General features: G+C 33.4%; 5 protein-coding genes, 1 long non-coding RNA gene and 1 pseudogene across 7 annotated transcripts; 5 read left to right on the top strand and 2 right to left on the bottom strand.

The window, feature by feature from the left end:
• Window positions 1–6,327: 6,327 nt before the first annotated feature.
• Window positions 6,328–10,283, top strand: LOC112733745 (receptor protein kinase TMK1). Its single transcript, XM_025782812.3, has 2 exons — window positions 6,328–8,957; window positions 9,555–10,283. The coding sequence occupies exons 1-2, from the start codon at window positions 6,626–6,628 to the stop codon at window positions 10,082–10,084; spliced, it is 2,862 nt and encodes a 953-aa protein (XP_025638597.1). The 5' UTR covers window positions 6,328–6,625; the 3' UTR covers window positions 10,085–10,283.
• Window positions 10,284–27,920: 17,637 nt separating this feature from the next.
• LOC112733744 (U-box domain-containing protein 21) lies at window positions 27,921–29,720 on the top strand. The gene has a single exon (XM_025782811.3). It carries the CDS (start codon window positions 28,246–28,248, stop codon window positions 29,548–29,550), a length of 1,305 nt encoding a protein of 434 aa, XP_025638596.1. The 5' UTR covers window positions 27,921–28,245; the 3' UTR covers window positions 29,551–29,720.
• Window positions 29,721–29,765: 45 nt separating this feature from the next.
• LOC112735480 (agamous-like MADS-box protein AGL80) lies at window positions 29,766–31,007 on the bottom strand. Its single transcript, XM_025785014.3, has 2 exons — window positions 30,773–31,007; window positions 29,766–30,691 (listed from the first exon to the last, which is right to left on the bottom strand). Exons 1-2 carry the CDS (start codon window positions 30,985–30,987, stop codon window positions 30,187–30,189), a joined length of 720 nt encoding a protein of 239 aa, XP_025640799.1. The 5' UTR covers window positions 30,988–31,007; the 3' UTR covers window positions 29,766–30,186.
• A 9,494-nt stretch (window positions 31,008–40,501) lies between these two features.
• On the top strand, window positions 40,502–41,667 carry LOC112735479 (uncharacterized GPI-anchored protein At4g28100-like; annotated as a pseudogene).
• Window positions 41,668–42,710: 1,043 nt separating this feature from the next.
• On the top strand, window positions 42,711–46,193 carry LOC112733743 (protein RGF1 INDUCIBLE TRANSCRIPTION FACTOR 1). Its single transcript, XM_025782810.2, has 6 exons — window positions 42,711–42,942; window positions 43,094–43,161; window positions 43,275–43,699; window positions 44,655–44,921; window positions 45,613–45,762; window positions 45,885–46,193. Exons 3-6 carry the CDS (start codon window positions 43,667–43,669, stop codon window positions 46,020–46,022), a joined length of 588 nt encoding a protein of 195 aa, XP_025638595.1. The 5' UTR covers window positions 42,711–42,942; window positions 43,094–43,161; window positions 43,275–43,666; the 3' UTR covers window positions 46,023–46,193.
• A 4,483-nt stretch (window positions 46,194–50,676) lies between these two features.
• Window positions 50,677–57,319, bottom strand: LOC112733742 (nicastrin). 2 transcript variants are annotated; one of them, XM_025782808.3, is made up of 17 exons: window positions 57,012–57,319; window positions 56,804–56,917; window positions 56,537–56,651; window positions 56,326–56,408; window positions 56,153–56,229; window positions 55,678–55,755; window positions 55,374–55,445; window positions 55,204–55,277; window positions 54,533–54,665; window positions 54,324–54,395; window positions 53,175–53,294; window positions 52,991–53,062; window positions 52,721–52,861; window positions 52,015–52,099; window positions 51,464–51,905; window positions 51,292–51,367; window positions 50,677–51,199 (listed from the first exon to the last, which is right to left on the bottom strand). In XM_025782808.3, the coding sequence occupies exons 1-16, from the start codon at window positions 57,088–57,090 to the stop codon at window positions 51,325–51,327; spliced, it is 1,800 nt and encodes a 599-aa protein (XP_025638593.1). In that variant the 5' UTR covers window positions 57,091–57,319; the 3' UTR covers window positions 50,677–51,199; window positions 51,292–51,324. The 2 variants fall into 2 exon arrangements, with proteins under 2 accessions (XP_025638593.1, XP_025638592.1); XM_025782807.3 differs by lacking the exon at window positions 51,292–51,367.
• A 12,735-nt stretch (window positions 57,320–70,054) lies between these two features.
• On the top strand, window positions 70,055–70,908 carry LOC112735478 (uncharacterized). Its single transcript, XR_011870470.1, has 4 exons — window positions 70,055–70,198; window positions 70,536–70,622; window positions 70,721–70,765; window positions 70,844–70,908. It is a non-coding gene; the product is annotated as an uncharacterized lncRNA (long non-coding RNA).
• The last annotated feature ends 1,181 nt before the right edge of the window (window positions 70,909–72,089 follow it).

Here is a 72,089-nt window from a genome sequence, read left to right as displayed (position 1 = left end):
TGAAATCACAAAGCATGAATAATATTACTATATATTATTCTATATCATGCTTGTGTCTTTCTTTGCATGGTGTTTGGTTCTCTGCTGGAGCTCACTTCGTATTTGCAACAATGATTTGCACCCACACTATTGGAATTTGAAAAAGATACATCCTTAACATTATAGATTATGATAGGAAAAAAATTATAAAATTAAACTATTTTTACAAAAAGATTGTTTGAGACAAAAATTTTTGTCGGTTAAGAAGATTAGGATCTTCATAGATAGAAAAAAAATCAAATAATAAATTTTTTAGTTATTATTTTCATGTAAAAGAATTTAAAATTTTACTAATAATTAATTTTAACATTCATTATCCAAAACTTAAAAGAATTTAATGCGTATACTTTTATATTTAATTGAATTTTGCACAAATAAAAATAATTAAATTTTATATCTGTTATTTAAAAATAATATTTTTTTATATATAAAAATATAGTTAGATATTAGTATCAAAAAGTTTATATTAATAGCTATAAAATTAAGTTAAAATTAATTTTTTTAAAATTATTGAATCTTGATTCTGTTACGGCCTGACCCAAACCCTCCATGGGTCGGCCCGACCCGGGCGTCACCCGACCCGGACGGTCACGGGTGAGGCGCCCCACAACCAACCCAGACACGCGTCCTAGACAGCTCACTCACAGCTGTAGGAGAACGTCCCGGAAAAGTGGGTCTGTCCTTGTAGGGTCCACCCCTGACACAGTATATAAGGGGAAGGATTTACCCTTCCCCCAAGGTACGTCACATATCACATCACCCCTTTTCGCTTGCACACTTACTGACAAGAGCGTTGGAGTGTCTTTGCAGGTAATACCCCTTTTCACATAGTGCTCAGGACCTCGCACACTCCTTGCCGGAAGTCCACGACCTGACGAGCCCCTACCATTTTCCAGGATTCCAACCCGAATCGTCCGATAACCGACCAACCAAACAGATTCTAATTATTAATCACAACATTAGTATTTTTTAAAAATTATATATAATAAATATTCGAAAGAAGAAAAGTGAAAATATAGATTAAAAAGATAAGCGGTGAAAAGATAAATAAAAATAAAACTAAAAATTTATGCATAATAATAATAATAATAATAATAATAATAATAATAATAATAATAATAATAATAATAATAATAATTATTATTATTATTATTATTATTATTATTATTTGAATAATCTTACGGGATTATTTATTATATTTAATTATAAATCTAATGTATTCTTTAAAATTTTATAAATTTATTTAAATTATATTATTTTATTAATTTTGTTTTTTATAGAACAAAAATGTTGAGAGAGATAGAGAATTAGAGATAAAAGAGAGAAGGATAAAAAAGAAGAAGGAGAGAGAATTTGTTTATTTTGGAGAAAATATTTTATTTTAATTGTAACGAAAGAATGATTCGTAATATATTTTAATTTGTCAAATTAGTAATATAATATTTATATATAGAGTGGAAATGATAATGAAAAATGGAAAACGAGAGAGAGGTAAATTAGACATAAGAGACGGATGAAGAAATAAAATTTATTAATTTTGGAGAAAAATATTTTATCTCAATTTTAATGAGAGAGTAATGTGATATATTTTGGTTGTTAAATTAGTAATATAATATAATTATATTTTAATTCTAATATTTTAATTTTAATCGTAATTAGAAAACGTCATATTGTACATTTTAATTGTCAAATTTATAATTAGTTATTGATAATGATATACAAGAGAGATAGAGTAGGTAAAGAAGTGAAAGGGATAGAACAAATGAGAGAGAGAGGAGGAGATAGCTCTTTAATTTTAGAGAAAAAATTGATTTTAATTGTAATAAAAAAGTGATATGTGACATATTTTAGTTGTAAAATTAATAATAATAATAATAATAATAATAATAATAATAATAATAATAATAATAATCTATTATATATCTCTAATTTTACAACCAAAATGTGTCACATGTCACTTTCTTATTGCAATTGGAATCAAATCTTTCTCTCCAAAATTAAATAATTCTTGTCTCTTCCTTACTAATTTTACAATCAAAATGTGCCACATGTCACTCCATCATTGCAATTGAAATCAAATCTTTCCCTCCAAAATTAAAGAGATCTCCCCTCCTTCCTCTTTCTTTCTTATTTCTCTCATTCTTTCAATTACTCTATCTATTTTATATATCATTATCAATATCAATGATTAATTACTAATTTGACAATCAAAATGTGCAACATAACATTCTTTAATTGCATTAAAATTAAAATTAAAATATTAAAATTAAAATTAAAATATACCTATATTATGTATCACATGACACTCTCTTATTAAAATTGAGAGAAAATATTTTTTTCAAAATTAATAAACTTCCCTTCTAAATTCTCTCATCTACCTCTTTCTATTTTTCTATTTTTCTCTACTATTTGTACTCTATATATAATTTATATTTTATATTAGTAATTTGACAAATCAAAATATGTTATTTGATATTTTTTTTATAATTAAAATAAAAATTTTTCTTCTAAAAGTAACAAACTCTCACTCTCACTCTCATTCTTCATTTTTATCTTTCTCTCTCTTTTCTCTCATTCTCTACTTTTTCTACATTTCTTGTCTACAGAAAACAAAATTAACAAAATAATATAATTTAAATAAAAAATATTATTATTATTGTTATTATATACATATTTATTTTATTTAGTTTTAAATTTTCACCGCTTATCTTTTTAATCTATATTTTTATTTCTCTTCTTTTAAATATTTATTACATATAATTTGGAGAGAATACTAATGCTATAATTAAAAGTTAAATTCAAGATTCAATTGTTTTTAAAAAATTAATTTTGAGTTAATTTCATAACTATTAGTATAATTTTTTATGCTAATATTTAATTATACAAAAAATATTATTTTTAAATAGCAAGTATAAAAATTAATTATTTCTATTTGTGCAACAGATTTAACAGTTAACACCTAATTAAATGTAAAAGTATATACGTTAAATTGTTTTAAATTTTAGATAACAAATGTTAAAATTAATTATTAATAAAAATAGACTTTTTCATATAAAAATAATAACTAAAAATTTTATTATTTAATTTTTTATTTACAAATATCTTAGTCTTCTTAGCCAAAAACTTTTGTCAACCTACAATTTTTTTTGTAAAAGTAGTTTTATTTTATAAATCTTTTGTACCATGCATGATATACTCTCAGAACAAAATAAATCGTAAATTAAAAAAATTTATATTCTCATAATATTACTACGAATAAAAGTACTAGTAATAATATAATAGGAGATATGGAGAAATTTTGTGAGACTCAATATTGTGTAAATTGTAAAACATGGAAAGTGAATACAAATATTACGTTTGGATGAAATGATCCAAAAAATAATGTTATTCCCATTCAAGATTTTTTTTCCCCTATTTTTCTCTTTTATATTTGATTATTGTTATGATACTTAAAATGTGATGCTTAACTTATCAAAAAAATTAAGAATTAATATTTAATTTAAAAATATAAAAATAAATTATTTTAAATTTAAAATTTAATATAAAAAACAAATTAAACAAAATTTAGAGATCAATTCATAGCCATTATAAAATTGACCGTTATATTTTTGTCAGGCACTCTTATTTGGCGAATCAAAGTTTTGGGAAAGAGAGAGGGGCTGGACCAGTATATAACACAACTTCATTTTCGATGTTCTGGAAGTAATGATATAGTCTTAATTAAGTTTTCAAGTGAAGCCCAAAGATCATTGGGTTAAGCCCAAAGTGAGAACAACCAACTCAAACTGCCTCATATTCAAGACCAAGAAAAAAACACTCCGTCATATTCTGCTAAAAAAAAAAAAAAAAAACCGGGTCATATTTACTCTACCTTTAAATTTACAGTATATTACCTCACCAGAGTTCCACTTATTGATCAACCTCCTAGTTAAGGATGAAATAGGTTAGACTTTACTCTTAAATAAAAAAAAAAATATTTTATCCTTAACTTTAAATTATTTTTTGGTGTCCATACAAAAAAAAAATATTTTTTTAAACCCTTAGCCTTATATCAAGGATAGAGACATGTACTAAAGACTTTAGTTATACTCAACAAAGATACATATTTGAGTCATTCACTCATTGTTCTTGTAAAATCTCTTGCTAAAAAAAGGTTATAAAAATGCTTTAAACACTGGTTTGTCATTTTATTGTATCTTGTCCCTTCAGCCTTGTTTTTATTCAGATTTGGTAACTTCTCCGGACATGACCAATTGTACTTAAGAAAAAAAGATTAAAATTTAAATATATTTATGTTTAAGTGAAGTTGATAATTGATGACTATTAAATGATAATTTAAATAAATATATCAAATTATCTAACAACTATTAACAATCACCTTCACATAAACAATTACACGAGAATATTTGTCTTAAGAAAAAGGAAAATAAAAAACTAGATAACAAACAAGTCACCGGTAAGAAAATAAAAAATTAGATAACAAAAGCTTTTAAATAGACAATTTAAAATGTAGACAGCTTCGCCTTCAAGATTATGCCATTGAGGGATCTAGCAGAGAAATGCAGTTATCCACATATATAATTTTACATAAAATTTGATTGGGTTATATTATTCTAAAATGACCTTTATTTTTCAACTACAATAAAATTAACATAACATCTGTGTTTTTTTTAACATATATGTTTGAACTTTATTATTAGGGTAAGAGTTACTCTGTAACATGCTTATTGGAAAAGAATTTTCATTGTGTCCTTCACATTTTACATTGATTTCAGATTTAATGGAAAAGAATTTTCATTATGCATAATATGTCATCTTTTTGTGTTGAATTTTTGTAAAGTGAAGAAATACAGATGTTAACTACTCTCGGAAAAAAGAGTCAACACCCTTTCACAAAGTTGCAACTAGGGTGTTTGCTGTGCGGTTTAGTTCGGTTTTAAGGAAAAAAGTTACCGATCCGAACGCTTAATTTATGTGCGGTGCAGTTTGGATTGGATGAAATTTTTTTGGAAATCCGATCCGATCCGATTACAAGCGGTTTGGATCAGTTTGGATTTGCAGTTTTTTAAATAAAAAAAATTAATTACATATAACAAGTCTCAACATCAAATTTTAAATAATCAACAATGACATAACAAGTCTTAAGAATATCTTAAAAAACTAAGGATAACATAACAATAGAAATAAAATTATAGGTTAGTTAAAATAAATAAATAAATAACATTTTTAACATAAAATATTTATTAAATAATAATAATACAAGAATAATAGAAAAATGTATAACAAATTGAACATATTATAAGTATAATTGTAACTATAATAATAAAATAATAATATTATAGCACATTGTGCGGTTTGAATTGGATTGGATCGGTTATGAAAAGTAAATCCGAAATCCGATCCAATCAAGCGGTTTACAAAAAATAGAATCAAATCAAATTCGAATTAGTGCGGTTTTAATCGGTTTTCGATTTAGATCAAATTGAATGAATGGTTTAATTTGGATCGGTTTGGATTTAAACACCCCTAGTTGTAACACCTAGCTAATTGAGATATATCTGGTAAACATTTTTGAATGTGTAAAGAAAAAATGTCAAAAATGTTCACGATTAAATAATATTTGTCTTGCTTAGAACTACTAACTTGAGAAGATTAAAATATAGACATCCCAGCAGTTTATACAAGAGATTACAAACGAAAATGTCAAACAGCTGATAGCCTCGATGATGCTCGAATAATATTTTGGTAGTATTTAATTTTTTATTTAAAATGAAAAATAAAAAGAGAGGTAGATAAACATGTGGAAGTCTGTAATTCTTTTTAAGACACAAGGATGTAATCTATTGACAATGACAAGTATCATTACTTTTTAATGATCATGTTGGTGCCGTAATAGGGGCAGAGACGCACATGCATGATGCATCTAATCCCCCTAATAAGAAAAACACAGACTATATTTCATCACCATTCCCTTTCTTTACTAATTGACGAAATATGAAACGAAAGTTTCATGTCAATTATACATCATTGGAACTTTGGATTCACCTTCACACTTAGGCCATTTCAGCAAATATTTAATAAATGGAACTCTTTTGTGCTTCACAAATTGAAGGGAAGTGCAAAAAATGAAAGGAACCCAAGTTGGGCGAATGGACCCCTCGGCGAGAATCATAGCCAGTGATTTCCAGCCATTTTGCAATGTCATATGAGTCAATGCCAGCCCAACTGTGGTCCCAACCCCCATGTGCATGCAACTCAAAACAAAATATTATTTTCAACAGCTAATTTCCATTTCTGTCACATATTTATTTTTCTATCAATAAAATTTAGTTTATGCTCTTAGATTCATTTATTGGAAGCAGAGAAAATTTTCTCAAAAGAATCGGTATTTCTCTCGAGAGTTCAGTAAGAAATTATATTAAAAATAATAAAATATTGGTTCTCATTTGGCACACATCACTTGTGAGTTATTACACACTTCCCCCATCCCAATGCCCAATCCGCACCGTTATCAGCAATCAGCACCACCTTTCTTTCTCTCTTCTCTTTTACTTCTCTTCCCAGTTCTGCACTCAATAGCACCGCCATGAGGAAGAAGAAAACCACCTACAACTCCAAAACCACAAAGCTCAAAACTTTACCCATTTTCCTATGTGGCTTCCACTTCCTCTCCTTAATCCTCCTTACCCACTCCCAACCCGCCTTCCCAGACGCACAAGCAATGCTAGCACTCAAACATGCACTAAACCCACCCGAATCACTTGGCTGGTCCGACCCGAACCCATGCAAATGGAGTCGCGTCTCCTGCTCCGATTCCAACCGGGTCACCCGGATCCAAATCGGACGCCAAGGACTTGATGGCACAATTCCCAACAACACCCTCCAAACCCTGACCCAGTTGGAGCGCCTTGAGCTTCAGTTCAACAACATTTCGGGTCCACTACCGGACCTATCCGGGTTGGGTTCGCTCCAAGTCCTTATTCTGAGTAACAATGGCTTCACTTCCATTCCTGCAGGTTTCTTCGCCGGAATGTCACAGCTTCAGGCGGTGGAAATCGACGACAACCCTTTTCAGGCGTGGCAGATTCCTCTGTCTCTGCAGAACGCTTCGGCGCTTCAGAACTTCTCAGCGAATAGCGCTAACATAGTTGGAAAAATCCCAGATTTTTTCAACTCTGACGTGTTTCCCGGGTTGAGCCATTTGCATTTAGCGATAAACAGCATCGAGGGTACGTTGCCTTCGGGGTTTTCCAGTTTGGAACTTCAGACTCTGTGGATGAACGGGCAAAAGGGTGATGCGAAGCTTGGTGGGGACGTTGATGTTTTGCAGAACATGACGTCACTGACGCAGGTTTGGTTGCACCAGAACTCGTTTTCTGGGCCTTTGCCCGATTTTTCTGGCTTCCAACACTTGGAAGATTTGAGCTTGAGGGATAACTCTTTCACGGGTCCTGTCCCTCCCTCTCTGCAGAGCCTAAAGTCGCTCAAAGTCGTGAACTTGACTAATAACTTGTTGCAGGGTCCAGTTCCTGTGTTTGGTTCTGGTGTTGTAGTTGATATGAGTGGTTTGAACAGTTTCTGTTTGACTAAACCCGGTAATTGTGATTCCAGAGTGAATGCTCTACTTTCTATTGTTAGGTCTATGGGTTATCCCCAAAGGTTTGCTGAGAATTGGAAAGGGAATGATCCTTGTAATGATTGGATTGGGATTACTTGTAGTAATGGGAACATTTCAGTTATTAATTTTCAGAAGATGGGGCTTAACGGCACGATATCGCCCGATTTTGCATCACTCAAGTCACTGCAAAGGTTGGTTCTTGCTGATAATAACCTGACTGGTCCAATCCCTGAGGAGCTAGCTGCTCTTCCTGTTCTTACTCAGCTGAATGTTGCAAACAATCAGCTTTATGGGAATGTTCCAAAGTTTAAGAGCAGTGTAGCTGTTACCATAAGTGGTAACAAGGATATAGGGAAGGATAAGCCTAGCCCGTCCCCTCCAGGTTCGTCTCCAAATTCAACTGCTCCAAACACAATAGAAGGGAATGGTGGCCAAAAGAAGTCTTCGCATGTACTAGTGATTGTTATTGCTGTGGTTGGAGGTGTATTGTTGATTGCTTTGATTGCTTTATTGGCTTTCTGCTTGTATAGGATGAAGCAGAAACGGCTGAGCAAGGTGCAGAGTCCGCGTGAGCTAGTTGTCCACCCTCGTCATTCTGGGTCGGACAATGAAAGTGTGAAGATAACTGTTGCGGGTTCAAGTGTCAGTGTTGGTAATGTTAGTGAATCGCAAACTGTGCCTGGCAGCGAAGGAAGGGATATCCAGATGGTCGAAGCGGGAAATATGGTCATTTCTATACAAGTCCTGAGGAATGTCACTAACAATTTCAGTGAGCAAAATATATTGGGGCAAGGAGGTTTTGGAACAGTTTATAAAGGTGAATTACATGATGGCACAAAAATTGCAGTGAAAAGAATGGAGATTGGAGCAATATCCGGTAAGGGGGCGGCAGAATTTAAGTCTGAAATTGCTGTTTTGACTAAGGTTCGCCACCGGCATCTTGTCTCGCTTCTCGGCTACTGCTTGGATGGGAATGAGAAGCTTCTTGTGTATGAGTACATGCCTCAGGGGACGTTAAGTAGGCATCTTTTTAATTGGTTAGAAGAAGGACTAAAGCCGTTGGAGTGGAATAGAAGATTAACCATTGCATTGGATGTGGCAAGGGCTGTCGAGTATCTTCATAGCTTGGCCCATCAAAGCTTCATACATAGGGACTTAAAGCCTTCAAACATTCTCCTTGGAGATGATATGAGGGCAAAGGTTGCAGATTTTGGTCTTGTGCGACTTGCTCCAGAAGGCAAGGCTTCAATAGAAACAAGAATTGCAGGAACTTTTGGGTATTTGGCTCCAGAATATGCAGGTATTTTTCTTTTTACTGAAAAAATAGTATATAACTTCCATTGTTGTTGCAAGTTCTTTGTGTGCTAGGTCGATTTTTGTATTAATGCCAAGCAATGAGTATGACAATCTGATCATGATCTAGATATTGCTATGGTTTAGTTTGCTGATTGCCATAAATGTGGGTTACTTCCTATGCATATCAATTCAATGGCCAAGCATCTTAGGAAAAATGTTATAAAAAGTTTGATCAACTTATTATGGGACTATGGTAAGCTAGCATTCAGTATTCTTTATAAGCAACTGGCGAGTGGCGACTTTCCTTTAATTTTAGCAACGTAGTAACTGGTAAGGAGTATGGACGTGTTTTTCTTATATCAACTAAGTCAACGTTTGGTCAATTCAATGCAATTAAATAAGAGAATGCAATTGCTGGTGTGTAGAAATGATGAGACTCCTGGCTTGGTGATACCAACTTGAATGGTTGAATGTGTTTGTTCTGATTTTTATTGTTCTTTAATATCAAAACTTCACAAGCTGAGTTTCATCTTTATTGTGTAATAAGTGATTTTCGGGGAAAAGTCTTAACACTGGCAAGTGTATTGCTTTCTTCTTTCAGTTACCGGCCGAGTCACAACCAAGGTTGATGTGTTCAGCTTTGGTGTGATATTGATGGAACTATTAACCGGAAGAAGAGCACTTGACGAGACCCAGCCGGAGGATAGTGTGCACCTCGTTACATGGTTCCGCAGAATGTACATAAACAAGGACACATTCCGAAAGGCCATTGACCCCACAATCGAGCTTGACGAGGAAACGCTGGCTAGTGTACACACCGTGGCAGAGCTAGCCGGCCACTGCTGTGCGAGGGAGCCATATCAAAGGCCTGACATGGGTCATGCTGTCAACGTGCTTGCTTCTCTTGTAGAACTCTGGAAACCATCTGATCAGAACCCCGAAGACATATACGGCATTGACCTCGACATGTCTTTGCCGCAAGCGCTTAAGAAATGGCAGGCTTACGAAGGTGGAAGCCAAATGGAGTCGTCGTCTTCTTCGCTCCTACCAAGCTTGGACAACACGCAGACAAGCATACCTACCCGTCCTTACGGATTCGCCGAATCTTTCACCTCAGCAGATGGGAGGTGATTCATGTTTGGCTGTAAATAATGTTAATTGTGGTTTTGTAGTGTGTATTTTTGGTTCATCATTTTCTTTGCTTCTTGCTGGCTTTTTCTTATATGAACATGTTCCATCATGTTTCATGGTGTAACTGTAGTAACTGTAACTTCTTCCACGGTATATCTTGTACCTCCCCAGCATTTGTTTAAGGAGATTTACTGCCAAATTCCCTCGGTTAACTTTAGGTATGACATTCTTTTTAACCAATGGATTCTTAAAATGAAAAAATCTACAATTTGTGTAACAATTATATGAGATAGAGATATTCTATTTTGGTTGCTGTGCCTCTGAATCCTAATAACTTAACTAATGACTTTGTAAGGTAGCCATCAATTTGAATGGTTCCGGGGAATCTGGCGCATGTTAAGCAGTTTTTGAATTGAGCATGAATTTGTGAAGCAGACAAATTAGGCAGGTGTAGAAGTAGTTAAGGAAAAGCTTTGAATATTTGTTGCTTGCTGCATTGCATTTGCATGCCTACCTCTCTTGGTAAAAAGGAAGCAAGTGGTTATCCATCCAAAAAGAGACTTCAGCTTCACCATTTCCGAAGAAGGGTTTCCAAAAGTTGCTTTAGTAATTTTCATGTGTTTGGGGGAAAGTTTACCAAACAAAATAAAGTGTTAAGGGGAACATGTCATGTCACACTTCACACTAAATTAGAAGTAAACTACTATTTTTATATAAAGTTACTGAAATTAACTTTTATACACAAAAAGATGAATAAGCTATTAATTATTTTTATTTATGAAAGTTTTAGAACAATAAATTTACTTATGAATAAAATTAATCTTTCAGTGTTTTTATCACATGGTGACCATACATGAAAGATGGGCATGGACGCATGGTCTATTGTCAAAAAAAAATTGAAAGATCTATAGTCTACACGTAAGACGTAACACGTGGCTGGACCAATAGTCCAATACTCATTTTATCATCCTTAATTTGCAGCGTTACTCACTCGTCGTTGTTGCAAACGAATCAAATGAATACAATATATTCTAACCTTTTATGTTCTTTAGTGTGAGATATTCTTTTGCTTGGTTACATTTCATGTAAGATTTTTATGTCTAGAAAATATCAAATATGAAAAGGGTAAAATATGTACGATCGCAGTTTAGATTTTTTTTTTTTTTTTTGCTTATTTTTTTTAACCAAAGAATTGAATTATGTTACCAAATTTTTAAACAAATGAAACTGTATATTCAACATTACTACAATATACTGTGGAGTAAAAATATATGAATCAGACATACAAATACAATAAAATTTAAATTCGGATAATACCTAATCCATATTCGTGTAATAATAAAATTTAAAATGAATGAAGCTGGGAAACAGAGACGAAGATTGAGAAATACTGCAAGGGAAAGAGAACTGGTTAGAAATGAATCAATGATAATGGAGGATTAGAGGCAGCAATTAAGGGTACGATGGGAATTTAAAATCCGCTTATGAGGTGCATTGCAGAAGGCGCCACTTAACAATATTGTATTTTGTTTGGCTTAGGTTTAGGGGCTTTTTTATATAATTAAACGTGGAAAATACTTTAATTCCAGGAATACGCATGGTTTGAATTTTTCTTCTAAATACACATGCCCAACTCAAGCTCGTCGCCCACAAAATGAAGTTGCCTACCAACTCACCACTGGCGCCAGCGAAATGGAGGGGACAGCTGCAGGGTCCAATTTAACTCCGACGCACATGAAATGGAGGAATAGTCATTTAGTGGCTGCCATCCACAAAATGGGGAAACCAGGGGCGGCGGTCACGAATTGGTGCATTTCACGTGTATCAGCCACGAATTGGGACCAGAATTTGCCTATATAAACGCTCCTAGATGACCCGAAAAAAGTCATTCTCTTCACTCTCCTCTCACTCTCGAAAATTGCTCTCAACCTCTTCACCCTCTTTCTTTCTTAAAAATTTTCTGGTATTAAGATTTGTTTGCTATTTGTATGGCTTCGGGGAACGTTTACGTGATTATATACCCAAACGGTGAAATTTCTCATACAGCAGAAGGTATTACATTCGTTTGCGACGATTCAATGTGGATAATGATTCCGCCACAGACATCGTTGCAAGAGTTGAAAAATCTGATTCTGATACATACCAGAATGGTTGGAAAAAAAGAAATCAGGAAGCTAACTTACAGGATGCCGGTTGCAGTGACCAACTCGTTTTCCTATCAAAAAATGCAGATAAAATCTGATCAGCATGTGTCGATGATGTTTTCTTATCATCGCAGCATAGGAAGCATCTATTTGTTGGAGCTTTGTCTGCATTTTCAGGATATTGGTGGAAGCTCGTCCAGTTCGAATAATGTGGAGGGGGTCAGAAATCATGGGGCAGCTGATTTTGTTCCGGCTCGGGATACCAGTAGGGCCCCAAGTCCAAGCTTCAACGTGTTCGTTCCGCAGGAACAAAATGTAGGTATTCGTGGAGCACGCCCCGCCCCTTCTACACATGTTGGGGTCGATAGGGTTCTGATGACAAGTCATCCTAGCCTAGTTTCACTAGCCTTTTTCTTTGTTTTTATTTGGTTTTATGCACTTTCTTGCATTATAAGTAAGTAATTTGGAATGGAAATGCATGACTTCTTTGAATCAAACAACCACCATTTAATTGATGCTAAATCATAAGGTTTAAGCTAAATTTAATTGATTTTTAATGATTTGTAAACCTTGTGAATTTGGTGATACTTTGATTGGTTGTTTTGATTATTTGTAGGTGAAGAAAAGAAGAAAATAAGAAAGCGTTGCTTAAGAAGCGTGCCCAAGGAAAGAAAAAGCATGGCAAAAATCAAAGAAGAGTGAAAGCTAAGTTGAGAAAGCAAACTGAGCTTCACAAGGACAAATGGGAGAAAGCAAGGCACCAAGCTCAGTTCAATTAGTTAACTGAGCACAAAAAAAAGCAAGGAAACAACATAAGGCTCAGTTCACTAAGTGAGCTTTATCGGGCTCTTTCAAGAATAAATTCAAAGCAAAATTCCAAGGAATGAAGCCACCAAGTTTCGAACTCATGGCCCAAGGGAAGCAAGGAACGCTCCTTGCAAGGAAAACAAGGAAAAATGGGCCAAAAAGCCTTCCCCAAGGTTCGAATACGGAACCTCACGCTACCTAGCTTGCAAGGGAAATTAGACAAAAAGCATTCACCAAAAAGCATTCACCAAGGGCGCTCAATTGCTTTAATTAACTGAGCGCTACTTTATATTGCCTTGCAAGGAAAATAGGCCAAAAGGCTTTGGCAAGGATTCGAACCTGGGAGCTCCATGGAGAACAAGGGAAGAGCGTTTTTCCTTGTGCAAAGAAAATAAGCCAAAAGGGCTCACCCAAGGCTCGAACCTGGAGCTTCCTTGTAGAAGCACTCCTTACTCTCTACTCTTCCAAGGAAATTATCTCCATTTGCCTCCACCAAGAGTTGAACCTGGGACCTTGAAGACAAGAGCAAGGCGCTGCATGGGGAGCTCAGTTGATTTTCCCAATTGAGCACTACTCTCCCCCATCTCCCCTCACTTTGGCGCACAACTTTGACACACCAAGGAGCCTTGTGCACCCCATGACACGGCCAGGACATGGAGAGCTCAGTTCAAAATTCCAACTGAGCTCTAGTGTCACGCACATGACCAAGGGAGGCTGGCGCACCAAATGACACGGACGGCAACACTTGGGGGCTCAGTTTGGTTTTCCAACTGAGCTTGCCCCTGGGAGGTGCACTTGGGCTGAAAAATTGAATTAAAAATCCAACTTAATTCATTTCTTCACCAAATCAAAAGCCCATCCAAATTCCAAAATTTAAGAATAGAAAGTGTATAAATAGGAGCTAGTTTGATGTAATTATGACCTCTAGACTTTACTTTGAATTTTCCCTTTTAATTTTTCATTTTCATTTGGAGCTTTTACTTTTGAATTTAGATCTTAGAGAATTGGGAAGGAGAATTGATCTCTCTTCTTCCTTGTTCTTGCTTGAGCACTCTTTACTTTTCTTACTTTTGATCTTGGGTGAAGAATTGAAGAACTTCTGTTTCAATCTCACCTTGAGATCTCTTGTTTACTTTCTCTGCATAATTGAATTTCCATTTCTGTTTACTTTACTGCTTCATCTTCTCTTTAATTCTGCAATTTACTTTTCTTTATTTCTTTTGCAATTGCTCTTGTTGGATCAAGGAAGGATTTGAGATCTAGACTTGTTTTCTAGTCTCTTCCACTCATGAGATCTTCAACTTCTTTTAATTTGCTGCAATTTAAGCACAAGTCATTTTTTGTTTTAATTTCTCAAGCATTTCTACTTTTCTATTTAGATCTACTTTACTTCAATCCACATTCTACTCTTCTGTTTTGTTGCAATTTACTTCCTCTTGTTTAAATTCTGCAATCCCAACTCCCAATCCCTTTTACAATTCAAGCAATTTACATTTCTTGCAATCTAAGTTTCTGCAATTTACATTACTTGCACTTTAAGATTCAGCACTTTTACTTTCTTTGCTCTTTCATTTACTGCAATTTCCCCTCTCCCTTTACATTTCAAGCAATTTAGTTTCTGTCAAATACAAACCACTCAACCAATACTTGATTCGCTTGACTAAATCAACCACTAAACTAAAATTGCTCAATCCTTCAATCCCTGTGGGATCGACCTCACTCATGTGAGTTATTATTACTTGATGCGACCCGGTACATTTGCCAGTTAGTTTTCGATGTTGGAATTCGTTTTCCAAAATACACCATCAGGTTTCTGATGCTGATATTGCAGATACATCTGACGAGGATGAGATTGAAGATTTCAGTGGCGATGAGGCAGAAGCCGTGCCGGAGACGCAGCCTCTGCATGGCGATGCTGTTCCTCCAACACGGGTCGAACCGGAAGGTGGTGGTGTATCTTCCTCCACACCAGCACACTACCTGTCCTTAAATCTTGGAGCAATGCATTCAAGTAATGCAGAGGACAGACCGAGCAGCTACCCTTTGTCAGGAGAGATGGAGCTCGAGATTGGGTTGAAATTTCTTAACCGGGAAACAGCGATGCTAGCAGTAAAAAACTACAACATCCATAGGAGTGCAGAATATAAGGTGGTAGAGTCAGACCAAAGTAGGTATGTATGTCGATGCAAGCAGTTCGGGGATCAATATCGTTGGATGGTACGGGTTGCAAAGACAAGGTCCTCTAGATTTTGGGAAATTCGAAAGTATGAAGGGCCTCACAGTTGCTTGGCAAGTTCAATGTCTCAAGACCACGCTCAACTAGATAGCAATGTCATCTGCCAGCACATATTCCCCATGGTGCATGATGATGTGACAATTTGTGTAAAGGTGTTGCAAGGATCGGTAGAGTCAGCGTACGGTTACAAGGTGTCTTACAAGAAGGCTTGGCACGCGAAGCAGAAGGCAATCGCAAGGATCTACGTTGATTGGGATGAATCGTATGACCAGCTATGTAGATACCTCAATGCTTTACAAGCTTTCGTCCCAGGTATTATTTGCATTTATTATCGAATGGTCTTTGCTATTTAATGTCCGTTTAGTCCTTTACATGTTTAACTAAGCAAGTATTTTCGCACCAGGGACAATTGTTGAACTCCAAACGCGGCCGTACTATGTTGGGAACACACTAGACCGTGATAGTGTCATGTTTCACCAGGTTTTCTGGTCGTTCCCTTCATGTGTTGAAGCTTTCAAACACTGTAAACCGCTGGTGTCAGTGGACAAAACACACCTGTATGGTAAGTACGCAGGCACCTTTCTCATGAGCATAGCACAAGATGGCAATAACAACATTCTACCCGTCGCATTTGCACTTGTCGAAAGAGAGAACATAGATTCATGGTACTTCTTCCTCACCAATTTGAGGAGGCATGTCGCAACTCGGCCAGGAGTGCTGCTTATATCCGACAGGCATGCGGCAATAAAGGCCGCATTGGAGCGTGAGGGGTGTGGCTGGGAACACAATGTGTACTGTGTACGACATATTGCCTCCAACTTCGCAACCAGTTTCAAGAGTAAGGAAGCCAAAAGACACCTAGTTAATGCTGCATATTCCAAGACGCAAGAGCAGTCGCAGTACTACCTGGATCTTATCAGTAGCGAGGATCCGGTAACATTTTCGCAGATGATGGAGTGGATCCGAGGGTTAGAGCCACCTAAATTGCTGAAGCACCTTGATGAGGGCCGACGATATGGTCACATGACGACCAATCTTTCTGAGAATGGTTTAATACGCCCCCGCAAGCTGGAGGATGAAACATATCGAGAACACCAAGCTTATTGAGATTAAGATGGAAGGGTTGAGGAGACAAAGGCTTTGTGAAGATGTCAGCTAATTGCCCAGAAGAAGGAATGGGAAGAAGTTTCATCACTCCAGCTTGAGCTTTTTGTCGAATCAAGTGACAATCGACGTCTAAATGTTTGGTCCGTTCATGAAAAACTGGATTAGCAGCAATATGAAGAGCCCTTTGATTATCACAATATAAAACTGGTGGGCGGATATGAGAGATGCGTAAAAATTGTAACAGATTTAGTATCCATTGAAGTTCACAAGTTGTGTTGGCAAGTGCACGATATTCTGCTTCAGTGGATGAGTGTACAACGGTTGTTTGTTTCTTGGTCTTCCAAGAGACTAAAGAGTTGCGTAAGAAGAAATAATAGCCTGTTAAAGATCGCCGAGTGTAAGGACATCCAGCCCAATCAGAGTCACTGAAGCCGAGAAGCTGAATTTCTGATTCTCTTGGAAAAAAAAGTCATTTGCCAGGGCTAGTTTTCAGATATTGTAACACATGCTTGGCAGCTTGAAGATGAGATTCAGTAGGAGATGCCATAAATTGAATTAATTGTTGAGTGGCATACATGATATCTAGTCGAGTAGTGGTAAGGTAGATAAGACGCTTAACCAAATAGCGATACACAGAAGGGTCAGATAGTAAGGGACTTTTGTTTTGATATAGTCTTGTGGAACTATCCATTGGAACAGAGGCAGGTTTAACACCTAATAAACCAGAATCCTCCAAAAGATCAAGACAATATTTTCTCTAAGATAAGCAAATTTTCTTTGCTGATTGAGCTACTTCAATACCCAAAAAATATTTTAAAGGGCCCAAATCTTTAATTTGGAAGTGTTGGTGCAAAATAGACTTAATGGAAGCAAGTTCAGAAATAGAATTACCGATGAGAACGATGTCATCAACATAGACTAGAAGTATAAAAATTTGAGCACCAGTAAATTTAACAAATAGACTATAATCAGATAAGGTATGCTGAAATTGCTGATATTCATGAGATAGCAAAAGATGAGAAAGTTTGTCATACCACATATGACTAGATTGTCATAAACCATACAATGACTTTTGTAACTTGTAGCATTCATTTGGGCGAGGAGATGTGAACCCGGGTGGCAAAGTTATGTAAACATCTTCAGAAAGATCCCCATGTAAGAAAGAATTATTGACATCTAACTGATATATGGGCCAATGCTTCATAGAGGTCAATGCCAAAACTAATCTGATGGTGGCAGGCTTGACAACAGGAGAGAAGGTTTCCAAGAAATCAACACCTTCAGTCTGGGTGAATCCTTTGGCCACAAGGCGAGCCTTGTATCGATCAACTGAACCATCATGCTTGTGTTTGATACGATAGACCCATTTACAGCCAACCGGCTTAACACCTGCAGGACAATCAACAAGACACCAAGTTTTGTTCAACTCAAGAGCATCAAGCTCATCTTTCATAGCACTATGCCAATTGGGATGTTGATTGGCGTCAGAATGTAGAGATAATAGAAACCTTTTATGTGAAGATGAAAGATAAGAAAAAGACATGATTGAAGATAAAGGATACCTGCACTTTGAGGGAGATTGATTTGTGGAGGTGAGAGAGGAATTGCACAAGTAATCAGAGAGATGTGCTGGAGGTCGGTGAGGTCGATCAGAATGACGAGGATGGGGTTGCTCAGGTGGTGAAGATGGTGACGGGGGATGAGGATGTGATGGTGGACTGGCGTCTAGTACGGAAGAAGAGGAGGGTGTGGGCCTCGAAAGAGATTCAGTTGTCATGGATTCAAGTTGGTTAGGACACGACAGTGAGGAAGAAGGAGAGATTATTGGAGAAAATAAAGAATTAAATGGAGTTGGGTCAATAGGTATGTGTGAGGGTTCAATTGGAAGGGTTGGTATTTTTGGGTTATGTGTGTTGACAGAAAAATTATTTGGTTCAGAATTTGTTGTTGGGTTGGAGGGAGAAATTGGGTCATTTGTGTGGAACAAAGAAAAGACTAATTCATAAAATATAACATTTCGAGAAATTTCAATCCTTTTGTCATCCAAAAGATAAATGATATATCCTTTAAAACCATTTTGAAAACCAATGAAAACACCCTTTTTGGCTCTTGGATCAAATTTTGATCTATTTGTCATTAGAGTAGATACAAAACATAAACATCTAAAAAATTTAAGGTCATAATAATTTGGTGGATGATTAAATAAAATCTCAAATGGTGTTTGAAAATTAATTGCAGAGGATGGAACTCTATTAAACAAATAAACAACATGTTTAACAGCATAAGACTAAAAAGATAATGGTAAATTAAATTGAAACATAAGAGCACGAGCTATATTTAAAATATGTTGATGCTTGTGTTATATCCATCCATTTTGTTGATGGGTTTCAACACAACTACGTTGATGAATAATGCCCTTGGAAGCATAAAAATCATATAAAATAAATTCTGGTCCATTATCGAAACGGACAGTTTTGACTTTAGAGTTGAATTGTGTTTTAACTAAAACAATAAAATTCTTTACATGATTTTGCACTTCTCCTTTTGATTTTAACAAAATAACCCATGTAAAGCAACTAAAATCATCAACGATAGTTAAGAAATATTTATGATTATGAATAGAATTTTGTCGAAACGGGCCCCAAATGTCAAAATATAATAAATCAAAAATTGTATTAGCTTTATTAAAGCTTTGAGAAAATGAAAGTTTTTTCTGTTTAGAAAAATGACAAATATCACAAGTTTTATCATAATGCATAGAAATAAAAGGAAATTGCTTATGTAAATAATTAAGTCTTTGTTCAGAAAGATGACCCAAACGAAAATGCCATAGCTCGGATGGTGTAATGGCTGATTTTGTTTTGATAGTATGAATAGAATGTAAAGTTGATGAAGTGTGAGTGAGAGTACTTTTAACAACATACAAGCCTTCTCTCATTCTACCCAAACCAATCGTCCTCAAAGTGTTGGCTTGTAAAGTGCAAGAAGAAGATGAAAAAGTGAGTTGACATTGATGATTGGAAGCAATTTTGGATATAGAAATAATGTTAAAATTAAAGTAAAATAGATAAAGAACATCATGAGGATTAAGGATGAAGAAAATTGCACAATACCCTTATAGGAAGCAGTGACTTTAGTGTTATTTGGTAAGTGAATGATAATGGGAGAGACTTTGTAATATGAAATAAACCAAGATAAGTTTGATGCATTTAAAATATAAAATGTGTTTAAAGAACAAAGAAAATGAGTGCTCGGACAAGGCAAAAACCCATTTTGATTTGATGAACCATATCTCTATATTTTGAAGAGGGAGACTCGACCTTTTTGAGAAGTGCTATGAGAGCTTGTTGTTGGGCTAGTGAGAGGTCCAAAATTGGGTAGAAGTACTTGAGATTGCACCACCGAAAATCGTTCATCCAATCCCTTAAGAAAGCGAATTATGAAATCTTGTGATCTGTGAGATGTTGCTGGACATGAACAGACCGGGAGAGGGCGAGAACTGACGAGTTCTTTCCAAAGAGACTTCAGTGACGTGTAGAGCTCGGTGACAGACAGAGTGCCCTGCTTAAGTGCATAGATTTCTTCTTGCAACTCAACAATTCGAAAAAGATTGCTCTGAGCAAATCGTTCTTTCAAATCAATCCAGACAGAGGAGGCAGTGGCAAAATAGATGATACTTTGGGTTATAGAAGGGGACAAAGAATGGAACAACCAAGATAAGACCAAATTGTTGCAACGTTCCCAAGCCAAGAAAAGAGGATCATCAGGTAAAGGAGAGGAGATAGAACCGTTAAGAAATCCAAATTTTTGGAATCATAACCATAGTGAAGGATCTATTCCATGAATGGTAATTGTTTCCTGTGAAGACAGGGGTAACCAAGACTGAGGTAGGATTTTTGCTTGGATGAATATAATAGGGATTGGTTGTATCCTGAGCTAAATTGGAAGGTTGATTATTCATAGTAGGCAGGAGAGTTGAAGGAGTTTTAGTATCTGAATTAGTTGGTTTATCCATAGATGTCAGTAGAGCTCAAGAAGAGTACGCAAAGATAAAGAATGCTTTGTTATGTATTTCTTGGTTGATTGAATTATAAAAGTAAAACTAAATATATATAGAGTATTGCTTACGAAAAGTAAAAGTAAAGATAAAATAAGAAGGTAACATAAAGATAAGATAAGATGATAAAGGCTAAAATTAAAACTGAATTTATGTATTCTGTTGGGTTAAATTTGTGGGCCATGAGACTTCTTTATTGTTGTCATGGATTAAGGTAGAAGAATGGTTTAATAGTATTTGCCACTATTAAAATCGTGTTTTTTCTTCTTTCTCTTTAGTGCAGCTCCTATGGATAATTCGTCAATGTCACTTAAGTTGTTTTTCTGTAAAGTTATTCTTTCTTCTAATGTTAAATTTTGTGTTCTTTGCCATTGAAAAGAAGAAATTGAAAATGGATGAAAAAGAAGAAAGAGGCTTGAAGGAAGATAGAGGAGGTGAGGGATTCACCTTTACTCTGAGTATTACAAAATTGTCAATACTTTCTCACTAACTTTTTCACTGACAAACATGTACTCATATATGTACACTAATATTCTCCCTCAAGTTGTAGTTTGAGACAAATTGCAACTTGCTACTATAACAGAAGCCAGACTAACTAGAGAATCCATAAGAAAAATAAAAGAAAAGTTGTGAAGAGGGATTGTAATAACAAAATCAAGTGATATTCCCCCTCAAGCTTGGAGTGTACATATTGTACAATCCAAGCTTGGAAAAACATGTTTGAAATGGTCCTGGAGATAACAATTTGGTAAGGATGTCAGCGACTTGAGCCTTGGTGGAAATCAGAAGCAACTTCACTAAACCAGAAATGACTCTCTCTCTAACAACATGGGAGTCGATTTCAATATGTTTCGTCCTCTCATGAAATACTGGATTGGCAGCTATGTAGAGTACAAATTGACTATCACAATAAAGGGGTATGGGCTTTGTAACCGGGAGGTGGAGATCGACAAAGGATGAAGGAGATCCATTGAGCCTCACAAACAGCCAGAGCAAGTGTGTGATACTCTGCCTCAAAAGATGATCGAGTCACAGTGGGTTGCTTTTTGCTCTTCCATGATATAAGGGAGCTGCCAAGATAAAAGCAGAGTACATACATGAGTACATGTTTGTGAGCAAAAAAGTTAGTGAGAAAGTATTGATAATTTTGTAATACTCAGAGTAAAGGTGAATCCCTCACTTCCTCTGGCTTTCTTCTTTCTTCAAGCCTCTTTCTTCTTCTTCATCCCTTTTCAATTTCTTCTTTTCAATGGCAAAGAATACAAAATTTAACATGGTGTGGTGAGCGTAGATCCTCAAATCTAGACATGTCTTTAACCTTTCACCCTAGTTGTTATTTCTGAAAATTTTTGTAAAATTAGGATTCAATCAATTAAAATTTAAAAACGGTGTTCTACTCTTTAATAATAATATTTTATTATTTTTAAAATAAAAGATTGTTACTTTTGACATTAGATATTTTAAATAATGATAAGAAGTATCAATTCATCGTTTTAATGGCCACGTATACACTAAACTTAACAAAAATAAAATCCTTCTAACAGCAAGAAAATTTTATCTATTGTCATATTAGAATTTCAATTCTATCTGTATATTTTTGTGATATCAAAAATCATTTGTAAGTACTTTTGTCCAGTTGATCCCACCTTGTGTTGTTAGTTAGTTGTCACGGTAAATTTTAGAAGGTTAGATTCAACAGTGTTTGTATAATTTTCTAGAATATTTGAGAATGCTCTAGATGGTTCCGGAATATTCTAGAATATCCTAGAAGGTCCCGAAATACCTTAGAATATTCTAGAAGACTCTGAAAGGTTGTAGAGTATTCTAGAAGAGTGTGGATGTATATAGGATTATGAAGAATAGTATGGAACAATCTAGAAGTATTTAGAAAAATATAGTAGGATAGATATTTGTAGTGAAGATTCTACATGATCAATCTAGACCGTTCATTAGATTTAATCCTAACCATCTATTGAGGAAGTGGATGGCTATAAATAGGAAATGAGAGTTATAGTTTGGGTGTGTGAGTGATTTGTAACAAACACTTGAGCAATACAGTGTTCTTTCCACTAAAGCTTCCTTTCTTTTGTGTTCTTAGCTTTCTTGCTAAATATTGAGGGTTAGACTGACTTGGTCTTAGCTCAAGAGGTTGAGTAAGTTCGAGTGTCGTTACAGTAGCGTTGGAGTGTGTCCAAGGCTGTGACAATTTGGCATTAGAGCAAGGTTCGAGAGGGAGCACAAGTGGTTTGTGGGTATGGCTTCTAGTGTAAACATGGAGCATGTTGAGTCTCAAAGGGGAAGGGACGCTATTCCTTCTCAATGGGGAGGCAAGAAGGCCCGTTCTTTAAGTGAGCCTAGAGGTAAGGACTCTAACTTCTTAGAAGAGAGAGTTTCTATGTTGGAGAATGTTCTATCCTCTATGGATGAGCGTTTCCAAAGAATAGAACATGATAAGGAGACATTCAAGGCTCACGTGTTAGGAGAACTAGATGCTTTCAAAAAAAGCATGCTCCAAATTAAAGAGAAGCTTGAGAATTCCTTGAAACTATTTGAGGAAGTTCGATTTTGGTTTGAGGAGGCAAAATCTCGACCAACCATTATAAGAGAGATGACAAAGATTAATCTCCCAAAGCCTAAGGAGTTCAAGGGCGTGAGGGTTGTTCGAGAGGTGGAGAACTTCTTATAGCAAATGGAGAGGTACTTCGAAGGCCAAAAGGTGGTCGAAGAAGCAATAAAGGTACGCACTGTAGCTCTCTACCTTTTTGATAATGCTACTTTGTGGTGGTGGAGAAAGTACACAGATATGGAAAAAGGTACTTGCAACATAGTCACATGGAAAGATTTCAAAAGGGAGTTGAAAAGACAATTCTTTTCTGAGAATATGGTTTATGAAGCAAGGAAGAAGTTGAGGGAGTTTAAGCACAAGAGTATGATTAGTGACTACATGAAGGAGTTCACTACTCTCACGCTTCAAATTCCCAACTTATCATCAAAGGATGCATTGTTCTTCTTCATTGATGGACTCCAACCTTGGGCAAAGCAAGAACTACAAAGAAGGAATGTTAAAGATGTCAATGAAGCCATTGTGGTGGCCAAATCACTCACTGAGTATCATAGGGGGACTCTAAACCCAAATCTTCTTTCAAGCCTAGTTCTACTAAAAGTGGGGGAGACAAGGAAAAGAGTTTCTCAACCAAGAAGGAAGAAAAATACTCTTCAAAGAAAGAGTACAAGGAAAAGAAGAAGACTTTCATGCCCGAAGGAGAATCCTTCGTGTGCAAGGGGCCACACCAAATAAAGGACTGTTCTAAGCTAGGGACTCTGGCATCTATCACCAAGGAACGAGAGGCTCAATCTTAGGTAACTGAGTGTGTTGGATTTATCCAACTCATGAATACTGTGAAGGCCAAAGAGGCAAGCACTGCATAAATGAAAGGCTTGATGTACGTCAAAGCCTTTATCAATGAAAAATCCATCATGGCTATGATCGACACTGGTGCTACACACAACTTCATCACGCCTGATGAAGCAAAAAGGTTTGCGTTGAAGATCACCGAAAAGAATGACTGATTCAAACCCATGAATACCAAGGGTGAAGCCCTTAAGGGAGTAGCAAAAGGGGTTAAGATGACTATTGGTTCTTGGAAGGGCCTTGTGGATTTCTCAATAGCACCAATGGACAATTTTAAAATAGTTTTCGGGCTCGATTTGCAAAGGAAGGCAAATATAATACCTATGCAATACTATGACATAGTATGCGTCATGGAGAAAGGGTCTCCATGCATGGTCCCTATAGTCTCTAAAGCTGGAGGAATATCGATGTTTTCTACTATGCAACTCAAGAAAGGGTTCAAGAAGGGAGAGATTACATTTTTGGCTCTATTACAAGAGAAGTCAATGTCTGAAAGAGAAGACGTTCCTCCCAAAATCAAGGAAGTCCTTGAAGAAAATAAGGATGTTATACCTCCCGAGTTGCCAAAACAACTTCCATCTAGGAGGAAGGTAGACCACAAGATTGAATTGGAGTCAGGAGGAAAGCTGCCAGCCTAGGCACCTTATAGGATGGCACTGCCAGAACTTGAGGAGTTGAAGCTCAAGGATTTTCTAGATGTTGGGTTCATCAGTCCATCAAAAGCATCTTATGGTGCTCTAATCTTGTTCCAAAAGAAGCATGATGGTTCGTTGAGATTATGCATCGACTATCGAGCACTCAACAAGGTAACCATCAAGAATAAATACCATATTCCTTTGATATCCAATTTGTTTGATCAAATTGGTAGAGTTAAATGGTTCTCAAAGCTAGATTTGAGATCAGGATATCACCAAGTGAGAATTGCCAATGGTGATGAGTCTAAGATCACGTGTGTCACGAGGTATGGATCGTATGAGTGGTTGGTGATGTCTTTTGGCTTGACCAATGCTCTTGCGACCTTCTGTATCTTGATGAATGAGATCTTTCTACCTTACCTTGATCGGTTTGCAGTGGTCTACTTGGATGACATTGTTGTCTATAGCAATACCTTGGAGGAACATGTAGAGCACTTATGAACTGTGTTTAAAATCTTACGAGAGAATAACCTATATGTAAAGAAGGAAAAGTGTTCCTTTACAAGGGATGAAGTTTACTTCTTGGGACACATAATTAAAGATGGAACTCTTTGTATGGATCAAGAAAAGGTAAAGGCTATCAAAGAATGGGAGCCGCCAAACAAAGTATCTGAATTAAGGTCATTTCTTGAGTTAGCTAATTACTATCGGAGGTTTATCAAGGGATACTCCACCAAGGCTGCACCATTAATTGATCTTCTCAAGAAGAATCACTCTTGAAAATGGTCAAAGAAGTGTTAAAAGGCCTTTGATGAGTTAAAGGCTGCTATCACAAAAGGACCAATACTAGCACTGCCTGACTACTCAAAGGTATTTGAAGTCCACACCGATACTTCTGACTATGCCATTTGAGGGGTTCTGATGCAAGAAGGACATCCTATTGCCTTTGAGAGCCACAAGTTGAATGATACAGAGAGGCGAAACACCGTCCAAGAGAAGAAGATGACCGTAGTGGTGCATTGTCTGAGAACTTGGTGTCACTACTTACTTAGTTCACACTTCATCATCAAGACAGATAATGTGGCTACAAGCTATGCCAAACTCAGAAGAAATTAAGCCCCCTAACAAGCTAGGTGGCAAATTTTTTAGCTGAGTTTGATTTCGAATTAGAATACAAGTCAGGCAAGACTAATGTAGTAGCAAATGCACTGAGCCACAAAGCTGATTTGGTAGCCATTTCTATGGTCGAAGGAGATATTGTGCATACCATCAAGGAAGGGTTGCATCATGATCCATTAGCCAAGAAGTTAGTGGAATTGGCTAGAGAAGGTAAGAACAAAAGATTTTGGCTAGAAGATGACCTTCTCTACACTAAAGGGAGAAGACTATACGTCCCTAAATGGGAAAATCTAAGAAAAAAATTCGTGAGAGAATGCCACGACACCAAGTGGGCTGGTCACCAAGGTCAACGAAGGACCTTGGCACTTATTGAATCTTCCTATTATTGGCCTCAAATAAGAGATGAAGTGGAGAGTTATGTGAAGACTTGTCTTGTGTGCCAACAAGATAAGAATGAAAACAAGACATCAAGTGGGTTGTTGGAACCTCTACCTCCATCAGAGCAATTGTGAAAAAGTGTCTCTCTAGATTTCATCTCTACCTTATCGAAGTTCAAGGGGTTTGGATCTATTCTTGTGACAGTGGATCGATTTTCGAAGTATGCTACCTTTATACTTGACCCTATTGACTGCACTGCAGAGGAAGCAGCATGACTATTCTTCAAGAATGTGGTGAAGTACTGAGGATTGCCTAAGAGTATCATTAGTAATCGAGATCCACGCTTCACAAGACGACTATGGATAGAGCTGTTTAAACTCATTAGGTCGGAGCTTCATTTTTCAACAAGCTTCCATCCTCAAACCGATGGGCAGACTAAGAGAGTGAATGCCTTACTCAAGTGTTACTTGTGGCATTTTGTAAGCGCTAATCAGAAGGACTGGACAAAACTCCTCGACATTGCTCAGTTCTCATACAATTTGCAAAGGAGTGAGTCCACAGGGAAAAGTCCATTCGAGATTGTGACCGGACAACAGTCCTTTACACCACACTCTCTTTCTTCTTCTTACTCAGGGAAGAGCCCAGGAGCTTATCATATGATTGAGTCATGGGAAGAACAAGCAGATGCCACTCGTTCTTACCTCGACAAAGCTGCAAAGAGGATGAAGAAATGGGCAGATATAAAGAGGAGCCATGCAAGCTATAAAGTGGGAGACAAGGTAATGATTAAACTTCTTCCACAATAATTCAAAGCCTTTCGCAAAGTTCATAAGGGCTTAATCCGCAAATACGAAGGGCCATTTGAGATCATTAGACGTGTTAGGGAGGTTGCTTACAAAGTACAACTTTCTTCCTCTATGAAGATCCACCTGGTCTTCCATGTGAGTATCCTTAAACCATATCATGAAGACCAAGATGAATCGAGTAGAGGTGACTCGAGTCGTGCTCTGCCTGTGGTGATTAGATCATTTGATAAAGAAATCGAAGAGATCTTAGCTAATCGCGTCGTGCGACGAAGAGGAGTACCACCAAATATCCAATACTTGATCAAGTGGAAATGACTCCCGATAACTGAAGTTAGCTGGGAAGCTCGTGAAGATCTGTGCCAATTCCAAGAACACCTAGAGTGCTATCATGAACAAAACGGGACAAGGACGTCTGCGCATTTGGTGGGGGAGAATGTCACGGAAAATTTTAGAAAGCTAGATTTAAAAGTGTTTGTATAGTTTTTTAGAGTGTTTGAGAATGCTCTAAATGGTTTCGGAACGTTCTACAATGTCTTAGAAGGTCCCGAAATATTTTAGAAGGTTCTAGAATACTCTAAAAGGTTGTAGAGTATTCTAGAAGAATGTGAATGTATATAGGAGTATGAAAAATAGTATGGAATAATCTAGAAGTATTTAGAAAATATATAGTAAGATAGATATTTGTAGTGAAAGTTCTGGATGATTAATCTGGACCGTTCATTAGATTTAATCCTAACAATCTATTGAGAAGGTGGATGACTATGAATAAAGAGTGAGAGTTAGAGTTTGGATGTGTGAGTGATTTGTAACAAACACTTAAGTAATATAGTGTTCTTTCTACCAAAATTTTATTTTTCTTGTATTTTTAGCTTTCTTGCTAAATATTGAGGGTTAAACTGACTTAGTCTTAGTTCAAGAGATTGAGTAAGTTCGAGTGTCCATACGATAATAATGGAGTGTGTTCAAAGCCTGGTGCATACTGCTGTTACCCAGGGCTGTTAAATTAGAAGCTGGCGGACACGCTACGCCTACACGGTCACAGCCGCGTAGCTGTTACGCGCTATACACGAGTTTCTTTGAGCTTGCTTCGGGGTGCAATAACACGATCGCCTTCAAAGTTCAAACTACTATGTACAATTCCTAATTTCCTACTTTCTCATATGTACTACTCTTCTGCTTTATTAAATATTTTGTTTGTCCCTTATTGACAAATATCGTTGCTCAAATCCAATCTTCAAACATTCAACGGTCAACACAATATTCCTTCGTTTCATTTCATTTTCTTACTTTGAACCATTCTCTTGGACCACGCACTCAACCCTTTACCCTTCCTTTGACCCGCGTATTCCCCCCACATGTATATAAATCTAATAACCCAACTCTCCCAAACAAACATTCTTTAGCTTCCAATTACACTTGATTCATCAATCTATCAGTTACGTACAAAGAAGAAAGACATAATGGTTTTGTCTTGGACCAAAAGAAAGGTCTTCCGCCATCTCCGTAAGGTGACAAAGGAGGATCAACCTCCCTCCGCCGATGAGATTGTCATCCCCGTACACTTTTGCTGCCCAGTGAGCTTGGACATTATGAAAGACCCCGTTACCCTCTCAACCGGCATAACCTACGACAGGGACAGCATCGACAAGTGGCTTGAATCCGGTAACAACACCTGCCCCGTCACCAAACAGCTCCTAACTACCTCCGACATGATCCCCAACCACGCCATCAGAAAGATGATTCAGGATTGGTGCGTCGATAACAGCTCCCATGGCGTCCAGAGGATCCCCACTCCTAGGGCTCCCCTTTCCAGATACGACGTTTCCCAGGAATGTAAGGCCTTGTTGTCCGGTTCACAGCGCGGTGATGATGCCACGTGTCGGGAATCTTTGGCCAAGATCAAGGCTTGGGGGAAGGAGAACGAGAGGAACAAGAGGTGCGTCGTTGGCAACGGTTCCGCTGATGTACTCGCACGTGCGTTTCAGAATTTCTCACGTGATTCGTTCGGCAAGCACGTGGTTGTCTTGGCAGAGATTTTGGAGAATCTGACGTGGATGCTTCCTATTGGCGAAGAGGGTAAAGGGTGTTTGGGCTCGGAAAATTCGTTGACCCGGTTGGTTTTGTTCCTAGGTGGTAATGACCTTGGAGCAAGACAAAGTGCTTCTTTGGTGATTAAGGAGCTAAGTGCTGAAGCACTGGAGAAAAATGAACAACTTGTTGAGGCTTTGGTTAAGATGATTAGGGAGCCAATTGGTCCAATTGCTACAAAATCATGTTTGGCCACAATTTTCAATTTGGTTTCATTAGCACAAAGTAGAGAAGTAATTGCAGAGAGATTTGTGGAATTAGGTTTGGTCTCATTGCTGTTGGATATCATTCTTGATGGTGAAAGAGGGATAACTGAGAAGGCATTGGGGGTCTTGGATTCCATTTGTGATTTCCAAAAGGGGAAGGATTTTGCCAAGAGCAATGCTCTAATGGTTCCTCTTGCAATCAAGAAGATCTTGAGGGTGTCAGAATTGGCCTCTAGCTTTGCGGTTTCTATACTTTGGAAGGTTTGGGATAAGCGTGATGAAGGGGCTCTGATTGAGGCCCTTCAAGTTGGTGCCTTTCAGAAATTGTTGGTTGTGTTGCAAGTTGGTTGTGATGATAGCACTAAGGAGAAGGCTACTGAGTTGCTCAAACTGTTGAATGCTTATCGAGGCAAGGCACAGTGTGTTGATTCTTCTTCATTGGAACTCAAGTACCTTAAGAAGTCATTCTAATTAGACACACTTCATCTTTTTTCTTCTTGTGTAGGTCATAGACTCATAGCAATATAGCATAGAACATTGATTCATTCTTTGTTGTACAAAGATACTCGCATAAAGGAAGCATACATATGCTCCAACATTCAATTCATTCTTTGAATAATGAAATTCATTTTTTGGAAAAATCTGAGATTCTCTCTCTCTATATCATCTAATAATACACATAAACAGAGCATGGAAATTGCGTTATGTATTCAATTGATTCCTTGAAATGCATCCCTTGGAATCATGAGAGGAGCACCAAATCTCAAAATAAAAAGCCACACCAAAAGCCAAGAGTCCGTTTATCAAAACAGAGAGCGACATAACAAAGAGAAAAACAAGCCAAACTTAAGAGTCATAGACCACCAGCACATGGTCACTTATTTTCACATATAAACACATAACAAAAGGAACTAGATCTTCTAATGTTCAAAATGAACATAATCTCTATTACTGATTGCTTATCTTTTTAATATTTTATTTTCTAAGAGCAATCATCTCATATAAAAATATGCATATGCCAAATCATATTTATTTTAAACATGAAAAGATCCAACTCCAACAAAGGAACCCACACTTATAACACTTGAATTTCTTCGTTTGTTTGTTTCAATGGAAAAATGTGTTAGGCCAAAATCCACTCTGTTGATTAGCATCTCCAAATACATGTGGCTGATCCACATTAGCACCACTCATCAAATTGACAAACCAATTTTCCTTTGGTTGCATGGAATCCATGTTGATGTTCAAACCTTGCTGGGCATGGCTCCCTTGTCCCTCTTCTTCAACATTTGCCACCTCATCTTTAACTACCGGTGGTGGTGGCATTGGGAGTTGACTCTGAGACTGAGACTCTCTTGTCAACAATTCAATCCTTCTATTGATATCCTTCAAATACTGATCAATCAAATATGCAAGATCGTTCAAATCAAGCATGTTCACATTGTGCATGATGTTACCTTCACCAAGGTACTGAAACATGAGCTGGGTCATCTCCTTCTCTCTGTTCTCTTTGGTCTGCTTCTTCAACTGCTCTGTCGCCTTTGCGATCCTCTGCCTTAGAAAACTCTCTTGGTTCACCATCTTCTTGCTTTGCTCCATTTCAGGCATCCTCCTAACGATCATAGTAATCAGAAAATAAAATTAAATACAAAAATCCTGCATATAACAAATCAGTAAGTAACTGCAAAGTTACCTGAACTTGGAAAGCACTTGTTGAACCCCCAATGGCGACGGCCAAACCTCTGGTTGAGGATCATACGGGCTATAGATGATAGCACATGCGTCAATCCCGCAAAGAGTACTGAGTTCATCAACTTTTTTCAATAGTCCCTTCTTCCTTTTCTTGAAAGTTGCCTTTCTTGCAGAATCATTCACTATGAAAGCCAATTTCACCTTCTTTCTAGTCATGCTTAAAAACGAAACGTTTTTTTCTTGTGATCTTCTTGTTTAACAAGTGCTTATTTATATGGTTCAATTTGAGATAGCCAAATCAATTTTAGATAAGTCCTTGTTAGTAGCATTCAGTACCAAATATATGCACTATAACTAAGAAGATGTCATTTTAAATGCACTTGTATATTCATGGATGTGGAGTATCTTTGTAATATGAGAAACTAATTCAATAGGTTGGATACAGTGACGGACCAGAAAATTTATGGTAAGGGGGCAAAAATAATTCACATTATTATCAAAAGATATATTAATTTAAATTTAAAAAGAGCTCTTTTATAAAAGCATTACTACTCGCACTATCAGATTTCATAAGATAATAATAGAGATAAAAAACAGCATCTTATGAAATACTATATTCCAATTAATTGCTAAATTCATCAAACCAATCAGCATTAAATTTACCAAAAAAAGTCCCAAAATATGTTTGTAGAAAATTATATTCTCTTGGTTGACAATGATCTTTTCACAAATAAATTTGTCTAATTTCATCTCTGTCATTTATATCATAATTTAAAATTTTGGGTCGTTGTTCAGGATCAACTATGAAACTTTTTACATTGAATTTTAAAAACTTTTTTTTATTAGAAGAGACTAATGAAGTGACTTCAGATTCTAGTGGTAGCTTTCTTTTAAAATATTTTTCCATTATTATTTCTAAAAATAAAAAATATATATTCTAAATTAGTAAATTGATCGATTCACTTTAGAAATTTATATGCAACATAATTATATATAATAGAATAGAATAAAAGATAAACAAATAAATAATAAGGATCACTAAATCAAAAATAAAATAAAATATATAAATTCATGAAGAGAATATAAAAATAGATTAATACCTAAACTATAATTGTTTGAATTAAAATTTGCAATCGAAAATATGAAAAGAGAAACAATAAAATTGAAAAAAAACATAAAATCATAGAGAGCTGTATAAAACAAAATAGAGAATTTAAAATTTACCTGTTGATGAAGACAAGATGACCACTAAACAAGGAATAGAAAAAAAATGTTGAAAATATGAAACTAAGAAGAGAGTTTAAGAGAATAAATGAGTGACGACTAGGATTTGAGAATGAGAGAAGACTAAATTTAATTAGGTTAACTCATAATCAAAATGATAGCAAGATAAAATGGATTCAAGGTTTTAAATAATTAGTTTAATTTATTTGTAATGGGATCATTTAAAATTTAAAATGGGGGCATATTATATATGTATATATTTTTTTTTGTTTAAAAAAATTAAATGAGAGTGGGGGCAAGTGCCCCCCCATGGTTCCATGTAGGTCCGTGCCTGGTTGGATATGAATCCTGTATGTATTAGGAAAAACTATGATACCATTATCATTAAATTTTGGAAATGGTATATTCTTGTAATAGATGGTGTTAGATGAAAGATTCTGTTCATCCCTTATAATGTGCAACATGAACTTCTTGGTAACAATACTTGCATGGAGATGTTTGGATTTGATTTTCATTACCAACTATTTTCCTTTTTTGAAATGATATGTTATAATCACTTGTTAATTGCTATAACATGTAGTTTCACATGTAAACAGTCTATGCGATATACGAAAAATGTTTATTTCTTTATATTTATGTCTGAAATATATTTTTAAAATAAATTATTTATGAATATATTTAACTTATATAAAATAATATCAAATTAATAACAATAATAAATATTGATTAGAGTAGTAAAAAATAATAATATATTGTTAAAAAACTATAACAAATAATTCTCTAACTATTTAGATAAGTTTAATAGATAGAAATAAAAATTATACTCTACTCAAAATATTTTATAAGTATTTGAGAATTATATCGATCTTATATTTAAGAGTGAATATCCTACCCGACCTCTGATAATTATCTCGAAAGGACAACGAAGTCAAAAAAAAAAAAAAAACACCAAATCCGGTTCCTGATCTTTTTTTTGGACTGATTAGCTCCTATGTAAAAAAAAAATTTTTTTTTGCACAGGACTAATTAATCCCATAAAAGTAAATCTCAGGAACCGAATTGGATATTTTTTTTGTCAAGAATCTCGTTGTCTTTTGAGATAATTGTCAAGAGTTATTTTGGGATTAATTTCCTAAGTTTTGCCACCAAAACTTATCATGTTAGAATTTTTTCCCAAACATGTAATCTTAAAACTTAAAAGCATAACCCAACAAATTTAGCATTAATGATATATATCTCTAGTTTTGAGTTATGCTCACTAATTCAAAATTGTATTGTTTTTTAACGCTAAAATTAAAATCTCATCTTAAAAACATGCATATTAAACAGTACAAACTTATCCTTATAAAAGCATCTATTTTTTAAAGAAAGTATATAAACTAAAATCTTATAACAAAATGAAACAAATATATTAATTCTTACAATACACAAAGGTAATATTTGAATAAATTTGACTATGTCTTAATAAATACAACCCATTTCAAACATAGGGTGCTTGTCACAAAAGATAATTACGTTGCAAAATTATGAAAAAAATAAATTTAGGGCAATTTACGTTAGTAAATTGTTTGATCCCCAATATTACGTAAATACATTATTTCCAAATTCAATACGCAAATGCGTTGTTTCACTATTTTATGTAAATCGCTACTGGCAGTAGCGGTTTACAGGTGTGCATAAACCCCGTTACAACCAGCCGCAGTTTATGTGTGTGAGTGTGTGAATGTACAGCAGCGGTTTACGTGCGTGTGTGTGAGTGTAAACCGCTACGTGTGTGAGTGTAAACCGCTATAGGCTATAGCGGTTTACGTGTAGTGTGCTGCCTATATAGTTAAATTATACAAAATTAAATAAAAATTAACTAAGTTCCATACAAAACTAAGTTCCATACAAAAGAACATGTATTAATAGAAATAATTAAAAATTTTATAGGAATAATGAGTACTAAAAATTTCGATACAAAAATATAACAATATGCATTAGAGAATATAAAAAAAATTTCTAAAAAAACATATTACTATGAACAAACAAAATAAATGAAAAATTGATTAAAAAAATCAAAACTTATAAAAACTGATAATTATTCTTGATTTTTTTATTACAAATAAAATCGAATGACAAAATTAGCAAAAAATAATATTTTTTTAAATTATTTTTCAATTTAATAATTGAACAGAACGTAAAAACACACTTAGTTATTTACAGTGGACAAGAGTTAAAACATAGAAGTCATGTTTGTCTTTAAAGAAAAAAAAACAGACAAACAAAAAATTATGATATTTCACAAGAAAAGTCTAATTAAAAAGATGTTGCAGTGAGTACATAAAATCGACCATGATACATAAGCCTATATTAAAATCCACGATTATAAAAATAAGTTAAAATATAAATATAAAATACATATTAAAAATAAATTAAATAATATATATTTATATATAAATATATAATAATTAATTTTAATAATTTATTTTAGTATATAAATAATATTTTTAATCAAACATATACAAAATAAAAAGATACACGAGTACATAAAAATAGGGAGATATATAGGTGTATTATACACATAATATATTAAAACAGTATTTTTTGTTCTTGTTTTTTGTGTAATTTACTCTCTAACTGAACTATATCTCCCTATTTTTATGTACTCATGTATCTTTTTATTTTGTATATGTTTGATTAAAAATATTATTTATATACTAAAATAAATTACTAAAATTAATTATTATATATTTATATTTTTACTTATTTTTATAATCGTGGATTTTAATATAGGCTTATGTATTGTACTCGCTGCAACATCTTTTTAATTAGACTTTTCTTGTTAAATATCAGAAATTTTTTGTTTGTCTGTTTCTTTTCTTTAAAGCCAAACATGACTTCTATGTTTTAACTCTTATTCACTGGAAATAACTAAGTGTAGTTTTTACGTGATGTACAATTATTAAATTGAAAAATAATTTAAAAAAATATTATTTTTTTGCTAATTTTGCCATTCGATTTTATTTGTAATAAAAAAATCAAGAATAATTATTAGTTTTTATAAGTTTTGATTTTTTTAATCAATTTTACATTTATTTTGTTTGTTCATAGTAATATGTTTTTTTAGAATTTTTTTTTATATTCTCTAATGCATATTGTTATATTTTTGTATCGAAATTTTTAGTACTCATTATTCATATAAAATTTTTAATTATTTCTATTAATACATGTTCTTTTGTATAGAACTTAGTTTTGTATGGAACTTAGTTAATTTTTATTTAATTTTGTATAATTTGACTATATAAGCAGCACACTACAATAGCCTATAGCGGTTTACACTCACACACACGTAAACCGCTACTGCCAGTAGCGATTTACACTCACACACACGTACGTAAACCGCTGGGTTTACACTCACACTCACACACATAAACCGCGGCTGGTTGTAGCGGTTTATGCACACCTGTAAACCGCTACTGCCAGTAGAGGTTTACATAAAATAGTGAAACAACGCATTTGCGTATTGAATTTGAAAACAATGTATTTGCGTAATATTGGTATCAAACAATTTACTAACGTAAATTGCCCATAAATTTAATTAGGAACAATTATTATATAATTAAAGTTATAAAAGTATGGAAAAATTAGTAAAAAGATGACGAAATTTTAATTTCTTTCTTAGAGGAATCAATTTCTTTTTTTTTATAAATAAAAAATATATTATATATTTACGAAGAAACACGAATTGAAAAACCACACAAAAATTGTCGACTTTAGAATGTACGCTCATTAATAGTAAATAAAATACTTTATATATAATATCAATAAAGATAAGAAAGAATCAAACTAAACTAAGAAACTAAATAAAAGTCTCCAATTCTAGAACATATGTTCATAAACGGTAAATAAAATCCTCTATATACAATGAATATGATGATAAATATAAAAAAGAATCAACATAATTAATAAATAATTATTAACAAATCTTGTAATTACTTAAAAAGGTATGATATAAAATTTATAATTATTGACATATCTTATCATATATAATTAATCATTAATGTTAACAAATCAATTATTAATACTTTTCAAAAATAAGAAAAAAAGAGAGAGACAAGCGTATTAATACCAAAACATGCTACATCAGTATGCTTAGAATCAGAATATAACCTATTGTATAATGATAGAATGATTCATAAATATTATGTCTCTCCTATTGTTTGGAGTAGTAATTTTGGACTTCGGGTGACATATATCTTCATTGTTTTTTTAAAGAAGAAGAAATAAAATAAATAAATTGTGCATCTATTTTTTATCCAACTTATGATAAATATTTTTAATTGTATGAGGATAATGTATAAAAAAGTATTTTTCTAATTCAATTGGTTGACTAGATAAAAGAAAAACTAAAAATACACATCGATATAAATGAAACATTTTTATAAAAAAATTAACAAATTATTAAATAAAATTTGGTTTATTATTGTGCATCATTTTGTATATTTCTGATATTTCTGTTCTATACAGGAAAAAATATTTTCTCATATTTTTTTATCAATTATTTTTTAATTAATAATTTTAGTGTATTATTAGTACAAAGTAGTTTTACACATGCATTTAATTATGTAACGTAAAATTAATAAAAATAATAATTTTATACATTAATTATGTGAATGGTGATCTAAAAAACAAATGTGATTAAATAACTATGTAAAATGTTTTACATTTTCAGCATCAAAATTAATCTCATAATCATTTTTAACATACAAAGTAAAAGATATAGGGTCGTGCTACTGTACTGAATGAAAACTTTTTCCGCACTTGCTGAAACGATGCGGCTACATTAGGATAGACGCGTGTTGTATCACTGTGAAAAATCCTGCTGCATTCGCAGAAATGACAGAAACTATCAGAAGAGTTGTCGGGAGGTGTTGGTGATTAGTAATTGGTAATTCCATAATTAATTTGTTGGGCTTTTTTCTGCTGTCCCAGAGAATTTTTAGATATATGATGTTTGGGCTTATTTTTTGTTTGGTTTGAATATTGTGTGATTGATAGGATATGATAACAAAGTTATAGACTATATATGGATTAGGAAAAAAAATATGATACGGACTTAAATAATAATAATAATAATAATAATAATAACAATAATAATAATAATAGATATTTAATGTCAATACAAAAATTTGATTCCAAATATATATTTTTTAAATTTGTAATGTAAATAATAACTTTTATGTTTTATTATTTTCATTTTTTATATTCATACAACTAAATATTAAGTTGTTAACGATGTATATTCATATAAATATGTAAATTATTATTATAAATTCTTCTAGTAACTATATAATATTTTTTTTTGCCTATAACTATACAATATTTATTAACTCTTTAAAATGTTACAAAATTTAAAAAAAGACCACAATGTTTTATATTTTAACAATATTTTTATTTTTGATTTTTCTAAATTTAAATCATTGTCAAAATAAAGAAAAAATTTAAAATTAAACAAAAATTTCCTTGTACAAATTCTTATTTTTTTCCGTGTATATAATTATTTTTTATGAAATTTTTATTTTTTTTTTCTTGTACAAATTATTGTCTTCTATTTTTCTTATTTTTTTTGGAAAACACTATTGTTGTTTAGGAGTCTAATTATTGAAGTAAAATAGATTAAGTTGTCTCCATACTAATAATTTTTTTTGACATAATTATGTATAGAAATATGTTTTGAAAATTATATTTAAGCGGTAAAATGAAATTGTTATTCCTTGTAAATGGGTTATCAATTTAGTTCAAAATTCAAATTAAATATTTAAATCTGTCTGAGTACCTGGGAAGATTTCTTATGATGCGGGAGAAGTTTGGTTAAAGACTTAAACGGCGATAACACAAAGTAGGGTAATGTTTTGTGTATATATATATATATATATATATATATATATATATATATATATATTTGTTTTTGGTTGACATTCATATTACTCTTTTTATTATTATTATTTTTGAATTATCAAATTTTTGGAGGCTCAAAATGCCGTACCTTTTAAATTGTACACCAACTGCCTTCTTACAAAAAGGGTAGGGTCACAGATCGACACCAAAAAAGCCTACTAATGTAATTATAATGATTAAGTGTAGATTAATCTAACTTCATTATCCGACAGTTACTGCACCTTTTGTTTTTGCACAAAATCTACCTCAGTGTCAGCCTAACCCTCACACGCGTCATTTTCACATTTTTTTACCACTTCTTTACACCTGCTGAAGGAATCTACCTTAAGCACCGTAGCAATGACCAAAGATATAAAGCAAAATGTATACAAAGATAGTGTAACCGTCCCATGTTATATCATGAATACCACATATTTAATAGTGATCAAAATCAAATCATATTGAATTGTCTTGGAATAATTAAAATGTATACAAAGATAGTGTAACCGTCCTATGTTATATCATGAATACCACATATTTAATAGTGCTCAAAATCAATCATATTGAATTGTCTTGGAATAATTATCTGGTTTTGTCTAATGCTAGGAGCAAAGTGTTATTTTTTTCCAATATTTTCAAGGGTTTGTATCCATCACTTCGCATGGTAAAAAACTTCTCAAATTCAAATTCCTCCGTCCAAGGTGGTTAAACTCGCGAGTCTAGGTAAACTCGTGGAGCTGACCTAAACTCGATTCGTAGACTCGACTTGTAGATTCGTATAAGTTTATCTGTTATAATTTTTTGAGAAAAACCCAAAATAGCCCCTGACAATTACCTCGAAAGACAACGAGGCCCTTGACAAAAAAAAAAATACAACCCGGCCCTTGACAATTACCTCGAAAGGACAACGAGGCCTCTGTGCCAAAAAAATTAATGTTGTTTTTTTTTTTGCACAGGGGCTAATCAGTCCCAAAAAAAAGATCAGGGGCCGGATTGGGTATTTTTTTTCTTGGGAGTCTCGTTGTCCTTTCGAGATAATTGTCAGGAGTCGGATGGGGTATTCACTCTAATTTTTTTGTAAAAAATATATATATCGTGTATAATATATATGTTTACTCAAATATAGGCATTAAAAACTCAACAATTTCAACGTAAAAAAAATAATAAATTAACATAATACTATAATATAATTATAACAGGTACTCTAGAACACACATTCAAATCCTTCAGTTATTACATAGTTATCCACTAACAGTTACAAAGTTATCCACTATCAAAGTTGGTAAATTCAGATTTGAGATTTCAGAGTTTCAGACATTTAGATTCAATAACAAGTAACAATTAACTAACACTAACAAGTAACAACTACAACATGCAGCAATTCAGTAACTAATTTTTTTTAAACATACCTGAATCTGAATGGCTGAATAGAGTAGGCTCAGTTGAGGAACAAAGCATTGCTGTGCTGTGCAAGCAGACAAGAATGAACGGCAGCAGAGTACACGACGAACCAGCAGAGGACGCGACGATCGAAAGAGGATGCGACGAACGACGGTAGCGTGGTGACAGCAGAGGCTCCACGAGTCCACGAGATTTGATGTATAACAGAGTCAATAGAGAGCAGAACGAGAGAGTGAGAATGAGAGAATAGCGGAGAGAGAGAGAGAGAGAGAGAGAGAGAGAGAGAGAGAGAGAGAGAGAGAGAGAGAGAGAGAGAGAGAGAGAGAGAGAGAGAGAGAGTGACGAGCTATTTGGGGAATGACAAATGGCGAATGGCGGCAAGGGACAGACGAAATGCGAAGAGGGATTGGAGAAGAGAGTGACTGAGTGAGTGTGGCGAGCAAAGTGAGGAATTTAGCTGTTTAGGGTTACGTTCATACGTTGCTCCCTTTTTTCCTCTTTTTTGGGGCCAAAACAGCTCCGTTTTTGTGAATAAGGCCAAACAAAGCAAACTCGCTGACTCGTCCGAAAACTCGCGAGTTTGACCGAGTTTATGTGAGTTTACCCGAGTCTACCTGAGTCTACCCAGAAATGAGTTTGTGTTCGAGTTAACTCGATTCCACTACCTAAACTCGTACGAGTTTACGAGTTAACTCGAGAGTTTGACAACAATGCCTCCATCGGCTCCACAATTTTTTGTTCTTTTTTGGGCCTTACAGGCTTCACTATTTAGTTAAGGCTTAAAGAAATTTAGTTAGTAGTTACTTATCCTCCAAAATTCAGAATGCATCTACATGTGTTTATCTTTTGACTAAAAGACAAATAGGTCCCTTACTTTTTAAAACGGGGACATTTTCGTCCCTCAAGATTGGAAAATACATTTCGATCCCCCACGTTTTAAAACGAGAGACAATTATACCCTTCAGTCCGTTTTGGGCCAAAAACGGCAACGGAGCCAGCTGACATGGAGGGACAGTGAATGACGTGGCCGTTACAGTTGGTGAGGTGGATTGGGACGAAATTTTAGTGGACAATTATACCCTTTCTTTCTTTTTCTCTCATAAACATTTCATCAAACACCATGTCAGCTCCACTACCACTAACCCTTTTCTTCTTCTGCATTATCATCTTCTTCTTCCATTGCTGCATGTGCAATGACTCATCATCAACAACAACCCTTCAAACCCTTAAGCCCATTCTCCCAAACAAAAGCCAAGGCCCAGGCCCATCTCATCCATCAACAGCAACCATCCCTGCATTCCCTGAACAATCTGATGTCAAAGGTTGCCCCTTGACACTCTCAGATGAACTCTTTGACGGTATAAAGAATGCTTGTGGAGGCTGTGGTGGTGGTGGTTCTGACATGGAGCTCCACCGCACACGGTGCTGCCCTGTTCTTGCATCATGGTTATACTCTGCATATTCTTCCACTGCATTAACCCATAGCCATACCCACACATCATCATTGTCATATGAGATGCCATTGTTACCAGATGACTCAGAAACATGTGTGAATGACTTAGAGAATGCACTGAAAGTGAGAGGGATTCAGCTGAAAAGACCCAATGAGACATGTGATGTTGTGTTATGCTTCTGTGGGATAAGGCTTCACCTCTGAGTTGCCCAGATGCATTTTCAGTTAATGAAAATGGTGAACTTGTTGGGGATAAAACTATGAGAAGGTTAGAGAAGAATTGCATCAGTAGAACCAACAATGTCAATGGCTTCCCTGGTCTTGGTGGCTGCTCCAAGTGCTTGAACACACTCTACAGGGTCAGTTTTCTATTAATCTTTTCCCAAAATAGATAAAAAAAAGAAGTTTTTGTTTTGATTTGGGGTTGTTTGATTCGTTATTTTGATTTAGAATTTGATGGATCTTTGTTGAATATGATGAATTTGAGTTCATTTTATTGATGTTGATCTTCTTCATGATTTGGTGATTTGGTAAAGTTGTGTTTGTTTTATCTTTCTGTTTGAGAGTTTGGTTGCTCTCTAAGTTATCTTGCAATGTCACCATCCTTCACGCGCCTTTGGAGCTTGTGCGCTTCACGGAAGTCATAAGAACCAATTGAAGCCAAAGTTCTTGAAAAGGGTTGCAAGGAGATGAGGGCTAGTGACCTATTACTGAAGTTTCTTGAGGCAATTCTCAAAGCTGGAAACCGGATGAATGCCGGAACTTCTAGGGGAAATGCACAAGGTTTCAACCTAAGTGCTCTTAGGAAGCTTCCTGATGTGAAAAGCATTGATGGGAAGACTAGTTTGCTACACTTCATTGTAGAGCAGGTGGCTCAGAAGGAAGAAGAGAAACTATGAATCAAAAGCATAACATTCCCAAAATCAACGGTGATATAAGCAACTCTAATGAAAACAATAATAGCCTTGTGCAACATGAGACAGAGAAAGAGTATCTGATGCTTGGTTTACAAGTGTTATTGGGAGGTATAAAGGATGAGTTATCTGAAGTAAAGAAAGCAGCAATAATTGATCATCAGAATTTCATTAGGATGTTATACATTCTCAATGCTCGTGTTAGCGAAATTCGAGAGATTGTAACCAAATGTTGTGGCGAGAACAATGAGAGAGGTGGATTTGTTAAGGAAATGAAAGGGTTTGCAGAGGAATGTGAGGAGGAGCTTAAAGTTGTGAAAGATGAACACCTTAGGATCATGGAGCTTGTGAAGAAAACCAATGAGTATTATCTAGGAGATGGAGGAGGATCAAACCCCTTTGAACTGTTTCTTATTGTGAGAGATCTTGTGCATGAAGAACCCCCCTCGCTCATCATGGACGATCGCACAAGCAGCGGCCATGACTTCCACCTTGCGTTTGGCACTTCAGGGACGAATTTGTCCAGTTAAATTTCGTCCCAATCCACCTCAGCGAGCGTAACGGCCACGTCATTCACTGCCCCTCCATGTCAGCTGGCTCCGTTGCCGTTTTTGGCCCAAAATGGATAGAAGGGTATAATTGTCTCCCGTTTTAAAACGTGGGGGATCGAAATGTATTTTCCAATTTTGAGGGACGAAAATGTCCCCATTTTAAAAGGTAAGGGACCTATTTGTCTTTTAGTCTTATTTTTTTTCCCCAAGTCTACATGGTTATAAATTGAACTTTTTTTTATATATACAGAGACCGGGCTTAAAGGCCCACGAAGAAGAAACAATAAATTTCTACAATAGGCTTTTTGTTAATTTTTCAGGCTTTTAAGAAGTTCTTGACATATAGCGGAGCCCATCGTGGGTTCTTGAATCGGGTCCAGCCCAGAGATTGCTTCCTCGTTTTGCTCAGTACAATCCAAATTCCAAAGAAAAAAAATCATTATTCATTATATATCTACAAAACAAAACTCATCATATATGGAAAAAATTAAAATAAAATCAGAATATTTGACCCAAAATGGAAATAGCACGATCATTATTGACTTGTTCGGGTTGTGATGAAGAAGAACCCTACCTGCTCTATTGCATGCTCAGCAGTGGCATAACTTCATTGCACGTTTCCAACAATGGATGCCACTGAGGGCAATGCGCGCATACTCAATTTGGTGCTTCTGCTTCCCCGTCAAAACGCACCTCCATTCTCTAATGTGTAAGTGCCTTCACCTCTTAAAGCTTGCAACTTTGTTTGCCATTTGAATGAAAGAATAGTGAAAACCTTAGTAGTGGTGATTTATGAACACTTATCCGGAGCAAACCTTCATATATGTTATCCTTTGCATAAGAACAATATATTGTTGCAGCTTTTGCGTTTTGATTATGGGACCGTTGAGGTTTCACCAGGAATCCAGGCCTTCTGCTGATGCAAAAGGTGCTAAAACTTACAATGATATTTAAGACTTTATTGTTTTTTTCTTTTGCTTTTTTTAACTTTTTCTTCTGAATAAAATGCATTGTTTCTTCTTGAACTCATTTGTTGATAAGGTTGACAGTTGATGAGAAAATCAGCATGAATTCCAGGGGGGCTAATGACAGTTGTTAGACTTATCTGATTGGGATGAGTAATTGAGGTAACAGTCAACTTTTGTTCTTCAATTTTCCATCAACAATTAATAATTTGCATATTCAGATGCCCATTTCTGGATTAATATACTATATTTCTTAGCACCCTAGTTCTAGTCATATAAGGTAACACTCGATCAGAAGGAAAGGAAGCACCACTGCCAAATAAACACTCTGTCCTAGGTTTAGAAAATTAGAAAAAAAAAAGAAGATAAAACAAGATGCGCCGCTTCGAGTAATCCTTTCCCCTCTTCCTTTCCTTCTTGTTCTTCACCTAGACTGGACTCTCCATTTGAATCTGAAAGTAGGAACCAATGAGTTCTTCTTCGTCTAACCAAGTGGCCAAGGTAGGTGTACAGAATTTTTTTTTTCTGTTATACGTTTTCTCTGTACAATCATCTGAGAAGCATTTAGCAAATGCTCCTTTATCTTTGGTATCCTGTTCATTCTTGCTGCAATCATGAGAAAAACTGAATCAATGGAGTGTTTCTAGAGGACAACTTGTTCATGGTTTGGTATTTTAATTAAGAATTTATATGGCACAAACCCTTTCTGCTTGATAAACCATTCAGAGAGAAAGAGTATACCAATTTCATTCTCAGATGCACTCAAATTGAATGCTAGTCAAATGAGTAGCTGAAAGTGACCAGAATAAAGATTTGGTTTTCTCAGTTTATATACCCACGATGGAAGTTAAATAAAAGGTCAATGAAACTTGAATGGATTTTAGATATATCAAACTGTTAGTTCTTAAAGGCGTAATTTTTTCATAGATTCAGTCCTAACGTAATTAATACGAAACATTTCTTATTTTCTATTTTGGTTGAAGATTGTAGTCTTATGAGTTTTCCCAGGGTTGAAATGTGAGAATTTATATGTTGTCAGATTTGAATAGCAAACTGCTTCAGCAAAGACAGAAAGAATTGCTGTAGTTATTGTTTTCAATGTGATCCTCAAATTGTAGTCTGCTTTACTTAAAATTAATAGATACCGTTATTTTAATTGCTGCACGCGTATTGCTTTCTTCAGTTTCAAATGTAAAAGACAACACTGTTTTGGCAACAAAGTGAATTTGGATGCATGGATGCGTCCAAATGAACAAACTATGTTTCTGACCTCATAATGCCAACATTGAAGCAGGATACCTGACTTTTACGACACACAATCAATTGAAGATATACAGTGAATTTTCTATTTTTATTTTTATTATTATTATTATTGTTAAGAAAAATAAGGTGGATGATATTTTGTAACTCGTTAATTTGAATTATATACTTTAATGATGTGTTTACTTTTTTTTAGGCTAAGAAAGTGAAGAAAGCTCTTCAGCCGGAGTGGCTTAAGTCTCTTCTGAAAAGGACTTTCTTTGAATCTTCCTGTGCAACTCATCCTGTGCTTAAGAATGAGTTAAACCAATACTGTGTAACCTGTACTGAGCTAATTTGCCAAAATTGTGCATCTGGACCCAAACATGTTCTTCATAAGGTGATCACAATCTACAAGCATAGTTACAAAGCTGTTGTTCGCATTGATGCTATGAGAGAGCATATTGACTGCTCACAAATTCAGGTACGATATCCTACCTTAATGTAAGTTTCTAACGTATTATTTCATGAGTAGTTTTTGAATCCTATGGATTTGTTATTTAACGTACTATTGGTTACCTCAATTTATGTGGGTAGCGGGTTTGGCCGTTAATAAATATTGATTGTCTGTTCTTCTGATTTAATGCATCATTTAGTTCTTTTCCTTCTAGGTGTTTGCTGTGTGATGCACTTTTCATAATTCATAGGGATAATTATCTTTGCTCGACTTAACCCAAGTGACTATTCTTAGTATGTAATAAAAATTTCATTGTCATATGATCTTTGGAATAACTTCCCAACTGATGATTGTATACAACTTGTATGAATATTGTGGTTGGCATGAAAATCCGAGACAGACAATACATCAATCAATATCACTCAAACTTTTGCTAATTGTGTGCTAATTCTTCTGATGAATATCCTTTTACTGGGGTCGTTCGCAAGTCCTAACCACATCATTGTGTTGTTGTCCTGTTTACTTTGCAGTGCATATTAAGTTAACATAGAAGGCCAAATTAATTTTCTGATAATCCTGAAACATTCAAATACTTCTGTGAACTTTCTGATAATAGCTATAATTCTATATTGCATTCTTCTCTGATGACAAAACCTAAGTATCACATCAAGATAGTACACCTCAGCAATCATTTCACTCGAATCTTTTATGCTTGCAGCCTTACAAATCCAATAAGCTTTCCGTTATTGCTCTGGAGCCTCTTCCGCACCATGGTTCTGTAAAATGGAGAAGGGCATCATCATGCAAGACCTGTAGGAGAAAGTTGGCCAACCCCAATTTATATCGTTACTGCTCCATATCTTGCAAGGTGCTGAGAGTAAAGTAGTAAACTTAGCATCATCCACAATCTTGATTTCCCATCCCCTAACACCTTCCATTAAATTCGTGATTTGAATTATCACTCTCTGACTATTTAATCTGATATCTCAGGTCCGAGCTGTTTTAAAGAAGTCTGATCATTCAGTTCCTCCCTTCATTTTGCTTAAGGAGGATCAAAAGGAGGAAGCTGGAACCAGCAAGCGGGTAAATAAGAGAAAGGGAACCCCTGCCAGAGCTCCCTTCTTCTAAAGGCCTCCAGTTATGTAATAATCAAGGAAGCTGCTCTATTTCTTATGTAAAGAGATTCTTTAACATCTGAATTTTCGTCTTTGGTGGCTTCTACCTTTTGATTATCATATGACTATGCATGAGGTTACTTCAAACTTTATGACATTCTGGCTAAGTTGCTGTTTGTGGTTTTATGACATTCTACTTTTTATGACATTCTACCTTTTGCTCTTAAGTCTAACATATTTAGACTTAAAAATGCTCAAATTCAAGATTTCACAATAATAAAAAAATCAAATCAAATCACAGGTCTAGGTCATTTCTCTCCTTAAACCATTTACATGTGTTTAAAGTTTAAAGTTTAAACCATCATTTCTACCTATGAGTATAATATCCCTAATACAGTTCCATCATTTGGAACAATGGACACTCATGACATTTGGTAGGGTTGTATGATATTGAATTATTGACATTCTAAATGTCATTTTCAAAATTAAAAAACCAACTAAACATATGATCCTTCCAGCATGAACTGTTGCAGACTGTATAGTCTGTAGTAATGGTATTGCCATACTTATGCATCTTTTTTAGTGAAGGCTTTATGTTTTAGCCCAAGGTATTAAGTAGTCTCTTTGTTTAATACAATTAAATGGTGTCTAGTTTTATATTGACATATCATTACATTGTGACATTGAGGGGACAATTTATAATAAGATTTCGTTATAATTTAAAATTGGATTGTTCAAATCTTAGTTCCTCTTCACTTTAAGTAATTGCTTTACCATATAAAATCATCGTTAGGCCATCTTTGATATTAAATTCCTAAAGAATAGAAACATTAGTAAAGAAAAAGATGTTGCATCTATTCCGTTTTTAGCTTAAGGTTTTTTCATTTATGTCGTCTTTTTTTTTTTAGTGATAAAGTTTTATACGTATAGAAATAGGAATTCCACATTCTTTATAAGTTCAATCATGCTACGTTTTAAAAAACATTATTTCTTAGTTAATTTTTTAGGCTAAATCAAGTTTATTCAATCTAATATGATATCCAAATTATCATAAAATTGTTATTAGGCTACATATTTCCAATCAATCAAATTTCACGTTCCGATTACTTATCCAGTGCTAAACATGAGAGGATGTATTAAAATCTCACTTTAGACTATCTTTCGTAAATTCACATTTAAAAAGAATAGAAAATTATTTTTTAATTAGTCAACATTAGTTAATTTGGTTATTATAAAATTATTCCTTTAATCTCTTTTTTTTTTTTTTTTGAAAAGTTTAGTGTTTAGAATTTAAAATTTAGACATTAAAATTTAAAATTTAATACTAAAGTATATTTTTTAAAAAATTAACTAATATTAACTAAAAAAATTTTGGTTGCTAGTTGAACTCATTTATGTTTTAGACAATCCTCTAATTAACCCTTTGGTTGAGTTTAGATTATTCTCACTAAATTGTAAGAGAAAGTTCGTATCTCTTCTTGTTTAGCACGCCAAAGACTTTTACTTGGTAAAGAAAAAAATATGGCACACTACTATATATTTGGGACACTACTGCCACATTTTTTCTTTGACTAAGAAACTTGAATTGGGTTTCAATCACTTGCAATAAACTTTGTGAAGCAATTATATGATGATGATGAATATGAGATTAGGGGAACTCTTGTGTTCAAGCGTGCCAATCCTTGGGTGGTTAATGGAATCCTTAGCTGAACTATTTGGCGCTACTTCAGGGAAGAAGAACCTATTGAACACTCTGGAAGATGATGAAGGTGATGTTCCAACTGCAGCTAATGTAGCAGCACAGTACTCATTTATATAGTTCAATTTGAGATAGCCAAATCAATTTTAGATAAGTCCTTGTTTCAGTACCAAATATATGTACTATAATTAACAATATGTTAATTTTAAATGCACTTCTATATCTATAGATGTGGAGTATCTTTGTTAATAGATTATTCAATGGGTCGGATATGAATCCTGCATGTATTAGGAAAAACTATGATACCATTATCATTAGATTTTGGAAATGGTATATTCTTGTAATAGATGGTGTTAGATACTTTGATGAAAGATTCTGTTCATCACTTCTAACGCACATGAACTTGTTACTTTGTTAGTAACAATAATTACATTGAAAGGTTTAGATTTGGTTTTCATTTTTTGAAATGATATGTTATAATCACTTCCTAATTGCTATAAAATGTAGTTTCATATTTTACTAGTGTATGTAATTGTGAGATGTATATATTTTTTTTTATATTTATGTCTAAAATATATTTATAAAATAAATTATTCGTGAGTATATTTAACATATGTAAAACAACCTCGTATATTTTATTGTTTTATATATATATATAAATACCAAATAATCTATAAAATAAAAAAAAATCATAAAGTACTTGGATTTAATAAAGAAAATGTGTAATTTATAGTAAACAAATAACTCAATGTCTGTGAAAAAATGAACTAAAACATTTTTAAAAATATTTTATATATATTCACCAAATGTTGTCAAATTAATAATAATAACAACAATAATAATAAATATTAATTTTAGTAGTAGAAAATAATAATATATTGTTAAAAAATGATAACAAATAATTTTTTAATTATTGATCACTTATTTCAATGGAAAATATTGATATCTCAACTTCTCAATTGTAATGTCAACAAAAATTTAAAAATTAGAAGATAAAAAAAAATGTAAGGTGCCAGAAATAAAATAAAATATAAAAATAAAAAAATGAAAAAAAAGAAAAAGACAAAGAAAATAAAATAAAAATAAATAACTTTAATTAAACAAAAAATAAAGTATAAATTTAACTTAGACTTCAGAAGAATTACTTTGAATTTTTAGTTTTGTTCTGTAATACTAAGAAAACTGAGAATATTTTTTATTTTTAAGTATTTTCCAAAAAAAATTGAACTGATTAAAATGTTTACTTAATACTCTATTTATAAACTAACTAAATACCTAATTAAGACTTATTCCTAAAAGCTACTTCAATTTTCAAACCATTATCAATTAACCCCCGCTCTTTTTCTCTTGATGATTTGTTGTATTGCTACTACTCTTATCAGCTATATCTTTGATTAAGTTTCAATAACACTGTATAAGTGACCACCTCGTTGGAATCATTCCAATTGAGAATTAAGGTTCCGTTTGTTTATATAGACATGACATTGAGACAGGGACACAAAGATTTACCATCGTGTTTGGTAGAGGAGACATGGACAGAGGTAATATGTCCAGAGACACTAAATTAGTGTATTTTGTGTTTATTATGGCAGAAAGAACACAGAAACACTAATAAGAGACACAACTTATTTTTTATTTTTTTTTCATTATTTTTGTTAATTTTTCATAATTATATTTTTTATTATTATATTTTTCATCTCAAATTTTTTGAATGAAAAAAAAATGAGAATAAATTGAATTTTCATAATTTGTTATAATTTATTACCAAATAGAATACAAAAACACAAAATTTTGTCTTTTTGTCCATCAGTGTCTTATCCTGTCCTGTTCTCAGTCTTGTCCTTTCTCAAAAACAAACGCAGCCTAAAAGACTTTGGCATAAGTCGATGGGTTATTATGGGTATATTCCAAATGTCTTCAGAAAATTAACTTAAATCTAATTGGTTGATAAATCTTTTTTTTTTGAGATAATATTTCATTTTGTTTAACACAGCGTGAATAATTATCTAAAAACAAATATAATTAAATAATTATATAAAATATTTTATACTATTAGTGGATCAAAATTAAATTTATATGGGTAAAGTATATTTTTGGTCCCTGAAGTTTGATAAAAGTTTCAAAAATATCCCTAAGTTTTATTTTGTTTCAATTTTGTCCCAAAGTTTTATTTTATTTCAATTTTGTTCCAAAAGTTTTTGATTTGCATCAAATATATCCATGACGGCTAATTTTTCAAAAAATTTAAGACCAATTCAATAACAATTTCATAAGAACAACTCTCAACACAAATAAATCAAGCATAATTTTCATACATTATTGTTAGATTGGTCTTAAATTTTTTGAAAATTTAGCCGTCGAGGGTATATTTGATGCAATTCGAAAACTTCTGGGATAAAATTGAAATAAAATAAAACTTAAGTATTTTCGAAACTTTTGCCAAACTTCAAGAACAAAAAGTATACTTTACCCAAACTTCAATTAAAAAGTTAAAAAATTCAAGGATGTTGATTTCAAGATATTTTGCAATACAAAAGGTGCTTATATCTGATAAGACCTAAGATTAACAATTTGATAGCTCGAGCTTTACGCATTTTGCTTGCACCAAACATTAAACACCTTATACAAATTTTGTCGGCAGAACTAATTCTCTCCTTTAAATTTCTCAAATCCTATATTCCACTCATAGTACGTGATAATTTGAAAATTCTGAAACGATTTGTTTCGACTAGCGGCGTAAACAACATGCATAGCATGCCCATGTTTGATCACTTCTATGCTCCTGACCACAGCAAGTAGCAACTTAAACTGTCCTGCAAATTAGGGAAAATAAACAGCAGTTCTCAATGCCAACTGATATTATAAACAATTGACACCTTCCGCCGTTATTCTAGTAGTGAAATAAGTCGCCAGTAGTCTCGGCATTTGAGGCACTCAATAACATCAAGGGCATGGTGGGAAAGAGATAAATACACAATACAGGAAGCTCTATTTTCATTAATTTACTCACAATTGCTTACAGTTACCTACAAGGCAATTCAATAACAGTGAGTAGCTATAGAGAAACTTCCAAAATATCATTCACAAATCACAAGCACCAGGATGCGGCCCAAATAATGCACATCCTTGGAATTTCTTTAGACACTTGTAATTTGTCAATCAAAATGACCCTACTCACTTATGCCCTAGTTTCACAAAATCTACTTTAGTTTCCTTAAAGAAAATGTCAGTCCCTCTTCATAGCTTTGGTGATTAAAGCTCTTGAGAATGCTACCCCGAGGTATGACAGGATTGTCAGAGCAATACCCCCAAACAGAACAATGCGGTCGTAAGCAGCATTTTGGACAGTGTAGACCCGCATACCTATCGAATTCCAGTTGCTTTCTGTCCAGACAGGATCCACAATCTCCATGATGTCAGAGGAATTTGAGGGCAAAACATTCCAAACACCCGATTCATATTTTAACCGTGTTGAATACGCTGGAACGTACCTGCAAAGGATCAACCATATACATTTGTATTTGAAAATGAGATTATCATACAAAATATCTACTTGAACATTAAGGATAAAGTTACAGTGCACCAGGTTTGCTATTCCCTGCCTGTACACTACTGTCTACTGCCACAATTCACGTAAGAAATAAATGGCACATCTTAACCTACAATGTATGACAATTGAGAAGTAAATTTGCTGCCCGCAAAATGTACATCACACGAGCACATTAACATGCCACCTAATAAGCAAGAGAGAATACCTAGTTGTAGAGAGAATACAAACTCCCTTGCCATCTGTCTCTGCTTTAATGCAAACCTCATCTCTACTGCAGCCTTGTTGACAACCTGAGCTATTAATATACTCCCTGGGGATTGACGTTATGTCAGCTAGAAAATTCCAGACGAACCTGGGAACATCATTAATGTATCCTGGATAAGGTGTAGATGAAGGTTCATCTACGATAACGCCAACATAATGGCTTGGACAAGTTGATGTGGGTGAAATATATTTATTCACCAATTCACAAGAAAGACCAGGATCACAGGCCAATAAGCAACCCATAAGTTGTTTGACAAGTGAGACATTTACATTTATAGAAGCCAAAACTGAATCTTCTACATCTTTAGAATCACTAGCAAGTATGTAAAGGGTCCGGGCAACAAGAGAAGCAGCAGCAACCACAGCTGACGAGTTCACATTCGCTGCATCAGTCATAGAAATGAGAACACGTGACAGGAAGGACAACTGCACAAGATTAGGATAATTTAAATAAGAATGATAAAATGATGCCAAGGGCATAGATTAGCTCACATAAATCATCAAGATGACTATGGTAGAACTTGTTGACGAAGACAGAGTCAAAATCTTCTAAGACAACACCAGAGATTGCTGAATTCTGGGGAGAAAAAAAGAAGAAAAGAAGATAATTTAATCAACACTTGTAAAGTTTTCAATGTCATTCAACATGGTACATTAATACAAGTCAATTTATTCCATTAGCCCAATACCAATTATCTCATTCAACACAGGGTATTTGCTGCAGCTTCACCTACTTAAAAGTTGCAGGTTTTCATAACCATTCAATTTAAGCATGTTATTGTTAGTGTGCCCTGATAGCACCCTGAACCATCAATTTGATGATAGAGTTTACACTGATTCATAGCCACCAAAGTGTGATGTTTAGATGCCTAATAATATTGTATATATGACTGTATCAAAATAAAGGCAATCTGTGTGCTATATGCTATACTACCAAATAAAGGCAATCTGTGTGCTATATGCTATATGCTATACATAAACAAACTGCTCAATTGACCATAACTGTCACTACAAGTAGAAGTGAGTTTTTGTTAAGACCTATGTTTTTGAAAATCACAGCTCTTTCTGCAAATTAACTATATTTCATTGAACAAGGTGTTATTACCATTATCTATTTGGAGAGAGAATATTTTTTTTTTCTGGCCATTTTATTTATTTATTTATTTTTTTTGGGGGGGGGGGGGGGGTGGTCCAGCACCTCTTTTGAAAAGGTCATTAACGATGATGGAGGTATCCCTGGATTTGAGGCACTTGCAGATGCAACCTTTATGTTTGCAGATAGCAGCGACTCTTGTGCACGTTTCAAGGCAGTCATTGTCATATCAGTGGCAGCAGAACCCTGCAACAATGTGGAGTTAGCCATAATTTGGCAGGATCATCTATGGGGGGTGCACATACAGAAACAGTATAATATGCATGATATGTCACAAGAGTATGCACATAGTTGACATGTCAGTTAACATCTCACCCCTTCTTTGTGAGCAAAAAAGTTTTTAACACCTTCATTGTAACCCTTCCCAACAGAGCCAAGTTCAACGACCTGTGACAAACAAATCAGAAAAGAATAGAATAGTTATTAGGAGAATCATATTAGAGGAGGCAGTTATGGGCAATCTAGCTAATAAATTCAATGCAGCATGTTAGATGACTACCGTTTCAATTGATGAGTGATTAAGGCCATGAACAGCATCTGAGTTTATCTCAAGTTCTACCAAAAATCTCCTACTTCCAAGGTAACCCCATGCTTCTCCAGTGAAAACTGCAAAAACAAGCTGCATCAAGTGTAAGAAACTGTCAGCAATAAAGTTTTGACAACTGGTTCTTGACTCGAGTACTAATAAATGTTCTACCATATTAACATGAAAAGTAATTTTTTTTTTTTAATAAAAGAAAGTTTCATTAAGGAATAGAGGGAACAATACAAAGGAGTGGAGGAAAGAATTTTCCCAAACCAAAAGAAATACAAAAAAAAGACCACAAACTTCAATGAGCTGCATCTTTCCAATCCCTCATCATATCTGAGAGGGAAAGTCCTCTGAAGAAAACCATACTTCACTCTCAAACAACAACTTTTACGGCAAATCTATAATTAAAAGTGCGTAGATTGCATTCTAGCCAAATGCTCCAAATAGTGGAATATATTGCACATTGCCTCAAAGATTTAGCCTCTTTTTTTCTCCTAAAACCTGAAAACCTATTCAAAAGAAACTGATCTAGTGATGCCGGGAACACCCAAGATTCTCCAAACATGCCGAACAATGAACTCCACAAAGAATCAGTCATAGGGCAATGTACTTTACGAATTTGAGACCGTTTTTGAATGTCCCTAACACATTACACACACATTTTGGGATATAGCCTAATGTGGTCTTCTGACTTGTAAATTGACATTGGTGTTAATTCTATTAAGCACAATAGTCCAAATAAAGGATTTGACTTTAGAGGGAGCTTTAGATTTCAATATTGGTTTATCAAGGAGAAAAGGTGCAATAATGGAAGATTGGGAGAGACTGAAAAATCATAAAGAGAGGTAAACTAAATGGGGAAGTAGGTCCAACAATATTCAACCGCAAAATTACCACAAGAAACTGAGATGGATGATAGATAATTCTCTCATCACAATAATAATTAGATTGGATATATTAGCCCATAAGAATAATTTTGCCCACAAAGAGAGAAGGAAAAGGAGAAAAAGAAATAAAGGAAATAAAGTCACATCTCAGAGACACCTAATAAATTTAAGTGACACAAAGTCAAGAAAATCAAACTATTTTAAAAAGGATAGTTCATCTTGTATGCACCTGTTTACTAAGGTCACCAAGACCATGCACATGAGAAAGTGCATCAACTGCTGCCAGCAATGCAATTAAACCCTGTGCAGTAGTCAGTAGTCACTATATTAGACAATAATTTGACATAGGAACTATACCTCATAAAGAAGTGTCAATATTGTTTGCTTAGGAATAAAGAAGGCAAGGTGGAGCAAATGCAACACAACACTAGCACTTACAGAAATAGGAGAGTCTGCACCAAGGCTTTTGTCCCGAAAAAATGAAGCAGAATCCATAGATGCTACTGCCAGTATAATGGGCTTCGACTGTTTTGAGGATGAAACATTGATTGGAGGAAGAGATGACCAGACACTGCCTTCCAAAAGTCCAAAAGTAAACAATGATAAGATTTTAACTCTGTTTATAACGAGATACAATGGATATTAATACTTTCTAGCTTCGGGACAGAGTGTGAAATAGACATAACAATAGCCTTGTGGGAGTAATACATATCTACTCTCCCTAGAACCCACCAAATGGGAGCCTTGTGTACCAACCGCAATTTTTTAGCTCAAGGACAACCCATTTCAACTATGAAAATATGATGCTTAATCTTTTGCATATTCATGATTCTATCATTCTGCCTTAGAGTGGATACGTATTCACAGAGTTATTTCCATTCATACTTTTCTCCAATTGAAAGGAAATTAGGAAAATAGATAAATAATAACTATAAACTCACCATGTCGAACTATTGACCTTGAATCTAGGTTGCAAAATCACATCTAACATGAAGTTGAGTCGAGTACATAATTGTAGGGTGCTATGATCATACATATACATACTACTAGTCACAGTTAAAATTTATACACAGAAGTTACAAAGCATGATAGGATCTATGAAACTTCACCTGTATCCACCTAAAGGAAGGCAAGTTGCTTCTTTTAAACAAGACTTCGAATCATGTGTTCCAGATTTTGTCGTCTAATCCAAGATAATCAGAAAACAAAGAATGTAAACATTTAAATATTATTCTCAATATCCCATAACAACAATTCTTAACAAATAATGTGGATATACCTGCATCACCAGATCAAACTCAGCCACATTAGATGTATAAGCTCTTTTTTTGTTCTCATTCCTTATTACAAACTGCACAAAAAGGGGAGATCATTAATCTTCATCCTTTATACATACAAAATTCACATGTATGTTGTGTGGGGACTCTCTAACCCAACTTATATGTCACCAACAGCCAAATTTTACCCCACTAGGTGGGTGGGATAAACTACGTGGATCAATTCACTTAGTAAGATTACCAATGACTACAAGAACCCCCCACTAACATGTTGAAATGTAATAAAGTGAGAATACTATGCCATACCTCTTCAATAGTCGCTGTGGCACTTTCTGTGAGTAAGAAAACAGGAAAATTGTAGTACTTCCACATAATACCAGAGCCCTGCCGATGAAGAACAAAACGAGCAAATAAAAATAAATTTATCCTCGATAATAGATTGTGTTATCTGAAGATTAAATTAGCTATAGCAAAAATTGAACATTGAATTTTCTACACATCATATTATTACAAGCTTCATATTTTAAGACTTAATTGGGTGACCATTCATGTCACCAAATTTCAATAATGAGCATCGACCAAAATTAAGTAATTTTTTATAAACCAGAGCATCTCCATAATGCATAACTCATAATTTCAATTCTATAAACAGTAATCAAATTACAATTGGAAAAAAGATATTAGCAGTAACAACAAGAGGAAAAGCAAAAGAACAAGTAATTGACAATACAGAATAATATCAGAATAAAATGTAAGGAAGAAAAAAAAAATCATATCATACAATAGGGTTCCATTCATAGCTGAAATTATGGTAAGGAGCAAATTGAGCTTGTGGAAATTTTTGATCCGGAGAGAATCCTACACATGGCAAAAGAATGCTATTATAAGCAACCTTAAAAGCAACTCTTACTCCAGGTTTGTTCAAATGACAAGAAGCAAACAAATGTCAGTTACCCTTTAAGTTGTTCTGCACATCAGTTCTTGATTTGACCAGTACACCAGCAACTTTACTTGCAAAGCTTAAGTCATCTGATATTCTGAAAAGGAACACTCAAATTCAGAAAACAACCAGAATCTCCAAGCAAAGAAGTTCTAAAAAGAAAACGTTGAAATTCGATGTTGCTCCATAACTAATGTATGGTAAAATATGTATATACGTATACACCTGTTAAAGAGACTTGGAAAATCTTCAAATGAGACCAATATAGCAGAAGACTCTGACATCCCATCAACATTTTCGAATCCTATTATTGGAGCCAAAACCTTATCTCGCCCAGGATCTAAAAATACACATACATGAAATTGAGTATTAGGCTTAACTTATCCACCGGTCAACACAACTTATAATTAAAATCTTACTGCCATAGGAGCTTAGGGAGTAACGGTGATGATAGTTGAAAAATGCAAGAGAAGTTATAGGGGAAACACTGACTTGCACAACCAATTGGTCCAGAAAGATTAAGAAGGCGGACGCAAGGGTCTCCATCGATGACCTTGTACATGGTGTTCTGAAGATCAGGAACCGACTCCATGGCGCTCGATTCCCCTGGCAGTCAGAAAAAATTGAACGCGATCCGTGAAAACACAAAAGATGAAATTGGTGTAAGCAGTACTGAGCAAGAATGGGATTGGGAGAGTACCGGAGAAGCAGAGGGGAAGATGAAATGCGAAGAAGAAGAAGAGGAGGAAGTAGAAGAGAGGGAGAAAGGCTGGCGCCATGGGAGAACAGAGAACCCTAGTAGAGTGCGAGTGCGGGTGCGGGTGCGGGTGCGGGTGCAGGTGCAGGTGCAGGTGCAGGAGGGTGTCGCCTCTTGTCTGATCAGTTCTGCAACAGCAAGACACAGACTCTGATAGTGTGATTTCAGCGCTGTGGCTGCGTTATCAAGGTACCGTCTTTAATGTACCCTGTAAAGTAGGGTGTTTGATGCACCTTCTTTGTCTCATGCTTAACACTTATCTAATGTTAGTGTTGGATTTGAATCCTCCAAAATTTAAATTTTACTTTAGAAAATAAAGTATGATTTTTTACTATTAATTTTATAGGAGGAACCAAGAATAAATATGAAAGAGAAACTATTTAACGATAAAAGATCATACTTTATTTTCTAAAATGAAATTCAAACTTTAGAAGATCCAAATCCGATAGTGTTTACTTTTTTAATCTTAATATGGAAGTATGAACAACTTTAATATTCGCAAATGGCAACTCATGGAATATCCATAGCTTATAAAAAAATTTGTCCGAAAGTATATTAGGTTGAGTTTAATTTTAACATACCCATGGTATAAAATGTTGTATATTATTATTTAATTATATTTATTTTTTTAAATTATTATTTATCTAATCAATATAAAAGTAATTATTTTTATTAGTGTATCGTTATATAATTAAACCTACGTGTAAAATTATTTTCTATTAAAAATTTATTAAAATTAAATTTTATTGAACATCACAATATAATATTTTGCATAACGAGAAGTCCAAAAAAAAAAAACATCTTTTTGTTAATAGTTTTTAAATTGCCTTTTAAGTATGGAAAATCAATTCTAGAAATCCTTTTAAATTTCAAATATTTATATAATTATTTCTAATTTTTAATAAGAACTTAAAAAAAAAATAATAGTCAGGGTAGTAATTATTAAAGTATTACTCTATTAATTATACATTCATTATTGGATTAGTCCAATACTACAATCCACTTATCCTAGTAATCTTGGTGTATACATTCCTTTGATCCATTATTCAATGTTTGGAGCAAAGGGAATTCATAGAAGAAGTATGATGTCAAACAAAAACAAATCAGAACAAGCTAGCTAGTAGTATGAGCATGGGGTTACACTTAGCTTCACAAGCTCTAGCCATTACAAAATAGTTTCACTTTTAACTAGTTACACAAAACTCGCTCACAAGTCACAAGTCTCTGAGGATTCAAGCTAATCAAAAGCTATAAGCAAGTACTTAATTACAGTAATGGTCGCACATAAGACGACCCAGATCATTAGATTTTGAGCATGAGTTGACTTTGTCGAAAATGCTTCTGTGCTGCTACATTAGCTGCAGTTGGAACATCACCTTCATCAGCTTCCAGAGTGTTCAATAGGTTCTTCTTGCCCGAAGTAGCGGCAAATAGTTCAGCTATTGAATCCATTAACCACCCCAGGATTGGCACGCTTGAGCACAAGAGTTCCCCTAATCTCATGTTCATCATCATCATATAATTGCTTCACATAGTTTATGTTAAGTGATCAAGATTCAATTCAAGTTTCTTAGTCAAAGGAAAATGTAGCAGTAGTGTCCCAAATATATAGTAGTGTGCCGTATTTTCTTCTTTACCAAGTAAAAGTCTTCAGCGTGCTAAACAAGTAGAGACACGAAGAATCCGTGAGCTTTCTTGCAACTTGTCAAACATCCTCAATTATTGAACTTTCTCTTACAATTCAGTGAAAATAATCCGAACTCGAAAGATGGTTTAAGGGTTAATTAGAGGATTGTCTAAAACATAAATGACTTCAAACTAGGAACCAAATATTTTCTAGTTAAAATTAATCAATTTTTTTTTTAAATTATCTTTCAATATTAATATATAAATATTTGGTGGATTGGAAATATCTAGCCTAATATCAATTTTATAATAATTATTGAATAAACTTGATTTAACGTGAAAAATTAACTTAGAAATAATGTTTTGAAAAAACTTACTGAAGCTAAAAATGGAATAGACGCAGAATCTTTTTCTTTACTATTGTTTTTATTCTTTAGGAATTTAATTTCAACGTCTATGATTTCTTTTATTTATTTCTAGACCTATTGACCTGTGGATCAGATAGATTATCAATTCTTCGCCCTCTTTCTTGGCTCGTTCGTCCTGCGAAGTGCCAACTGGCATTTTCTTTATTTATTTTTCTTCTTAAATTTCAAACCTTTTCATGTTTCTATGATAATGATGATGATGATATATATATATATATATATATATATATATATATGGCATTCCAATTACTTATCCGATGCTAAACATGAGAGGATGTATTAAAATTTCACTTTAGACTATCTTTCAGAAATTCACATTGAATAAAAATAGGAAATAAATTTTTAATTAATCAATATTAGTTAATTTTTTATTATAAAATTATTTTTGAACCTTCATCTTTTTAGAATTTAGTAATGAATAAAAGGAAAAATTGTTTTAACATTATTATATATCCTATTTTATTTTATACCTCTTTTTCTCAAATTAAAGTTTATTGGTTGACTTTATTTTATTTTTGTAATTAAATTATATTTATTTATTATATTTTCAAAATATAAATCCAACAAAAATATATAGTTAAAGTCGACTAAATAATATTCATATGGTCGTCAACATAAGATTGTCATAAAAAAAGAATGTTGATTATTATCATGAGAAATTGAAGGAAGAAAACAAAGTTATTATTACTATTACTTGTAGTATTATGCTGTTGGAAATAAGGCTCAAAGTAAATTGAGTTGGGTCGAGTTAGACCAAATTCAGGTTCGATTTATGAAAATTGAGCTTGACTCATTAATAATTGAGTTTATTTTTTAAGTTTAAACTTGGCTCGTCTAAAATTCATGAACTGGTTCGAGCTTACGAACTAACTTAAATAACATGAACATAATCTATAATTTTATATTAATCAATTATAATTTATATATACTAAAAAATATAATTTTATATATTGTATATCTATTAATTATCAATTTTTTATTTATATCCTACATCAAAATTATATAAAAAGTAATTATAAAATTTTAAATAAGAACACTAATATATATAAAATTATATGGTGAAAACTCAGGTGAAGTCGACTTTACGTGAAGTTTATATCTGAGAGCCGTTAGATGAAAATTTAGTCAAATCAGTCAAATCATCTGACGGCTCTCAAGTATCAACTTCATGTGAAGTCGACTGCACATAAATTTCCACCAAAATTATATACCATTATTTTATATGTATATATATAATATTAAAAATATAAATCAAATATATATAAAATATATGTATTTATATATTTTAATATATATATATATATAATCGAATCAGTTTATGAATTAATAATGAGCTGAACTAATTTAAATTTAAATTTAATTCATTTAATTTATAAGTTCAATTTTAAGTTTAAATTTGATTCATCAGCTCACAATCAACTTATCAAATTATTAATGAATAGAGTTAATAAGAACTGACTCATAAACTCACTTGTTCACTTTCTCCGTATTAAAAATAATCATCATCTATGCCTATGGTTCAATTTCCAAAACTACATAATGGATTTGAATCCCCCACTCCGATCCCTTCCACGTACGTTTTATATTTTTCTATTTATTTTATGTAAACTCTTTTAGTCTCTACTCTCTAGCAATTTATTTATAATTTAATATAAGTATAAATTGCGATAATTTGTGATAGTTTAGGTATAAATTTTAAAATTTTTATACTCCATAGAGATTTATATCATTAAATTTTTTCGGAAGACCCCTTCTCTATGAAACTACCCGCTATTATTGTATTAGCTAACACAAGTAATCAGTCAAAACAGGTGAACACTAAAGAAGAATTAGGGGTGTTCATGGCCCGGCCTGGCCCCGAACCTTTTAGGGGCTAATTTGGTGTGATTTCATCAGGTCTATGGCCGAGTAAGGGTCTCAAAAATAGACTCGGTCAATATTTCGGGTCGGGTCCGGGTCATAGCTCGGGTCACCCGAACTCAACCCGGTGGCCCGGTCATCGTACACAATTAATATTTTGTGTTATTAGCAGGGACGGACCCAGTAGCAAAGAAGAGGGGGCACTTGCCCCCACAGTGTTTTAATTTTTTTTTTTAAATATAGTTATATATAATATGCCCCACTTCAAATTTTAAATGACCCCACTATAAATAAATTAAACTCAATTAGCTAAAGTTTTAAATTCACTTTTTTTATTTCTCTATCATTTTGATTATTATTTAACCTAATCAAATTTAATTCTTGTGTCGTCACTCCTTTATTCCCTTAAGCCCTCTTTTTATTTTTATATTTTCAACTTTTTTTTTCTATTCCTTATCTAGTGGTCATCTTTTCTTCATCAAAAAATAAATTTTAAATTTTTTATGTTTTTTATATAGTTCTCCATGACCTTATGTATCTTTCAATTTAATTGTTTATCTTTTTGATATTTTCAATTGCAAATTTTAATTCAAACAACTGTAATTTAGGTATTAATCTAATATTTTATTTTCTTCGTGACTTTATATATTTTATTTTATTTTCGATTTATTCATTTTTATTACTTATTTTTTATCTTTTGTTTTATTATATGTACCTATGTTGCGTATAAAATTTTAAAATAAATTGATTAATTTACTAATTTAGAATATATTTTTTATTTTTAGAAATAGTAATAGAAAAATATTTTAATTACAATACATAATTAAACAGATGTATAAAATCTTTCATCTAACATTATATCAAAATTAAATTAAAAAATATATAACAAATTTAATTATTTTAAAAAGAAAGAAAGAAAAAATTGTGAATTATGTTTCTGTTATTTTATATAAACATACTTTACGTATACAGATTTAATTTTTTTTTAGTATTTATATATAATTTTAGTTTCAAATTATAAATATTAGTGTATCATTAGGCGCTAATATACTAATTAATTCAGTCTTTTATTATTAAATGTGTATAAAAAATTAGTTAGGATAATAAGGTATTTATAATTTAATTAAAATATTTTAAGTTCAAGTTTTAGAAATAAAAAATATTTTTTTATAAATTATATATAATGAATAGTATTTTAAGAATGAAAGTGTTCATTAACTCTTTAATTTTTATATCTCTATATAATTAATAATATTTAATAAAATTTATTTTAGTATATATATATTTTTGCCCCCACTCCTAAAATTTTCTGGGTCCGTCACTGGTTATTAGTGATGGATGATAACTATTCTTATGTGAAATTTAAGTATTGCAAACCTTAATATTTTGTGTTATTAGTCATTATAAGATTACAAGTTAATGTTTTATGTTTAAAATGCATAAGACTTTAGACTAATGCATAATATTGTTATTTGTATTGATTTAAATATTTAGTGTTATTAGACAATATTAGTATTGATTGTGGTTATACTTTAATTTTAAAGAAGGGTTGGTTCTTGTTATATTTTTCTAAGTGAATTTTACTATGTGAATTGTGAAATCATGGTTGAAGATTAGGTGATTTTTAAATGCTAAAGATCCGATTTTCACCCGATTTTTACCCGGTTTTTACTCGACCCGAAGGTGCATAGGTTTCATCGGGTTTATGGTCAGGTTAGGGTCTAAAAATTAGGTCCGGTCTATATTTCGGGTCGGGTCCGAATTAGGCCAAACCCGGTGTGGCCCGACCCATATACACCCCTAAGAAAAATAGCTCTTATTTATAGTTGAATTACTTAGCGATGAAGCTTATCCAACTTATTAAATATCTATCTTCGGTTATTCGGTTATCATCAAATCTTTTTTAAATTATATATTTTGATTTGATTTTTGAATTTTGAATTATCTATTTTCATCTTCTATTTATTTATTTATATATAATTATAATTATAATTCTTTTGTTCCTTGAAGAATTGTGATTGTGCACACTTATTTAATTTGGATAAAACACCCGTACCTAGGATTATTGTTATTATTTCATATATTTTTCTATGTTATTTACTTATTTTAAAGTTGTTAAATTATTATTATTTAGAAAATGTTAGTAATTATATTTTATTAATTAAAGAAATTAAAAAATAAGACAAATTACATAAATACATAAAATAGAACTAAAAATTACTCAATTACAACTTTTGAATAATAAGTACATTTTTATTCTAAACTTATTTGATGTAATCTGCTTTTGTTTTGAGGTATAGAGAATTAGAAATTGATACTAAAATTTCAGTTTTTGTTTCTAAAATTTTAGTATATCAGTATCTTAAAAAGTGGAAACTCAGGATATTGAAATTTTTTATGATAGAGACTAAAACTTTAATAAAATTTTTTACTTAAAATATCCTCATTTCAATTAATTAATTCTAACTTTATTTTTTGTATAAATTAAATTAGAGCTTCATTCTTATTTCAATATCTATCTCCTACATTATACCAAATATAACACTGAGACTTATTTCAATTCCTGTCTCTCAATTTTAATCTCTAAATTTTAATCTCTCAATTTCTGTCTCTTTTCTAAACGCTACCTAAGCATCTCAGTTTATTCATATCTATTATTTTATTCCGTGTAGCTTTGGAAACTGAACTATAAACATAACTGATGATTATTTCCAACAACATAACACTACATAGTAATAGTCATAATAACCTTATTTTCTTCCTTCAATTTTTTATGATAATTATCAATCTCTGTTTTTATTTAAATTTTAATTTCAATATATCCTTTTTGTTTTTATTTAAATTTTAATTTATCTTTTTTTATTTTGTTTAAATCTTTATCTTTTTGTTTATCTTTTATTTCTTTATCAAGTTCAAAAAATATAATAATTATCCAAATATTGCAATTGAGTAATTTTAAATTCTACTTTATTTATTTATGTAATTTGCCTTAAAAAAGGATAAATAACTGTATATTATCAGTTAAATTTTAAATATTTAAAATACCCATATATTTAAAAAGTTGTTGCTTTTTATAATAATTTTAAATTTAAAAATTATAAATTAAAATTATTTTATGATTTCAAATATATTAAAATTAAGACACTTATCTTAAAAAATAAAAATTATACAATTAATTTATGATTTGGATTTCATTCAAATCAATTTATTTATTTTTATAAATTTAAAACTCAGATACAAATAATTTTATATAAAATTAATAATTAAAAATTATTAAATAATAATTTTATTAAATTTATTAAATTATTTAATGACTTTTAATTATTAATTTTATAGGAACTTAATTGTAGTTGGTTCCATACTTTCTTCTAATTCTGAAGTATAGGTGCTGGTTAATTAGCTGGCAAGTGCTTGTTATAAGTTACACTATGCTCCCTCAAAATATTTATGTTTGGAGAAAAGAATGGCAAATAATAACAAATTAGTAACATTAATTTTTTTTTCTACTTGTTTTGTTAAATAATAAAGAATGAAATAGATTATCAAGGGTAATTTATGTATTTAAATAAACTCTTAAGATAAATTACACAAATATAATAATTGACATTCTTTATATGCATGCATTTTTTTAAATTATGTAAATCACGCGCTGGCTAATTATATACTATTTCAGTCGAGCAGAAATCACTTTTATATGTATAGCAGTTTACAATAAAAAAAATGAAGAAAAAATCGCTACAAACAAAAAATATCAAGCGGCTAAACAACTTCCAGTTGCAGCAAATTAAGTGAAGTTTGGTTTGAGAAAGAAAAAAAAATAATTTATTTATTTATAAGAGATAACAATGTTTTTTTTATAACGTCACTTTTTTTTAACAAATTTATATAAAATATAATACAAAAAAATCATATAAAAAATGATATTATCAATGCAAATTCAATTGATCATTGATTTTTTTTATATATAATTTTAAATGAGTAATAAATAAACAATGAATATATACTAATTGCAATAATTAATTAAAAATAGTAGATGATAGTTATGCTACTTAATTGATTAATTAAAAATAGTAGATAATAGGCATACTATTTAATTAATTATTATAATTATCATTTTTATTTTTTGTATAAGATCTTAAAAGGAAAAATTAAAAAATAAAAATAAAAATAAATAAATTCCATTTTTTAATCGAAAACTTAATATATCAAATTTTATAAACTTTGCATTTTGGGATTGTTCGTATGTTTGAACTAGTAAATTATCCGGTAATTTTTATAAATTTTATACACTTTGATATATTAAAAAATATTTTAAATTAAAAATATAAAGTTTATTTGATTTATATTTTTAATTTTTAATATTTTTTTGCTTTTAAAATCTTATAAAAAGATAAAAATAATAACTACAATGATTAATAGGTTTCGCTAGAAAATCAATTAGAAAAATAGTTAATTAGTTGAAAAATAAAAATTCTGTTATAAAAAAAATAACTTCTTTTGTCCTAATTTTTTGAGTTAAAATGAGAGAAACTAAAAGATTAATGAGAATTGTAAAAAAGAAAAATGATATCATGGGCTAAAGGCCCAAACAAAAATAATAAAAACACTTCTAATTTTTGAAGAAATCAAATCCTGTACTATCATAGTGATGCAATGTGACCTCTAGGCGTAGCATATTATTACCAAATAAAAGGAGGACAGAAAAATTAAAGAAGAAAGAAAAGAAGATCTAACTCGAGGAGCATGAATGGTTATTAGCAAGGTTTGAAAATTGAACCGCATCGAACTGCTCTAGTTACTGATTTATTGGTTTATAAATTTAACTAATTTAACCGTAGTTGAACTGAAAAAACTGTTTTATAATAAAATAATAAATAAAATATAAATAAATACACAAAAACTATACGATCTTATCAATTTACAAATTTAAAAGATTTTTTAAAATACTTTTAAAATATATGTTTTCAAGTACTTTTGTCATTATCATCTTTAGCTTTACACTCATCACTCAATTAAAAAAATCCACAACCTTAATCCTTTATGATTTCTTTTGGAAAAATAAAATCCCATTCAAGAAGGAAATCATTTAGGGGAATAGGGCGGGTAGGGGCAGGTTTTTGCTCTACCCGACCCTGCCCTACCTTACAATAATCTGCATAAAACCCGCCCCGCTTCTACCCGCGGGTAGTAAATGGTTGAACCCTAACCCGTCCCCGCGGGTACCCGCCCCGCCCCTATCCGCCCTCATAAGTCATAATTATTAAAATCTAATAAATAAAATTAAATTTCAAAATTTATATAACCATCATCACATACATAACATAAATTAAAGTAAAATTTTAAATATAATACAATATTATCAATCATTTTACTAATTATTTTTATATATTACACATATAATATATTAAAATTATATATTATATATATATCGGGACGGGTAGTACCTAAACCCGACCCTGCCCCGTCCGCCCAAAAACCTGCCCCGAGCGGGTAGGGGCGGGGTGGGTACCCGCGGGTTCGGGTGGTGTTGCCATCCCTAAAATTATTGCTGTAAGTAATTAAGAATATTTGTGAGACTCAGCACCAAGACATAGAACAAGCATACATAAAGAGCAGTATCAAATAATCCAATTCTCAATTCCATGAATCATAAACAAAAAGATGTCTAAATATCTCAGAATCAATCAAATTTAGCATTAAAAGTATCAAAAACCAAATTTTGCAGTTAAAAAATGGAGTAAAAGACATTAGAAATGAGAGTGGCTTGAACTACCGTCTTCTGCATCAGAAAAATACACTACCATCATCATCATCAATCCCAAGACCTCCAACAACAGCATCATCTTCATGATTTCCTTGCTCTAAATCAATAACATGGGACATCTGTTGTTTGTTAATTTTTTAAAAGCATCAATTTGGTTTAAAATTAAAACACAGCAACAAATAATCATCCTAAAGTCTGAAACCAATAAATTTATCAACAAAAATTCAAAAACAACATACTTATAAATTTAAAAACAGCAGCAGCAGAGTAAAAAAAATCCATTTTTAGCAATAATTTTGACAACAATACAAAATCAATTTCTTTTATTGATTTCACATTCAGAAAATCACTAATCAGATTCAGAACAGACTCAAACAGAGCAATAATAGTACAATCCAATTACAATATCATAGCAATCCACTACCCAATAATCTCAACAAACAACATCCAAACAATTAATCATGCTTTAACAATTAATCATTTAATCATGTTTCAAGTAAACAATTTTTCAACAATTAATCATGCTTCAGCCTTCAAGCAATTAGCTTCAACAATTAATCATACTTAAAGCAATCAGCTTCAACAATTAATCATTTAATAACGCTTTAAATGGTGTTGACCCGGTCTGTATACGAATGGTGTTGCTGAATGAAATGATGAATGTAGAACCAATAATTAATCATACTTCAAATAATAACAGCAAGGTTTAGAAGTTAGAACCAACAATTAATCATACTTCAACAATTATTATTACAACAAATTAGACTTATACCTAGGGTTAGTGGAAGACAGAGAAGAATGCAGAGTTGGCGGCGACAGAGACAGTGGCTGGGGTGGAAGGGTCGAATAGAGCTGGCGCCGACAGGAAGACACTCGCGACAGCAACTGGCACTGGCGGTGGCTGCAATTTCGACGGCTGAAAGGAAAGCTGGCCGAAAGGAACTTGTGACAGTGAGTAACTTCCACGGACCTTGCGACGACGGCGATGGCTGAACGGAGGTTGCGCCGGAAGCTTGAGGTGGAGACTGGAGACGTGGAAACTGAGAGCGAGAGGTGAGAGTGGAGGGATGGAAGGGAGGCTCGAGAGTGGGTTTGTGTTGTGGGTGTCTGGGGGAAAGACTAGGGTTCCTTTTTTGGAGCCAAGTCAAAACGCTGCGTTTGGAAAATTTTCAAAAACCGGCTGGGTTGCGGTTCAGTTTGACCGACCGATTTTTGGCCGGTTCGACAGTCTAGTTTCGGTTTTTGAATTTGATGGTTTTACTTTCTATCCGAATCGTGTTTGTTAATGGTATTCAGTTTGATCAATTCGAACCGATTTTCAGAACATTGGTTATTAGGAGCAATGATGGAGTTATTGTGGCAGCTGAGCTGAGAATCTCAACCAACTTAAGCGTAGAAGAATGAAGCAGAAACAACGGCTTGCTACTTGGGCTGAAAATTGGCTTTTGAGTTTTGAGCACTGGCTGAGAATCACTACATTAAGGTAGCTCAAGCACAATAACAAATATAACCTTAGAAGAATGTCCCAAAGTTCTGCGAGAGTTACGGTGCACAAACCTAGATTAACACTGAAGCAAGTAATGATTTTCCCATTAGAATCTCGTAGAATACCTCCACAAGCCACTCTTCTATCGTTGGAAAATGAACTATCCGAGTTGAGTTTGATGGACGGATGCTTCGAGAATATTTAGATTGAGCATGATAATAATCTTTGACCAACTGAAAAATAAGATCATGAATTCTGTCTTCTGCTAAAATTTTGTCTTTGTTAAAAATAAAAGTGTTTTTTCGAGACCAAAGAAAGTTTATAATAGTAGAAAAAAGAAGGGATCATGATACTAATTTTTATATATTATGATACATTTACTACAAGAAAAAAGGTCTATGGCCACGCTTTAAAAGCGTGGCCAAAAGTAGTCAATGGCCACACTTTTATGAGGGTAGCGACTGAATAGAGATTTGGCCACATTTTTTCTTGCTACGCTTTAAAAGCGTAGCGAAAAGGGTCAATTGCCACTCTTTTATGAGAGTGGCAATTGATTCAAGATTTGGCCTCGCTTTTTTTGCTATGCTAAAAAACGTAGCCATAGAGAAAAACAGGTACGCTTTTAAAGCGTGACGACAAAATTTTGTTATAGGGTCATTTTAAAAGCGTGGCCGTTTCTTCCAACTCTTTTGGCACGCTTCAAAAGCGTGGCCAAAAGGTTCGCCAAAGAAAAAAAATTTCAGAGAACTCCCTTCGAAATTACTAAGTTACAATTGCAATACACCATCTACTCTTCCAAACTTTAGCTTTCCCCTTCTTTGAATTGCCCTAGCTCATTTAGATCAAAGAACCCTAAGCCCTCCACGCACGAGGTGACGATTGCTCCTAACCCTAACCTTGTCTTCATTATGCCTCACCCCATCCCACTTTTCATTGTGCTTCATGAAGAACCCCCTGGTCGCGATGAAGAGCATCATATCGAAGAACCCTAACCTCTCTTCATTGTGCACTCCGCGAAGAACGTCGCCGGCGCGCGTGATGCTTCTGTCGGCAATCCCTCTTCTGGCACCCGTAACCCTCCTTTGAGTTTCTTCTCTCTTCTCTCGACACTCTCTCCCTCAAGCTCACTGTGGCTCACCTCCCTCACGGCTGGTCTCACCGTCGACCTCTCTCTCTCTCTCCGGTTTCACGCTTCTCTCACGGCTGTTTCAGACTTAAGCTCGTCGCAAGCTCTGTCGCTCTCTGTCACCATCGCAAGCTCGTCTTCTTGCTTAGGCTGTCAACGCTTCCTTTGTCGTGAGTTGGTCCGTGGGTAGGGGAGTTTCAGCTTCCTTCGGTCCTATTATTTCTTTTTCAGTTTCATTATTGTAAGTCATCAGTATATCTTGAATTTGTTGTTGAAAGTTGAGATTGTTGCTGAAATAATGATTCAATTGATTTTGTTTTGCTGTAAATCATATTCCGAGAATTTGAATTTAAGTTTTTGTTACTGAAAGCTATTCTACTTAAATTTGTTGTTAAAAATGATCAATGAGCTGAATTTGTTGCTGCTAAGTTGAATTGTTACTGAACATATCACTGAGCAATTTTTTGTTGTTGGATAACGTCACTGTTCTTTTAAGTAGCAAGTAGGTTTAAACTTGTAATGAAATCAGTGGGATTTATTTTAAAAATTACAGTTTTTAATATACGAATGTTTTAAAAGTGCATGAGTTGGCTATGGCTGTGTTATGTTGAATGTGTTTGTTAAATTGATTTTTATTGTTAAAAAATTAACTAGGTTGCTGTCTTCTTGTTAAGGTTGGTAAATTAGGAACTGGGAGGATCAAATTGAGTTAGATGGAGAAGTGATTGAATTGAGTTACCACGGCTCGTAGGGGGTTCTATTCCCTGGTGGCAATTGCTGAGAGGAAGCGTAGAGAGAAGCTCAGCCAACGGTTCATTGCTTTATCTGCCCTTGTTCCTGGTATTATGTTTCATTTCAATTAAATATGCATGAATAATAATTTTATTATTTTCAAGGATTTTTTTTGGTTTATAAGTTTTTGGTTAGTTAGAATTTCCAGTATTTATCTTTTTCTTTTGTAATCTCCATCTGATTGCTTGTGTCATTTATTTCTGGGCCTTAGTTTCCTACTTGTATTATGTAGTGTTAATTGCTATTGTTCTCTCTTCCATTATATTCAACTTGAATTTCTCAATTTAAATATCTGAATTATGTACTATTTTTTTAAATATTTTATACTATGTGAACCATTGTTTATTATTTTGCTGTGTTCAATTTCTTTTGCTATTCACTGCAGCCTGTAAAAGTTTCAAAAGAAAGCAGTTATAGTTCAGATGACAGTGATGAGGAAGAAGAAAAACCTTCTAAAACTCCTCAGAAAAGTGTAAGCATCTCACTTTGTATTTTAATATCGCTGTTTGAAGGCTTGTTTTGCTTTGTCTTGTGATTGTGCACTAAATGTATTTTCCTCTTGTGAAACAGGCTAAGGATGTCGAGATGGTTGATGCTGACTCAGCAAAGAAAGTTGTATGTTACTGGTCTCATTTTTTTTATTCTTTTTAAATGTTCTAATATCTTTGATGGTAATATATCTTTGCTTTGCAGTCTAAAACCCCTTCTACACCTAGTGTTGCAACAGGTGGATCAAAGACACTATTTGTTGGAAACCTATCATTTAGTTTGCAACGATCTGACTTGTATGTATTATATATCTTATATTTCCTTGTTTATAGTGTATTTATTTCTTATGATGTCATGTTACTATTGTTCAGTGAGGAGTTTTTCAAAGATTGTGGAGAAGTAGTTGATGTTCGTTTTTCTGTTGACGATACTGGGAGGTTTAAACGCTTTAGACATGTTGAGTTTGCTATTGCAAAAGCAGCACAAAGTGTAAGCTATTGCTCCTCAAATATCTACAGAATAATAAGTTATGTGTGGTGGTTGCATAGCTTTTGCTAGCTACTTTTCTAAAACCAGTCAAATATATTAAGTGTTAAAATTAAATAATTTCTTTTTGAGTACTTGTGTTGTTGGAAGTTATTGGCTGCGTTAACTAATTATCATGTTTTTTTTATATGAAGTTAATTTAATTGTTGTAATATCATTCATTTTGAAGCTAATTTTTTTTCCAACTACTGCCTTGCTATTTCTATGCTGTTAACTAATTGCTTTTGCTTTATTGATTTGTTTTCTCCTTCATAGTGTTGTTTGATATGCATCACTGCAATCTATTGGTTGGTTACCCTCCATCCCTTTTTACTTTGAAAAGATGTTTAAATTATGTATTTGTTGATTTATTGGGGTTGTGTATTGATAATCCTTTTGGTTTTCGTACTTCTAGGCTCTTGAATTGAATGAGCATGAGTTGTTGAATCATCATGTTAGGCTTGATTTAGCTCGTGAAAGAGGTTCATATATCCTGGTGGCAGGTAATTATTATATCTTCTCCTCTCTCCCTCATATGCCTCATATCTACTTCTATCACCTTTTTCTCCGCTCCCTTTCATGCCTTGCTTCCACTTATTTCCTTCTCTTTATCCTTTGTAATACTTGTTTCAGTTTCAGCAATTCCTTCCAGAAAGGTGATCAGCGTCAAACTGGACAAACTATATTCATAAGGGGTTTTGATAAATCTCTTGGAGAAGAGGTAATTTTATTTCTATCATGTCTGCTGCTGCTTCCCTTGCATGTGTTTCTTTTTGCAATTCATATTTGAATACTGCCAAAATTGTGGTTGCAGATAAGAGCTAGCCTAAATGAGCATTTTGGTTCCTGCAGGGAGATCTTGAGGGTGTCAGTCCCAAAAGATTTCAAGTCTGGAGGTCCTAAATGGTTTGTTTCTTCTTCAAAT

Source organism: Arachis hypogaea, chromosome 13 (assembly GCF_003086295.3).
Source record: "Arachis hypogaea cultivar Tifrunner chromosome 13, arahy.Tifrunner.gnm2.J5K5, whole genome shotgun sequence".
NCBI classification, from domain to species: Eukaryota; Viridiplantae; Streptophyta; class Magnoliopsida; order Fabales; family Fabaceae; genus Arachis; species Arachis hypogaea.
This window is presented reverse-complemented; position numbering and strand designations above follow the sequence as displayed.

What these genes read in the sequence shown, in the direction of transcription:
- LOC112733744 (XM_025782811.3), top strand. Translation starts at nt 28,246, where the DNA reads ATGGTTTTGTCTTGGACCAAAAGAAAGGTCTTCCGCCATCTCCGTAAG.
- LOC112733743 (XM_025782810.2), top strand. Translation starts at nt 43,667, where the DNA reads ATGAGTTCTTCTTCGTCTAACCAAGTGGCCAAG. An exon ending in CGTCTAACCAAGTGGCCAAG is followed by an intron (nt 43,700 to 44,654) that starts GTAGGTGTACAG and finishes ACTTTTTTTTAG; the next exon opens with GCTAAGAAAGTGAAGAAAGC. An exon ending in TTGACTGCTCACAAATTCAG is followed by an intron (nt 44,922 to 45,612) that starts GTACGATATCCT and finishes TTATGCTTGCAG; the next exon opens with CCTTACAAATCCAATAAGCT.
- LOC112735480 (XM_025785014.3), bottom strand. Translation starts at nt 30,987, where the DNA reads ATGACTAGAAAGAAGGTGAAATTGGCTTTCATAGTGAATGATTCTGCA. An exon ending in CAAGTGCTTTCCAAGTTCAG is followed by an intron (nt 30,692 to 30,772) that starts GTAACTTTGCAG and finishes TATGATCGTTAG; the next exon opens with GAGGATGCCTGAAATGGAGC.
- LOC112733742 (XM_025782807.3), bottom strand. Translation starts at nt 57,090, where the DNA reads ATGGCGCCAGCCTTTCTCCCTCTCTTCTACTTCCTCCTCTTCTTCTTC. An exon ending in TCTTCCCCTCTGCTTCTCCG is followed by an intron (nt 56,918 to 57,011) that starts GTACTCTCCCAA and finishes TCTGACTGCCAG; the next exon opens with GGGAATCGAGCGCCATGGAG. An exon ending in TGGACCAATTGGTTGTGCAA is followed by an intron (nt 56,652 to 56,803) that starts GTCAGTGTTTCC and finishes GTGTATTTTTAG; the next exon opens with ATCCTGGGCGAGATAAGGTT.
- LOC112733745 (XM_025782812.3), top strand. Translation starts at nt 6,626, where the DNA reads ATGAGGAAGAAGAAAACCACCTACAACTCCAAAACCACAAAGCTCAAA. An exon ending in TTTGGCTCCAGAATATGCAG is followed by an intron (nt 8,958 to 9,554) that starts GTATTTTTCTTT and finishes TTCTTCTTTCAG; the next exon opens with TTACCGGCCGAGTCACAACC.